A 72,089-nucleotide genomic window follows, 5' to 3' on the forward strand; every position below is an offset into this window, starting at 1 on the left:
GGCTGTCTCACATCGGGCCTGTCTCATATCGGGCCTGTCTCACATCGGGCTGTCTCACATTGGGCCTGTCTCACATCGGGCCTGTCTCATATCGGGCTTGTCTCACATCGGGCCTGTCTCACATCGGGCTGTCTCACATCGGGCCTGTCTCTCATCGGGCCTGTCTCACATCGGGCCTGTGCTGTACCTGCTCCTCTCAGGCCCTCTGCCCACTTGGCCCGCAGAATGCTCTGATTTGTGTTTGCGTTTGGCTCGGCTTCATCCGCTCTTCCATAACCGTATCCCTGGCTCATCCCTGGATCTTCGCCGGATCGTCACCGGTTTGTAGCTGGGTCTGAGCCGGCTGGGTCGGCTCCTCTCCGCGCTCTGAAAGGAGAAAGAATCCAATATGTTGAGCTGGCATAAACATAAAGGGTAATGGAGTCGTGTTTAGAGGTGAGAGTCAAAGCAGCTCATTTAAAAGAGGCTATTCTGCAAAATTGACTTTTTGGAGCTTTAGACGATGTAATAAAGATGTTCCCTCATCAAAAACAGGACTGAAGACGTTTAAGATGTCCATGAATGTTTGAGTCATTTAGAGATCTCTCCTGGGCCCTGTTCAAACCCTCTTTATGGTTAGCTGTAAGATTCTTTGCAATGATCCGCCCACAAGCCTACGTCACCCATGCTCCTACACAACAGTTCTCCATAAATATACAAAAACATGATACAAAACTGTACACTACAACCTCACAAACCAAATTATTCTACCTGGAGTGTTTCACAGTATGGCATTAAACTTGTCTATGGAGCAAAAGATGAATAGACTTAAAAAAACTGGAAAACATCTAGATCACCATCATCTTCATCAAGCGGTTCAGCCAAACGTATGGATCACTCACACACGGAAAATAAAGCAGCATGTGTGTTTATGATGATAGAACTATATTATAATCAAGTAGTAGTAGTAGTAGTAGTAGTAGTAGTAGTAGTAGTAGTAGTAGTAGCAGCAGCAGTCATTATAATCAATGAAACATGACGGAAGACCCACAGGTTGGCGGTGCGATTCCAGCTCCCAGTGTTTGTGTACATTAGTGTATGAATGTGTGTGTGTGTGTGTGTGTGTGAATGTGCGGGGGGGTGGGGGTGTGTGGGGGTGTGCGTGTGGGTGTGTGTGTGTGTGTGTGGTTCTTTGATATAAACAGGGGAAAAGCATTCTATAAAAATGCGTGTGGCCATAAATGTTAAAAAAGTCACATCCTCGGTGCAGTGCAGTTGTGGGGTTGGTTTAAATAACTGACTAAATACAATTCCGTGTTCCTTGCTTCCTGAACATATTTCGCAGTGTTTTGACATGGAATTCACATGTGTTAATTTACTTTTAATTTAATAAAGAGATTTCTCCAAACATGGCACTTCATTATGGACTTCCATTTTAGGAGGATTAAAATAATGAAGGATTAGCATGAGCGTTTTACAGACAGATGAGGATTGTTCTCATTATGACTCAGAAAAATGCATTATTCATTTGAGATTTGAGGGATGGGTTGTCTTTTGTGTCTCCTCCATTTGTTGATTCGTAGGAGTTTATAAGCGAGATGACATCAGGCAGAACTTTGACAACAAGAGTAATGTCATATCGGCAACTTGAACTATTTGACTTATAACTCACTATTTGAATCATATTGAAATGCACAAGATACTATAGCTAAGATTAGGTGCACTTTTTACACGCGTCACTACTTTACAAAGATGTGAGTCTGGTCACTGGTCTCTCTGGGTTATACCTGTCAAGAGCAGTGGGACCCAGCTCCACATCTTGAGCTAGTCTTGGTCAGCACTACCTTAGCTGGATTTGACCTGTTGTGATTGTTTTGGGTTGATGGGGGAAACTGGAGTCCTCAGAGGAAACTTAAAATAGTCATAATTATTGGTCATTAGTTGTTATTTAAAGAAGAGGTTTTGTGCAAAACCATTTATCTTTTTTGGGAGATCATGCCTGTAGAGGTTTAGATGTCATCCATGCATGTTTGAGTAATCTAATGATCTCTCCCCTATGCAAACCCTCCTTATGGTTAACTGTAAGATTCTGTGCAATGCTCCGCCCACAAGCCCGCATCACCCAATTCTCCATAAATATACAAAAACATGATACAAAACTGTACACAGCAACTTGACAAACCTGCTGTGATGTGCAGTAGTTTCATTAGAGGGATGCATCTGATTGTGTTGTGTTAGCACTCTGGAGGGGGAGTGAGTTAGCTTGGAGAGCAAAGAGAGGGGAGACACAAAGTATTGAAAACAAAAGTGTAACTTATTAAACTTTTTTTAAAATGTTTTCCTCTTTAAATAAACAAATGAGTCAGAGTTTGCGTCTAAACTTTGTGAGATTAGAGCGTTTCCCGCAGCTCCTCCTCTGCTGTGTGTGGAGGGGTGCCAGGTGCTCGCTCTTTGAAAACCTCCGCTCCTCTCTGGACCTGGATTCTGGATGTCTGCGGTCCCTAAAATGTCACCTTCTGTTCTGGCTCTGCTCACTCCGAGCCGTGCAGCGAGTCTCTTCCCTGGTCTGTGGGGGGCGGGGCTTTATTGTGCTGGGCCTGTAGTGGGCGCTGATGAGATTTGCCCATCGCCGTGGTGATGGCGGCGGAGATTGGAGCTGGCGTGATGCGGTCTAATTGTGAATCACATGAGGAATCGCAGTCACTGATGCGGCTCTGATGTATCGGGCCAAATAAATAAAGGTGACATTACAGGGACTTAGGAGCCCAGAGCTTCAGATCTGCAGCAAATGTTTCTCTGTGTGAAAGCAACGGGAGAGTTTCAGAGCGTCAAAACAAAACATGTGGAGAGAGACGAGATGGAGTTTAATATCAGAAAATAATGGCCCAAAATAATGGACTTTTTAGAATCATCGTTTAAGACAATTACACCGGCCAAATACGGCTTGGTTTTTATTGTTGCATTTGAAAACACATTCAGCTGAAAATAGCTCGTCTCAGTTTAATACTGTGTGAGGTAATGAGAGACTTCTGTATGTTCACCTTGTACGAGGCCGTGTGTTGCCGTCATCTTTAATGTAATTATTCTGCAACACTGACGGTGCAATAGTGGCTCAACCTGAGCTGACCCGTGGGGTTGGGATCTTATTCAGCTCTGCCCACTTTTGCTATAAATGCAACTAAGTGCTTTCTTTCTGGTGGCACAGTTAAGTGAGAATCCCATTCATTCCAAGGGGGAATTTGGGAAAAGTTTTGCCACTAAAATCTGATATAAAGCAGGTTCATTTGTGTAAAACGTCCAATGTTCATGTAATCAACAAGTCAATACTGCAGCGATTCTCTGGAGACTTTAAAACGCCCCTATAGAACTTATTTACTGTCAAGATCAGCTCCATGCAAAATAATACAACCTGAATGACAATGGCAGCGTCCACGGCAACTTCCACAATAATGTGAACAGCAAGACTTGAGAAGATGCTGAGGCTGTATTTTTTAGCCCCAAAATAGATGACAATTAGAACATGGAGATCCTCTGCTGATGCTGAAAAAATTGCACATAATTTAGACAAGTGTTAAAAGGGTCTCTGCATTTGAGAAAAATATGTCTATGTGCTGTCTGCATCTAATTATAAAACATTTTCTTCTTCAAAATTCAGGAAGTGCTTGTTTACCTTTTTGTTGACAGCTTTACCACAATGGCAAAACGACACACTGGTCTCTGAAAATTGTGAAAAGTGCTTATAAACTCATTGTGATGACTATTTATTTATTTTTTTTTTTTAAGACGGTAAAAACTTTCCTGGTGTGTACACTCTCGGACCTGTTTATAGTGATTCTTCTTCTGCTGCACTGCTACTGTAAAGTTATTGCCCTATAACCAGAAGCTCTGACTGAATCCCGCTTCAGTTTTTTGTTGTGCCTTTGGCTAAGACACTTTCTCCATTATAAAAGATTGAATAAAACGATACTTTTGAACAGAAAACGTGTCCTCTACATTTGACCCAGTGCTGCTGTGTCAAACTGTCAGGAGCTGTGAGTGTGGTGTCATCAATATAACACCGTTGGAGAAGAACTGGAACCACAGAGGACGTTTTGTTGCTTTTATTTTCCTTTCCAGATGGTGAAAACCGAAAGAGTACAATAACACAATAGAGCTGAATGTAACACAAAAATAAAGTGCATTCATCTTGTATAAAACTTGTGCAATACACGTTCAAGTGTTCGTACTGGTTTACGTCACCTACAACAATGCAACATGAAACTGTTACATCTGAATAAAGATCTGTACAGGCCGTGTGTTTGATAATTAAAAACCTTTAGAGGACTGGCACACTCAGTTTTATTTTTCTGCACAATTTTCTGGGCTGGTTTGGGGGGGATAGATTGAATAAAGGAACATGCAGTTATTCGCAGACAATAAGAAGAATACATTATTATCATTAGAAATTATTATTGCAGTAATAAGAGTAATGTAAGAATGTTTGTTTCTGGTGTAAGCGTCAAAGAGGAAGAAGAGTCTGAAACATAAAGTCAGAAGGTTTAATGAGTTCCACAGGTAAAATGAAAAATGAAGCGACGGACTCTCAGGAAAGGATCGAAGAGAGTCCTGAGATGCAAGCTTTTATAGGGTCCCCCAATGTGTGTGTGTGGGTGTGTGTGTGGGGTGGGTGTGGGTGTGTGTGTGTGTGTGTGTGGGTATTAGGAGGACCCTTCTTCTAAACCGCACGGTATCTTCATAAGGCCCACGCTGGTCTGCATAACATTCCGGTGCATTCCATAGGTCTGTATATGTAAGGTACGCACAAAGACACGTTTCGGCAAGATGGCGGCTACACTGAGGAGTACCCATTTTTGGCCAGGTACTTCGAATGATATTTCGAGGAGTATTTCAAAGAGTACTTCGAACTTCATTTGGCGAATTGAGACATGGCCAGTGACAGGTGCCATGCCAGATCTCACATTCGTCTTGTTTACCATGAAAAAACAAAAAACAGAAGTAGCATGGTCAACCGGAAGTAGAATTATCCTGCAATATTTTTATTTAACCCAAACCACAACCAAATTAAATACTTATGTAAAACACTTGCAAATTATTATAGAACCCTTTTAGTTTTTTAATACATTTTAAAACATATGAACATATTTAAGAACTCAGTTGCAAACACAGTGAGACCCATCTCCAGATCTTGAACAAGGCTTGGTCAGGACAACCTTAACTGGAGCACCTTTTATTTGGGTTGAAAAAATGCATCAACAATGCCTCTATTTATTACATCTGGTTTGTAAATCCATTTATTTCCAAAGACACACTGAAGCCGCCCTGCATGCCAGTATTCAAAAGCCCCTCCGCTTCAGTCATGTTTCCTTCATGAGACCCAGGTGGCTTGAGTCACGGCTGTAATCACGCCTCTTTGTCTCTCCGGTGTTCTTTTGCCGGGGTGTGTTTGTGATATCTCTCCTCCTCAGTTTGAAGAAGACGCTCACAGTCGACTGGAGGCCAATACTGTGGAGATATGGCTCTGTTAGTTCCGGCTCTCGTGGTAAACGCATTTGATGAAGTCGTCTGGAGGTGATGGCAACGCGGCGTGTGGCTGCGTTTGAGGAGAGCAAACCCAAATTGTCTCAGCCGAAGCAATATTCTGTGTTCATATGAGGCCATTCTAAAGAGGGGAAATTGAATTGCAAACAGCTAAATATTCTACGGTAAAAAAAAAAAAAAAAACAGTTAGAAAAGTCAAAATGCAAATGGTTTTATGAGGTTTCTGGTTAATATCTCGGGAGTTTCAGGTTCATTTTTTTCATTTCAGAAAATAAAGGAGAACTGTGTAATGTTTTTGGTGAAGAGTCTGTCACCTGCTCTCCTGGCAAATCCAGAAACATATCTCTGTATTTTTATATAGAGGGATATCGGTCTGGTCTCCACTCCCTCCTTCACGCCTTGAGTCAGGACCAAACAAACATGTCCGTCCAATTTTTTTTTTGGGGTGGGGGGTTCATGTGAACTGGAGGAGCTCATTGGTCACCCACCTTTTAGGACAAAATCACATTCCTCTCACCACAAATGAGACTTTAGTGCTTCCCTCACTGATTCCGAAGAAACCCACAATGTTTTTCAGTCCCTTGTGACATTTTTATCTCCTTTCTTTTTTCCCCTCATAATTAGTTTTGATATTGGCTGTCATGATCCGCACTGTCCACTCCTGGTTTTACTCCTGTCCTGCTCCTTCCCTCCCTCACCTGCCAGATCTGGGCTGGGCTCCTGGCTCCTCCCACACGCACCTGCAGCCCATCAGTGCAATCAACACGTCTGCTGTGCATAAAAGGAGCTGGGAGAAGAGACTAAGCGCGGGATCATTGTCGTGTCACCGCTTTCCTGCCTGCGTTCCTGTGTGTTCCGGCCCTGGATGTCTCCTGCCTGCTCTGCCCTACGCCCGTCTGGTCTGCCTGTCGTCCTGTGGTCCCTTCATGTCCCCGGTCCCTGTGTTTCCTGTGTTCCTGCTCACCTGCTCACCTGCTCACCTGCTCACCTGCTCACCTCCGGATCACCCGCTGTTTGTACTTGTCCTATTTTCTACAATAGATCCTGTAAATATTCCCGAGTCTGCATCCTTTGGTCCGCTACACTCACCCGTTACGACACAGGGACACGACAGGGATGAAGTGAACACGACAATAATCCCGCCCTGAGTCTCTTCTCCCAGCTCCCTTTATCCACAGCAGGTGTGTTGATTGCACTGATGGGCTGCAGGTGTGCGCGGGAGGAGCCAGGAGCCCAGCCCAGATCTGGCAGGTGAGGGAAGGAAGGAACAGGACAGGAGTAAAACCAGGAGTGGACAGAGCGGATCATGACATTGGCTAATCCATCTGTTACTCACACCAATCACACCCATCCGAAATCAGGGAGATTCACCAGTCCGCTGCATGCTACCTGCATCCAGTTATGAAGCCTTTTATTGTTTGAGTATCAGGAAGTTGTGTTAGCATGCTAGTTGTTGTTGTTCTCCGCTCTGGCCTTTGAAAGTGGGGAAAAGCGCTTATAAACTCATCACGGTGAATAATTAGGATGCTCAGAATGCATAAGTGAGGAATAACTCGGGACCACTGCAAACCGTTTAAAATGGATTCATGTTTTTCACGTTTTTAAGATGGTAAAAATCAGGTACAGCTCCAGAGTTATTACTGTAAAAGTATTGTACAAAGTGGGTCACAATGATATGAGAGGTGAAGTATTCCACGTCTCCAACCTCCCTACTGAGCATGGCATCTGTATTTTGCGCTTCTCAGGTGGCCATAGATGTGCCCGAATGGATTTCAGGCACTGATGTGGAACAGTGCTGCAAAAATGTAGCGTTTAAATGACTCTAGAGCTGTTAGCCCTCCTCCGTCACTCGCTCCTGTCCTCACGTGGCCTGCTTTTTAAAACTATCCAAACATGTGCGTATGTTTCAGGGATAAGATTCACCAGAGGATGCTGTTCAGTCCGAGTCGTCACTTCTCCAGTTAGTGCTATTGTCAGAGGGTTTTTACACTGGTCTGCCAAAGACAATAACATACAGTGGGCTAATTAAATGTGATGGGGCCTATTGTGCAAAGCAGACTGCGTTGGGATATAGTCGTCCAAGTCAAATCAATGTGTAAAAGTTAACTTCTGTTCCCGGACACGGCAAGCTCAGAAAACCATAGTTAAAGTTTCATTAAGCAACTTTTGTGGTTGAGTGTTTGCCACCTGCTTGTTTCTATGGAAATGTTGTTACTTTTCCACAGCATAACTGATTTGTATTATCTTAAAATGTGATGCAGTGGTCCAAAGTTACTCCTCACTGACCTTATGCATTCAGAGCACCGTGATTATTCACCATGATGAGTTCATAAGTGCTTTTCACAACTTTTCAGAAGCCAGAGTGGAGTTATGTGGTTACAACAATGCTAACAACAACTAGCATGCTAAACAAGCACTTCCTGGTTCTCAAACAGACAGTACAGTGGACTTATTCTGATGTCAAGAGCTGCTTATACAATATCTCAGTACTGGGACAAAACACATTTTGTGCAAATACATGCAAAATAATTTGGATACTGACCCTTTAACATGATTACTTGTATTTTAATCACCATGTAAGGTTGCCTTTACACAGATATGACCTGTACTTTGGCCTGGTGCCATCACCTTACTTGTCTACATGGAGATAAATTATTTTAAGACATTTATGCTGAACATTCCAGGTAAATCATTAACAACGAAACACAAGCATGTGGCAGACTTAGCAGAGAAACTGAAAAGGTACATATTGCAGCTTTAGTTAGGAATATTTTAGATTATTTGAAGGTATACTTTGTGATTTTGTTTTTCATATCTTCAAGATGGAGATATTATCTTTGCCTGCTTGTCTTCATGAAGACAAGTAGGTGGTGCAAGTTACTTTCACGTCAGCTCTGAGGAAAGTCAACCCTGATATTGATACTTTGCAACAACATTCCCTGGAAGCATGATGCTAACTAGAGGCTCTGCTCTGTTTGAGGCTCTGCTAGACTTTAAACGAATCTTTATTTTAACACAATGTGGCCAGTAAGAGCTGACTTAGTTGGCGTTATAACAGATGAGCTGAGTTGTGCTGTTGAACAAGTCCCTCTTTACAGTCACAAGCAAGCTAGCACTAGTTAACAGTTTTTCAGTCAGTCACTCTCAACTTTTGTGTCAAAAATTTAACTCTTAAACAGGAACATGAACACTCAGACTGATCACAGGCTCCTGAAAATGTGCTCTTTAAATCCATTTTGTATAAGTTTTTTTTTAGTTTACTCTCCCTGTCATCTTAAACGTTTGGCTGTGCTTGCGAGTTTGTGTGGAAAAGCAATAACATCTCCATGGAGACAAGCTCATGGCATACCCTCCACCAGAAAAGATACATGATGCACCTTTAACAGTTATTATCCAGAGATTTTGCTCAATGGAGACAGCACCAGTAGAATTCATTTTGTACCTGCTTAGTGTGGTTATTTACCTACCGTAACACTTAAAACAAGCTGTATTTGTAAGACAGCACTAGACTAGACAGAAAGAAGCAGTTTAAATGTGTTCTTTTCCCGTACGCCATGTAAAACCAGCGATCCCGCAGAGCCCCATTTCACAAAGGGAGGATTTTATTTGGGCTAATTGAAGGTGTGGGTGCAGCGCCAGACAAGACAATTAGGGGGCGAGAGTGTGCGATGTCTGCCTGCTGCTTTTGAGCAGTCCTCCGTGTTTTTCCACCATTTTCCGAAGCATTTTGTCAAGTTAAATCTACTCGCCGATGCAACCTGGCAGAGGGAATTCAGCAAACTAGGAGAGTCTGAGGAGCTGGTGGGTTTTGACAAAAAAGAAAAAAATAAGAAAAAAAGCTAAGTTTTTCAGGTGTGATGAAATCTTTGCAGCAACGGAGCAGAGCCCACACGTTTCTCACGGTCGCAGTTAGATCTGACACAAAACCACATTAGGAGCAGTGTCAGTATAAATATGTGTGTTCAGGTTAGACTCTATTAAACCTAATGTTTTAAGTCACTGGACATTTTGTTAGGCTCGTGTGGTATTACTTTGTTTCAGATGACATCGGGACTCTACAGGCCAATAATATTTAATACAGATGGGGGGGCAGCTAAGAAAGGTTGAAATTCAGATTTGTTTTTTAATACAGTGACAAATGTACAATCCCTCAGTCGTCCAAGTGTGATCCATAGCAAAATAAAGATTAAATTATGTAACTGGACAAAAATTTGAAGACGCTTGGCAGCTTCTTCAGTTCTGGTCAGATTACTGCTGGACACTGCCTTATATTTGTCTGAAGGGAGGAGCTAATGACACTGAAGCTAACACACCTGTTTGTTTACAGTGTGTGTTTGTTGGCTAGGTCTAATGAACTACACTAAGTGTTAACTGTTCTCCTAATGCTCGCACCTATAAGCATAATGGTTAGCCCTATTGATTTCCTTGTTTAGATTTAGGTCTGAGAATGTATTTCTAAGTAGGAGATTAACTAAACCAACGCTGGTGCAAGAGCAGCTCGGAATCCCAACAGAAATGGAGGCCTTAGACATCATTTATCTCCTATTTATAACTCTATGTTCAATAGAGAAATCTACCTCTTGCCCTCATCTGGGGGTATGACATCATCACGACACCTCCAACAGTTGGCCATTCACAGTCAGCCTTTTAGATCATGTTCTAATTATACAAGTACCTCATAGTCACTGGTCACATAGACACCCATAGATGGTTGACCAGTCCCAGGACAGCACTTTAGACCCTGTCTGTATGCTGCAATCTGAAGGCCATATTGAGCTGTGACAACCTACTGACTTTTGATGCCCCTAACTTCATCTCATTCATGGTTGTAATACTATGAGTAAGGTTGATAGGGGGTATTTTTCAATAAATAAACCTTATGTATTATTATTGAATATATAATACCTGTTACATGTACCCGCTTTTCTCACTTCTTTGTGTTATAGACGACTAGCGTTGAGGACATTCCCCACAGTCCTACAGTGTTTGTGCTGCTGTTGAACCAGGCGTTTGCGATCCTCTAGAGAAAAGCACATATGGGACATTTAAATCCCTCTGTACACAACAACAGCACAGACACAGAGCATAACTAAGCTCCACCACTCACCCTCTACATCAGCGCTCAGACTGGACCGGAGTCTGGGCCGGAGTCTGGGCCGGAGTCTGGGCCGGAGTCTGGGCCGGAGTCTGGGCCGGAGTCTGGGCCGGAGTCTGGACTGAACTCTGGATTCTGGGCTGGACTCTGGGCTGGACTGTGGACTGGACCCTGGACTGGACTCTGGACTGGACTCTGGACTGGACTCTGGACTGGACTCTGGACTCTGGACTGGACTCTGGACTGGAGTCTGTATTCTGTATTCTGGAGTCTGTATTCTGGACTCTGGACTGGACTCTGGACTGGACTCTGGACTGGACTCTGGGATGGACTCTGGACTGGACTCTGGGATGGACTCTGGGATGGACTCTGGGATGGACTCTGGGATGGACTCTGGACTCTCAGACTGGTAAAAGCATGTGCAAGCAAGAAACTTGGCTCAGTTACACCAGTTCTGTCAGGACGAATATTTGACCCAAGTCATATAGTTTAAAGACAATGGCACCAAATACTAATGAAATGTATGTAAATGTCTGACTTTGAAGAAATAATGAAATATTTTCTTCATAAAACCTTCTCTGAGTATTCTGGCATTTAGCAAATAAATTATTTTGATAATCCTAATTGATCTAAAACTGGAAAAGTTTAGTCTGATTTCATGTCAGTCAGCAAATGCACCACATCAAAATACTGACTAAACTATGACCGAAGCCAGAACTAAACCAGGACTAAACCAACACTAAACCAGGACACTTCAATTTTTTTTTAAGTAAAATGTTAAACTTTACACTTTATGAAAAGCAGCACGCCACTGGCCTATGCCCCTGAAGTGTATTTCTGTGCATGAGATTGTCTTATTGTGTGGACAACATACACATCTGACCTTTAACATTGTCAAGGGGCATGCAGTATGGAATAAACTTTATCAAGTTTATTCCATACTGCAGAACATTCCAGGCTTATTTTTTATATATATATATATATATATATATATATATATATATATATATATATATATATATATATATATATATATATATATATATATATATATATATATATATATATATATATATATATATATATATATATATATATATATATATATATATATATATATATATATATATATATATATATATATATATATATATATATATATATATATATATATATATATATATATATATATATATATATATATATATATATATATATATATATATATATATATATATATATATATATATATATATATATATATATATATATATATATATATATATATATATATATATATATATATATATATATATATATATATATATATATATATATATATATATATATATATATATATATATATATATATATATATATATATATATATATATATATATATATATATATATATATATATATATATATATATATATATATATATATATATATATATATATATATATATATATATATATATATATATATATATATATATATATATATATATATATATATATATATATATATATATATATATATATATATATATATATATATATATATATATATATATATATATATATATATATATATATATATATATATATATATATATATATATATATATATATATATACAACCTACCCTTAACTTTGGAATTTCTGAAGTACACAGAGTACATGTCCTTCACAATGCTTCAAATTGTCTCATTGTTTGTGGATAAACTATTTTTAAAGAGTTCCAGGTATTTGTCCCCCTCCCTCACTCTTCACAAACTCTTCACACTAAACGTGCAGCTGACACATGAAAGGACGATTTAACGAGCCGTCCTTATGTACCTGTATAGAATGTACAGAGGAAGTACTGCAAAGCACGCTGGGTAATCACACCTTTGTAGGGACTAGAGCTGGTGGGAGGGAGAGAGGAGAGAGAGGGAGGTAAGAGAGAGGGGCGAAAGAGGATGGGAAGGAGCAGAGGGAGAGAGACAGAGGAGGGGAGAGGGATGACAGGGAGAGACAGAAGTAAAGGAGGAGAGGGAGAGAGGGGGGGGAGAAGGAGGACAGAGAGGAGGGGAAGGAGGAGAGGAAGGAAGAATGATGAGAGAGAGACAGAGGAGGGTAGAGGGATGATGGGGAGAGAGGAGTAAAGGAGGGGAGGAAAGAGAGGAGGGGAAGGAGGAGAGGGAAGGAGAGAAGATAGCGACAAGAAAGAGAGGAGGGGAAGAAGGAGAGAGAGAGACAGGTGAAATAAATAAAATAAAAATCTTGGTAAAGTGTCAGCGGCTCAGTCTGTGTGTGGCAGCACCGTCCAATTAAAGCCCAGAGCTGCAACTAAACAAGGTACAGAGAAAACAAGAGGGAAGGAGAGCCGGAGAGAGAGAGACAGGGAAAGAAAGAGGGTGAAAAAGAGAGAGGAGGAAGAGGGGGGGGGCATACAAGAGGGCAAGAGAGAGGGAGAGAGGGAGAGAGAGGCTGGAGAGAACGAAGCTGTAAAAGAGAGAACAAGATTTCTAATATAGACCTGCTTTAGATTTGGTGGTGCTCGGAAAGCCAAATCTTTTCTTTGGTGGTAACAGTAGCTCAGTTGGTAGAGCATTTGCCCACTGATCCAAAGGCTAGCGGTTCAAATCCTACTCCCACAAATGAAGCCTGCTGTTGTGTCCTGGGGCAAGACACTTAACCCACCTCACCCCCAGTGCCTGTGTACACTGGTGTATGACTCTTGAGTGGTTCAGTTGAGAATTTTAAATATATATGTTAGAAAGACACAGAGCTGCTAAAGCAAACAAAGTGGAGTCCTTTGAGAGAAGGACTTTTGATTTTATTTTCCTTCAGGGAGCATTGGTACAAGGCGGCTGCTCACACTGATCAGCACGCTTGGTTTTGACACTTACAGTCAATGGGAAAGAGGTTTTTGGGCCAATCGGAGCTATTTCCGGGAATATGTCCAGTCCCTCTCCTGGACATTTTGGATATATTTTCCTTTTCTCCTCTTTTGTGCTCAAATTGGCAGTCAAGGCAAAACGTGCCCCAGTGTCCCTGCTTGATTGAATCCTGTTGGACGACGCCAAAGGAGAGAAAGCACTTGGCGAGAGAGAGGGAGACGAGGTTTAGCCTGGAGACGGGCGCTAGCTGGAACACGGGCTGGGACATAGGCTGGCAGTCTGACGCCTAACCTTTTAAAATGCCCAAATGTTACTGTGGTTCTCGGAGCTCACGTGGTAAAAACGGGCTTATCTGGTTTGAAATGTGGCTGCAGAGAACCAGAGCGAGGGGCAGGGGGCAGTCACAGTGCCCAGGAAAAGGTCAGTGAATGCGGGTGTGAAAGCCAGAGGTGTGGGGGCTAAAGTGGAGGAAAGAATAGCAACAAGGAGGATTCTCAAACTTTTTATGCTTTTTATTCAACATTTCTAGTTTAAACAAGTGATCCAACAACACTTTTGATCTCAGGTAAGCTTAGTCCAATTAGGTTCAGTCAAGTCACTCAAGTAAAAGTAAAACTATTGTGGCAATCGAGGGGTTAACAATTTGGGATAGTACTAAAAATATAAGTGTTGCAACAACGCCACCCCAAATCCCTAGATATAAGGCACACAGGTAAGTTTATCAAGATGAAGAGCCAGGTTCCATTTAATTTGCATCATGTTTATTTTACATATTAAAAGGAAAAAGTCTTTTAATTTCATTAACAATGACTACAGTATATAAAATCTGAGTTCACCCGTTCACTCTCATTCAGTTCATTAAATGTTTACCAAGCCCAAATCCACCGCCTGCCAGACCATGTACAGGGCGAAATACAACGCACAGAGCTCAGGTGTGACCAGTCCAAGCTCTGCCCAGAACAGCGCCACTAAAAGGAGGTGACCTCACAGTGGGCCAACTTAAACTGTGAATTGAGCCAGGCAAAACAAAAGGCAAAATGAAATGAAAGGCAAAGCGAAAGAAAGGAAGACAAGGCGAAAGACAAAAGGGTGAGAGAAGGCGAAAGACAAAACAAAGCAAAGCAGCAGAGGCGGCGTGTCCTGTGCCGCTGCTGACCACTGAACACCTAAAAACATGAATGGGGAGTTACCATTAGTCCTTAATGGTAACTCAACTTAACCCAACTAAGAAGGAACACATACCGCTGATTGAGTAGGGTGAGCACACAATCCCAGGATTGATGGCTGTCCGCTTTACGCAGCTCACTTTCTGGAGGTTGAAACAATGAGATGTAAGATGTCTCGTGTCGTCCTTGGCACAATGTCAGCTACACAACCAAACTAATAGTTAGAGGACTCATGCTTTGAGTTGAAATTACATTTGGAATTTTTCTATTGATGAAAATGCACCACTGTGCGTAATGGACCTGGTACAGTGAGTACAAGCGAGCAGAGGGACTACAAGGGACAGATGCGTAAGAATTTGGGGATTGAATGAAGAGGTCCCACGGGGCATTATCTGCCACTGCAGATGAGGGCACACAGCGACGTGCACTTGGCCCAAGGTGCAATGTTACAGCCAAGCAGAGGAACTACGTGAAACATGGACTTTATTAGTGTTTGGAAAATTTTGTGAATGGACAGTGGATAGTGGATACGAAGTTCAGCGTATTGTGAATGTGAAGCGGTGCCGAGCTGCAGTCAGACGGCGGCACTAAAAGAAGCAATGATTTAGGGATTTGGATATTTTCATGAATGAAGAGTAACAGATTAGGACTTTACCTGGGCATGGAGGACAGAGCTGCCTACACAGGGACCTGGAAATGCATGTGGGCAAAACGGGGAGCAATCAGAAAGGGAGCACTTATTTAGTCCACCAGACCGCACCGCCAGAAAAAAAAAAAGAAAAATGTATTATATATAAATTTTTCTTTTTTTTTTTTTTTTGGACAATAGGCGTAATACAAATCAATGTCCTTGCTGTACACATTTTTGTATACCAGTTTTCCACCTTTAAGTCAAAGACAGCATTCATCTGTGGAAGCAGGTTCGTGGGAATCGCACCACCAACTTGTGGGTCAGCGGATCTGAGCACTCAACCAATGATGTTTATGTCCAGATTCGAATTACCAGCCTCCGGATCAGTGGACAAACACTCTACCAACTGAGTTACTATATTCCAGGTGTGAGAGGTTTACAGTCTGGTGGGAGTGTTTCCAGATCTTGATGGCCTTCCTGATCCAACAGTGGCACTTGTTGCTCTCTGTGACATTAGCGCTGTCTCAGTCCTTGTTTTTCCTCACTCCAGTGGTCTGGTATTATGAACTTAAGCTGTTGCTGATGGGCTCATCGTTACGTAGCGTTGTCATCCTAATGCTCCAAGGAAAACAGTGTCAAAATCTGTTTAAATCAGATGAGCGAACACATCACAGCAACATCATGACACTGAAGAGGAAGGAGCAGAGTGCAGCACAAACTCTCAATGTTAACTTTACAGTGATGGCAAAACTCCAATCTGGGCTCTGAAAGCTGTGAAAGGCACTTTTAAATGATAAGGCCACGAAAGGTGAACTGAGCGATGGACCTCTGTAATTAGAATGCTCAGAATGCATAAGTGAAGAATAACTGAACCATGGCAAACTATTTAAAATGAACTAGTTCTGTTTTTCATGTTTTTTTTAGACAGCAAAAATCAGGTATGGCACCTTTAAACTATTCACCCGTGTGATAAATACAAGTTTATCAAGTGTTGAATAACTGTAGTCGCTTTCATAAACACGGCGGACATCCATATTTGTCGACTCAGCACATAAAAGTGAAATCCATCAGGCTTTACAGGCAAGTGTCCCTTTGTATACCTTTCCAATATGGCCACCACAAAAAATGCTGACTAAGGAATCCCCCACTGCAATCCCCCTTATCTTTCATCTAAGAGAATATATACAGTACAAATACCAGGAAATGGCAAAATGTTTTATGCATCCGGTTGCCAGGGAAACTGTATCCTTCACAGATAAATATTCCATTATAGAGATAAGCCGGCTGCGCTGAGAGCTGAGGCTTACCAAGAAATCTATATGCACTTTATTTAGTTGTTCTTTTAGCGTTTAAAGCCGGTGTAAGCTGAGGAAATGGAAAGATATTTTTAGTGAAACAGAAGAAAACTGCAGAAAACTATGAATCGTTTAAAACGCTTTGTAAATATAAAACAAGCCAAGAATGAAAAGGTGCAGTATCCCTGGTCTGGCAGTGTTAAAGCAGACATACTGCACTTGTGCTGCTCTATACTTACTGCACATCATATTCATTTTTTTTTTTTCCAATTGGTACCAAAATCCTACGAGTATCACCGATTAAGAAAATAAAATGGGATTAATTGGTGTAGGCCTGTCGTGATAATGATTATATAAACTTATATAATATCATTAATATAATATACTGGTTCAGTATATGACTGATGGAACATGACCATTTTATCATGCGTACTTTAATTGAATTTAAGCTGTACTACAACTTCATGATATATACAAACTAATGACAGTGACTAGCTCTTTATATTATTACAGTTCATTGTTTTTTACACTGCCTGGCCAAAAAAAGCTCCACCTGGATTTAACAAAGCAAATAGGTACGAGTCTCCTCCAGTTGGTCAGGTCTAGGTTCAGCATCAGTCTGTGCTCAAAGAATGAGGTCAGCTGACACCTGAATATACTGAATGACCAGGTTATTCCATCAATGGATTTTTCCCTGATGGCACGGGCAAATTCCAAGATGACAATGCCAGGATTCATCGGGCTCAAATTGTGAAAGAGTGGTTCAGGGAGCACGAGACATCATTTTCACACATGGATTGGCCACCACAGAGTCCAGACCTTAACCCAGACATGGGCAAACTACGGCCCGGGGGCCACACACGGCCCTTTGGGTTTATGTTTATGCTGGCCCAACCTCTCTTTCAGATTTTAGAACTTATTGTTGCCCGTGATTTTGAATAAAAGGCCCTTTTTAACTAACTTGGCATCCATCTTGGGCAGTTAAAGGTGCATTCAGCAACTTTTCTGGTAAGGAGGTTTGTTTTTGCATTACCTGAATGGTAGCATTGACCTTATCCCTCTTGTTTTATTGTGTTTTTACTACAAGTACATATCATTAACATACATTCTTTCTGTGAGTAGGGTTAACGTTTCGCAGATCTGACTTGTAACTTTGCCTGACTTATGCTTGTCTCCATGGAAATAGAAAAGTCAAATGCTATACTGTGGAGCATTATTGGCAAAACAGTATCATCCAATTGCACAAATGGGTAGGTTATTCAGTTTCATTTTGGCACATTTTAATGGCTATAATCTGTGCAATTACTGGGCCTATCCATATGAAACAAAAACTGGCAAACACAGCTACTCTGTGAATTTAAATAAGCTGGAAGAAATGATTTGATCCTTTAAACATTCAAAAAGTGGTGAGCAAAACTTGTGAATGTTTGGTCTTTTAAAAGTAGCGCTTTAGCAAACAAATATTGTCCCTTACCCTCTGTGATGTGACATCTTAAAGGCGCCGTATCATATGAGTTCTGTCTTAAAAATGTCAAAAAAACATCAGCACTGGTTCATTTTAAACAGTTTGCAGTGGTCCAAAGTTATTCCTCACTTACCTTATACATTAAGAGCATCCTAATTATTCACAGTGATCAGTTTATAAGCACTGTAATCACCCAGATAGCAGCCTTAGTGGTTTAACGAAGAACAGAGCAGAGCTGAGATCATTTGTCCAGTGCAGAAGCAAGTGCATTTATTTCCCAACACCAAAAATATTTACAAAAACAGGGAACTTTAAAAGAATCAGCATGGCAGTACCTTCTGTACACACAGAACCTTTATTTTAGCAGCCGCAGTTTGCTCCTTTTATAGCGCACCTACCTAATTGGTTGAGCCCACTTTGCAGCACAGGTAAGTTTACAAACATCCAATAATATTTTTAGGTTAGCTCTAACAAAACAGTGTACTTTTTTTTTCAATCACATTGGTTGTTAAAATAAGAGTAAAATAACATTAAATTTATCAGTTTCAACTGTGAAAATGAATTAGATATGCAAAAGCTCAAATATTTGACACCCCTCCTTATAGCACACAGTTGCTTGCCCCAGAACCTTAATCCTTAACCCTTTAAGGACTGAGCACATTATAGACCAGTATATCTCACCGAGACTTTTAGTCTTTTTAGCCATAAAAATCATGTTAAAGGAAGTATCAGAATGTACTGCATTTTTTCACAAAACTATGTCTATTTTACATATCCGTCCAGATTACTGTAATGACAATAAAATATTTAAAAAGCCCCATGCCTCTGCTTTGTTGCGGAGTTACGGTAATGGAAAGTCCACAACTGCGCTCTATCACAGACGATAGCATCCGCCACAGTAGGGTTAACGTGCTCCGGCTCCCCAGGGACTCATTTGGCCGGAACACCTAGGATGACAGGTGCCAAACAATTCAATTACAGGTAATTAGCTGATACACAAGCACTTTAATCAATAAAACATTTTAAACTTCTTTGTGCATTGTCCTTTTTTCCTGTTAACTTCAATGATAAGCTCATGTAATGGACTACATTACAAGCACTTATAACACCTTTCAGACACCAGAGTAAAGCTAACAAAGACTAGAATGTTAATGCGCATTTGCTGATTATCGGGTAATAAAATGCTTCTTAATTTCCAGCAGACAGTGCACAGCAGACTTATTTTGACCTCAATACAATACCATTATACAATATATCCGCACTGGGACAGGACACATTTTGCTCAAATACATGAGAACAAAAATCTGGTCCAGGCCCGTTAACACCATCCAACTATAACTAACCCAAGGACTACAGATGGAAATTAGCATTTTGCTAAATCTGGTGCAGCCACCTTTTTAATGTATCTGCACATTGTCCTTCAAATAAATAAATAAATAAATAAATAAATAAATAAAAACAACCCACTTTCACTCAGGAAAAAGGTAGGGCATCTGATGTTTCTCACACCTGTGTAATAGAATAAACTGCCTATAATAACTTCAGTGTAAAAAATGATGTGTGAGAACAGTGTAATCCAAAACCACACGATCCATCTCCAAAGAAGCTTTTAATGGAATCAATGGAGCCAGTGCATTGATCCGAGCGCACTGCACCGCCATTTTTATGTCTTCTCTCAGTCAAAACGCTGAGAACTTCCACACAACCACAGGTTCAGCATGTATTGAACCAAAGCTGCACATTTGTTAGAAAGACTCTCTATCTACCCAACCATTCACGTTAAAAAGCCTATAAAACAGGTGGAGGTAATACACTATCTGCCAGGCCCCCATAGATCTCATGGAGTTATGGATTTGCACTTGACCTTAGCCAATAGCAGGACGCTTAGGCTATCAATACTGCAATACTTCCTGCTAATGGGAGTTTACAAGTAACCTACGCCATTTTTATAATTGTGGCCTCAAATGTCCTGTTTTATTTCTGCAATTGCAAAGGAAGATTCAAAGGACAGGCACAAAAATGAGCCTAACTAAACGACATCTGAAGGAAGAAGAAACACAAATTGTTACATAAAGCTCCAGTCACTTTAGACTCACAGAGGGAAGAGAAACACAACTTTTATTTGAGTAAAAGTATTCTTACACTATACTGTCTATAAGGGTAATTTTTTTTGCTATATGTAACTGTTATCTTGTCTCCAGGGAGATGTCAATGCTTTTCCTGGAATGTTCCAAACTCTGGCAAACTACTGAGCGACAGTAAAGTGGAGTGTTTGTTCACTGATCTGAAGGCTGGGAGTTCGAATCCCGCTCTTGACATAAACATCATTGGTAGAGCGGTCAGATCCACTGACCCACAGGTTGGAGGTGTGATTCCAGCCCCACAGATGAATACTGTTTTTGTGTCCTTTGACAAGACACTTAACCCCCAATGTCTGTGTATACTGGTGTGTGAACGTGTATGTGATGTGTGTGTGAATGTGTATATGAATGTGTGTATGAACATGTGTGTGGGTGTGTGTGTGTGTGTGTGTGTGTGTGAAAATGTGTATGAATGTGTGCGATGTGTGTGTGTGTCAACATGTGTATGAAGGTGTGTGTGTGAGTGAATGTGTGTGAATGTGTGTGTGTGATATATGTGTGTGACGGGGTGAGTGTGTGTGAGTGAATGTGTGTGTGTGTGAGAGTGAAGGGGTGTGTGTGTGTGTGTGGGTGTGTGGGGGTGTGTGTGTGTGTGTGATATGTCTGTGACGGGGTGGGGGTGTGTGTGTGTGTGTGGTTTCTTGATGTAAAACCCTTTGTGTCTTGAAGGTGGAAAAGTTCTATATAAAAATTTGCCCATTTACCAAATATATCTTTCTCCGTAGAGACAAGCAGGTGAAGCAGCAAGATAAGTTACAGGTCAAGTCTGTGGAGAAATGAGAGGTGAACGAGCTAACAATAAAAATACATCATTTTCAAGGTACTTTCAAGGTAGGACAAGTTTAATGCCATACTGTGGTATTTTCCTGGTGAAGTAATAACAGCAGGTGGCAGACACTCCATTGGAAAAAAATACATATTACACCTTTAAAAACATTGAATTTAAAAACACGGCATCTGAAATTAAGTACATGTATAATGGATAACTATAAAGGCATACTGTGGAACATTCTTGGTGAGGTAATGACCATATAGACAAGCAGGCTTCAGACCCTCCATTGAAAAAGTTGCATAATGCATCTTTAAAACCTGTGACTTTAAAAGCATATGTTGAGTTGCTCTGTGCCCCGACTGTTGTTGCCATGGAAACACGGGCTGCCCAGCAGAGGTCAGAGGTTAATACTACTCAATCTGAGCTTTGAAAAACCCGATCCTGGATAAAATGCACACTTATGTCTTCACGGCTCGCACGCCCACAACACAATCTACACAGCGGACATGTGCGGGCGGCCATCGTGACCTTTGACCCCGCACTGTGTCTTCTACCACGAAGCTAAACAACACAATCAAAGTGTTTACAAGGAGATAATGGCCGGACAAGGGATTTTGTGTTCATTTCGAGCTGAATGGTCAGAAAAATATAACTCGAAAGCTCAGTAATTGTGTTATCTTTGTTTCATTTTATGAACAACTTCTATATGGTACAGATACATTTTATATTTTACATTTTACTTTTTACTTTTACTTAACTATATTCCAGAGCAGTATCTGCACTTTCTACTCCACTACATTTCTGAACAGGACTTAAAAGTAAAAGTATTTTTATTATTGTCTGAGACCTGCTGAAAAGAGGGTTTATTTTGAACAGGTTCGTAATTTGTTTTCAACAAATGAAAAAATACAAATGAAACCAGATTTAAAAAATGACTGATTCAATTGTTTGATTGTTTGGTCCAATGAAAGTCAAGCATGTGGTAAAAGTCACAAACACATGTTTTCATAGAGTGCTGTCATATTTGTATAAAATCATAAAAATGGACATTTTCATATTGTTTACGTCACTACTTGTCCAGTTTTAACTCCATGAGGTTTCTTCAGAGTCACACTAAAATTAATAAATATTTAAAGATCAGACAATGGACAGGGAGCTTCAGGTGGGTTAAAGGTCAGAGGTCAGGGGGTTAGGGTCAGACAGTTGACAGGGACCTGCAGGTGGATGTCACTGACACATGTTAAACACTACACAAATAAAATGAATACTTCACCTGAGACATCTCTGTGTTTAGAAAGAGGCATGTTTATGTCTCAGTGCTAATGCTAATGCTAATTTTGAGCTATAATAACTAATAAAACAACATCATAAACTGAAGTATTCTACATGTAAAATATTAGTCTTTATTTGAATTCATCTGAATTTTGACAGTTGCTTATTTTATGTTTTATGATTTTAATAAAAGTGACTGTTAGCTCTGAGACACAATGAGCTAGCTAGCGTACTGCTGTGCACAGAGCCTATTCTGCATTACAACAATACTTTTCTAACTGTAGTTCACTTGACGCATAGTCAAGTTGAATGGCCCAATCACGCTCTTAATTAATGGAGAACAGAAAGTTAAATGAATATGTATTTGGCATTTGAAAAGTTTTCTAAGGACACCGTTCGCCCTCTGTATTTCCAGAGGCATACTAAATACTTGACATTCTGGTTTCCTTGACGACATCGAGCTGACCTGTACTGCAGCGCTGGCTGATCCGTTTGGGACTTTTTCCGCCCCTGTCATACAGAACGCCCATATTTTTGACATTTTCATTTTAATCATCATTTTAAGCTAAAGGTGACCAGATTTTCAATATTAAAATCTGGGACAGATCAAAAGAGTCAAAAGTCAAAAGAGCTTGTGACATCATCCGTTTGTGACTCACTTGGGGGTCAGTTTATAATATGAGGGACTTCTGCCAGTGCCTTTTTTATTATATATATATATATATATATATATATATATATATATATATATATATATATATATATATATATAATATATATTTATTTATTTATTTATTTTTTTTGGCTTGTGCTCATTTTCAAACATGGTTTTGTGTATTTTAGCAAAACAAATGACACTATATCTCCTCTTTACTGTTGGTGGGGCTCAGATTGGTCAAAAATAGTGACACCTGGAACATTTCTTGAATAAAATTGGGACAAAACTATGGTTTTGAAAAAATCAACTGAGACAGGGGACACAGCGATCAAAAGTGGGACTGTCCCGGGTAAACAGGAACATCTGATCACCCTATGTTAGCAGTGACAGCAAGCGTCCATACTAGCAATATGTTGAAAATCTTATTCAAACACATTAGATCACTTGTTGACAGCACGTGGGAGGGCTCTGTGTGGGACTACTGTTATGGGTGCTGGATTTTTTGCAGTTGGATTTGAATGGACACAAATAGCAAAGACTGCAATTTTCATAATCATCATAATCATAATTTCCAGCACAAACAACAAAATACTTTTATTCTACATTAAAAAATGCTATGATCTAAAGCTAAAAATGTTCTGAAATGTGGCTCTTGTGTTAGTTTATCAGTTCATATTTTAATCTTCAGTCAGTCAGTTTATCTGGATGTGCTTCGAATGTGAACTTTGGACAGAATCCTGATATTATCATTCAGCCCCAATTCTTTTGGGTTTTTATATTAAACATGAACCCCAAAACTGATAAACCAGCGTGTATTCAATAAGACGGGTTTAAATAAAGGTACATAGTAGGGACCCAGTGACACGGGCTTCCATGTTTGTGTATCATGTTTTTGTCTGTTTTTGTCTCCTGGAGCCCACATTTCACCTGCTTTGACTCAGCTAGAGGTCACTGATGTGGGGAGAGTCAGATAAGGCTCCCTGCGGCCGACTGGAGCTTAGCGTCTGGGCAGGACTTTGTTATCTGCTACAGAGAGAGTGCACTCACACCTAATGACTGGAAAACTCTACAGGTATCTGAAATATAGAAACTGTGGTTTGGCTAAAACGACATCTGGACATGGCTGGACTTACAGTAATGAATAAACTTCACGTTCCCTTGGAAATGCACTGCTCCAAAGCTGAATTATGTCAACTTTTTCTATAGGTATTTCCATTTTCAATACATGATCTCCAAATCCAAATGCTCTGCTTTAATACATGGAAAAATATGACATTCCTCCATTTTCTTCCTTTTATCCGGGGCCGGGCCGCGGGGGCAGCAGTCTAAACACCTCTCACCTCACCTCTTTGAGCAGCAGCAGCTCTACTCCAAGCTCCTCCCATGTGAATGAGCTCTTCACCCTATCTCTAAGGGAGCGCACAGCCACCCTGTGGAGGAAACCCATTTCGGCCTCTCAGGACTAAACCAGGACTAAACCAGGACTAAACCAAGACTAAACCAAGACTAAACCAGTACGAAACCAGAACGTAGATTGACCGGTAAATCGAGAGCTTTGCCTTTGGATTCAGCTCCTTCTTTCCCACAACGGTCTGATACAGCGACCTCATCACTGCAGATCTGCACCGATCCACCTCAGTCAGTCTCGCGCTCCTTCCTTCACTCACTCGAAATCACAAAATACGACGTAATAGAGCCTCTTTATTTAAAGCTACAATATGTTTTTTTTTGTTTTTTTTTTCTCTGAGCGGGCTTGCGTCTCCACAAACCTGACTCTTTTTATGGAAATTTTACTTTAGCTATAATTATTACATAACACTTATCTATCTCCATGGGGAATGTTCCAAAGTATGGCTTAAACATTCTCTTTCCATGGAATCATACATCTCTCTCTCTTTCTCATCCTCTATTGTATCTCTCTATCATCCTCTCTTTCTCCTCCTTTGTTCTCTCTCTCCATCACTCTCTCTTTCTCTCATCCTTTGGCCTGTCTCTCGATCACTCTCTCTTTCTCTCATTCTTTGGCCTGTCGTTCTATCACTCTCTCTTTCTCCCATCCTTTGGCTTGTCTCTCATCACTCTCTCTTTCTCCTCCTTTGTTCTCTCTCTCCATCACTCTCTCTTTCTCTCATCCTTTGCCCTGTCACTCTATCACTCTCTCTTTCTCTCATCCTTTGCCCTGTCTCTCCATCACTCTCTCTCTCTCTCATCCTTTGCCCTGTCTCTCCATCACTCTCTCTTTCTCTCATCCTTTGGCTTGTCTCTCATCACTCTCTCTTTCTCTCCTCCTTTGTTCTCTCTGTCCATCACTCTCTCTTTCTCTCCTCCTTTGCCCTGTCTCCCCATCACTCTCTCTTTCTCTCATCCTTTGTCCTGTATCTCCATCACTCTCTCTTTCTCTCATCCTTTGCCCTGTCTCTCTATCACTCTCTCTTTCTCTCATCCTTTGGCCTGTCTCTCCATCACTCTCTCTTTCTCTCATCCTTTGGCCTGTCACTCTATCACTCTCTCTTTCTCTCATCCTTTGCCCTGTCTCCCCATCACTCTCTCTTTCTCTCATTCTTTGGCTTGTCTCTCATCACTCTCTCTTTCTCTCATCCTTTGCCCTGTCTCTCCATCACTCTCTCTTTCCCTCATCCTTTGCCCTGTCTCTCCATCACTCTCTCTTTCTCTCATCCTTTGCCCTGTCTCTCCATCACTCTCTCTTTCTCTCATCCTTTGCCCTGTCTCTCTATCACTCTCTCTTTCTCTCATCCTTTGGCCTGTCTCTCCATCACTCTCTCTTTCTCTCATCCTTTGGCCTGTCACTCTATCACTCTCTCTTTCTCTCATCCTTTGCCCTGTCTCCCCATCACTCTCTCTTTCTCTCATTCTTTGGCTTGTCTCTCATCACTCTCTCTTTCTCTCATCCTTTGCCCTGTCTCTCCATCACTCTCTCTTTCTCTCATCCTTTGCCCTGTCTCTCCATCACTCTCTCTTTCTCTCATCCTTTGCCCTGTCTCTCCATCACTCTCTCTTTCTCTCCTCCTTTGTTCTCTCTGTCCATCACTCTCTCTTTCTCTCATCCTTTGCCCTGCCTCTCCATCACTTTCTTTCTCTCATCCTTTGCCCCGTCTCTCCATCACTCTCTCTTTCTCTCATCCTTTGCCCTGTCTCTCCATCACTTTCTCTTTCTCTCATCCTTTGGCTTGTCTCTCATCACTCTCTCTTTCTCTCCTCCTTTGTTCTCTCTGTCCATCACTCTCTCTTTCTCTCATCCTTTGCCCTGTCTCTCCATCACTTTCTCTTTCTCTCATCCTTTGGCTTGTCTCTCATCACTCTCTCTTTCTCTCCTCCTTTGTTCTCTCTGTCCATCAGTCTTTCGTTGCGGCTCATTTGTGATCACACAGACGCAGGTTTTGTGTTTGGTCATTTCCCGCACTAATGTCGTCCCAAATGGAAGTCCACTCTCAACTGCATCAAAAACAGCTTCATTCATCTGGCTTTGCCCAATTTACCTCCTCTCCTCTCTTTCCCTCTCTTCCCTCCTTTCCCTGTATTCTCTCCATCACCACGGGCACATTACCGCTCTGTGTACTATGTATGCTTTCTCCATTTTAGGCCAATAATTCCGAGGTTTTCCACCCCATGAGTGATAGAAGTCGTTCTTTGCTGTGCTGTATGATGCCAGCTTTCATTCTGAGAGTGTTTATGAATCAAAACAGACAAACGATGCAGAAATGAGTCGTAAAAGTCAACAGTGAAGAGACATGGTAAAATACTAACGCTTTCTCAGAGTGTGTGGTTGTAACCTTGGACTGAATAAAAAAAAAGAAAAAAAAAACTCTGCTATTTCACTCCTGGCAATGAAAAACAGAAATACTATAAAGTGTTTCCAAAGGTCATACAAATTTTGAAAGCGCAGTACCTCATTTTTACCGTCTTCAGAATGTGAACAACAGAACTAGTTCATTTTAGATGATTCCTTCACTTACCTTATGCATTCTGAGCATCCTAATTATTCACCTTGATGAGTTTATAAGCGCTTTTGTCAGGATTTCGGTTTTATGTGTGTTCTGTGGTGTTTTGCCCCTTACCTTCTGTGTTTGAGCCTGGAGCTGGGCGGAGATTCTGGCACCACCCACTACTCACCTGCAGCCTCCATCTTTTGCAGTACAAAGGGGCTGAGGATTGTTAGAGAGCGGCCTGATCGTCAAGTCATCCTCCCTCTTAGACATTAAAATGCTTTACCCTCAGATGCAGACAGCACACAGTGGACTCTTGACCTTTTGACCTCAGGAGCTGCTTATATAATATATCTGCATTGGGAAAAAATGTTACACAGGGCCTTTAAAGTCACTCAGATTGAACTCACATGTAAAAGGCTTAAGAATATTTTGTGAGGACATTTGAAATTGTTGTTGTAGCTGATTTGTTAAGTAGCAGTTTTGTTGCCGTCTTCATTCAAGCTCAGTGAACTGGTTGGAACTTGAGTGGGTGATAATGTGTGTAAAGTGTTTTTGCACAAGGACACAACACAAGGATAAGGTCAAGAATACCCTCAACTGTGTGGGTCAAGCACTTAATTCTGAAGTAACTGATTTCCAAACACTGAGAGGCTAAGTGTTTAAATTTGTTCAGTTCATGAATCATCACAAGGAGCATCAAAAACGAAACTGAAACTTGTTTTTTTTTGTGTGAATACAGTGGTCCCTCGCTATAACGCTCATCAGCTTTTGCGGTCTTGCTGTTTCACTGATTTTTAGTGCAATTTTGCATGTTTTTTTTTTTTTTTTTTTTTACTGTGTATGAATGTGCATTGTGTTCTGCATCCTGATTGGCTGTTGGACTGTAGACCATTGTCCATCAGTCTCCTCCGTGCCGTGTCTCCTGTACAGTACAGAATGTGTTCAGCCAAATTTACATAAATGTTGGATCACAGTGTGACTCTGAAGTGCTGTATATTTGCAAGTTTTTTCCCCGACAAAACCCACAATGTCAATGAAACTTTCTGCACTGACAAATTTCAGAAACACTTTGTTTCTCTGCACAGAGGCGCCTCTGCAGATACCGCTGGAGCAGAGACATGTGAACATCACATTTATCTTTGAGGAAGGAGGATATAATATAAGTTTTGAACTTTGAGAGTGTTTAAACAAGAGAGAAATGTGAGAAAATGATGCCTGTCTGAGAAAAGTGTATAAAGTGTGTGGTGAGGGGTTTTACAGCTGCAAAACATATATAATAATTGTAAATAATAAAGCTGACTACTTCATGGATTTCGCCTATTGCGGGTTAGAACGTCACCCCCGCCATAAACCAGGGACTAGTGTATAGCATTCTCAAAATAATAAAAGCTAACACGGTGATCAAAATATGTTATGTGTTAGCAGTGAATATCCTATAGAAGTGTAAAACCTCTCTTTAAAGACTCTGAGTCTCCCCCTTCCTTTGCCCTCCCCCTTCAGAACATTATCACAGCACAATCAGCTCCATCCCACTAATGAAATAATCACATCAGGTTTGTGACGTTATAGTGTATTGTTTTGTATTCTGTTTTTGTATATTTATGGAGAGTTGTCATGTAGGAACATGGGTGACGTCGGCTTGTGGGGGAAGCTTATACTTCTAACCGTGAGGAGGCTTCGAATGGGGCCTGGGAGAGATCACTAGATTACTCAGATTACTTCAGGCATGTTTTTGATGAATGAAGAACATTACAACATGGTAGAAAGCTCCAGAAATACTCCCCACTCTCACTATAAACCCTTTTCACAAATGTTATCTTTATCTAACGTACAGCCATACTTATACACCTACACTGCTGCCACATTAGATCCTATTGCACAGCCTTAGCCCCGCCCCTTGCTCTTCTGTGCGCAGGCATTGCACTCGTCAATCACAGGTGACACGTGTGACATCTTCACTGCGGTTGTAAACGCTCCTGACACGCTCCTCTGCTTCATATCAGCCTCTAATCTCATCAATTATGAATGCGCTCTGTTCCCTGCGGCCCCTGTCGGCACACGCGGGTCTCTGTAAGGGCCCCTAGATGCGTGTTACATATTCTCTTTGTTTGTCGGCCATTGAATAGACCACCACATCACAGGGGACCAGAGCCCAGGGACCACCGGCTTTGAACAGCCCCCAACTAGAATTACTATGCACACTATGTACATGTTTGTACATTAAAGTGCATATGACAGCTCTCATGTTTTTTTTTCTAGTTATGACTTGGTTTGGTGAGACAGTATCTGTGGGACAGATTTATCATAGTTTCACATCAGTTGAGTGCCAGTTTGTGGGAGAAAAGTTTAGAAGAAAAGTACAAAAAAGGACATTGCGCTGAGTTCTAAGACAGAATATCCAGGTTAGGGACTGGGTTAAGGTTTGGGAAATGGTCAGGACTATGGTCAGCACAAGACAAATTTGACATATTCTAGCTTTATCTCAACTTCCACCATTAAATATATATGTAGAACAGTTAAACATAAAACATTTTAGGCCCTTCAAAAGAAGGTTACACATCACCATGGCAACCAGCACTAAATGTCATTACTTCCGTCTCTCAGATTATACATGGAAGTATAATCAAATCTACAATGTGAACCCTAGATGGTGTCGTATTGTTTTCAATGGCCTGTGCTCATTGGCGCATAATCATTTTCTCTTCCGCATTACTCCTCCCACCGTGTGACATCAGAATCAGAGCGATAGCTGCTAGAGCGGAGCTAGTGGCGGTTCAGAGCAGGGCTAGGGCTAAATCTGACTTTTAGTCACTTTGAGGATTTAAAAATTGTGCTTGTGCTGTATGGAAGAATTCTTTCTGGGCCCAAGCTCTAGGGAGCTGCAGTACTTCCACTAGTCGATCTCGCCTCGGGACAGAGGGGGAGTGTCTTATCCGGTTTGTAGATCCATGAGACTATCAAGCACTAGTCTTACGTACGTCATATCTTCAGTCTAACCAGGACATAAAATGATGAAATGATGAATCCACCCCCACCCCAAAAAATAAAATAAAAGACAAATTTGCAAAACTTAGAAAAAACATTGCAAAAACTGGGCCAAAATCTTGTCAAATCTTAAATGTAATGATGTTGACGATGTTCTTTGTGAAATGGGTAGAGTAACCTCTCAATTTTAATACAAACCCAATGGAGCTCTGAAAGCTGCCTATGGCCTATTTGCTCTGTCCTCTGTTATATTTGTATTTATTTGTTTATTTATTCATTCTCACAACGTGCCTCTCCGTGGTGCCCATATGTCCTGAAGATATTGTACAATCCGCTGGTTTGTGTATGAATACTGAATGTTGGCTCCCTACCTGCTGGCAACAGACTCCTCCTGCTTTTGATCATAGCTGTTCCCCTGTACACCCAAACACAAATCGTCTACAGGCTGTTGTGGACTTAGGGGAAAAAATATAGAAAATATCCCAAATGTTTTTATTTTCATGGAGCAGGTAAATACAGGGGCGCCGCGAGCAGACTGGGCCCAAAGCTGCTACACCGCGGGGCGTATTTGTTTAGGAGCAGCAGGGGGCGTGAGGGATTTCAGAGCGACAGAAACAAGCAAAAATGCAGGATTAGCAAAACATTAAGGACTGAAGCTAACTATATAAACACATTAGCCACACTATGTCCCCTAAAGCCACACCATGTGGTCAAGAACACTGTCTAGTGCTGGACCAGTGGAGGAGGAGAAAACATTATCTTAAATTCTTGAATTTTCAATTACATCCATACATTCAAATAACCTTTACACCAAGATGGATTCTCATGATATTTGTGAGTTCCCAAACTCACAAGAATCCATCTCGGCGTGCTCTCAGTGCTGTGAAAAGGCCCGCCCACTGGTAAGTGGACCAATCACAAAATGGCACTGAGGTTTGGGTGGAAGCCACAGGTGAAGTGCTCAAGTGAACCAAAACAAACATGGCAAGACAACAGACAAACTTCAGCCTATTATAGTGAAAACACAGACGGAAATAGTGCAGAGGGAAGCACTGATTGCATTAATGGACAGGGAAGATGCTTTTCTTCAAACTGGATGTGACAAAGGTTTGATTTCTCGCCTTGTTCCGCTGTTGTAATACTTCCACCAATCAGATTCCAATATTCCATATAGAGACAAGCAGATGGCAGGAATGTTCCACAGTACATCATTAAATATGTCTTGCAAGTACTCAGTGAATCGTGTATTATTGCATTCTTACTGTGAGTTGGGACCTTGTTGCAGATCTGACTTGTAAGGTTGGTAGGTGGCACCAGCCGGTTTCCATGAAGTTAAATGTAATGCCATTCTGTGGAACATTCCAGGCAATACAATAGCATCTCCACAGAGACAAGGAAGACTCTACACCAGAAAAGTTACATAGCAGAACTTTAATGAATACTTGATATCAGGAAATGTGTCTTCTCTATTGATCCAGGTTTGGTCAGGAGGATCAGTTGTTACCAGCTGTGCTTGTTTTCACTGATGGTGAAGTGTCTTGCTTGGGGACACATCAATAGTAAGCATGTGGCTAGGACTGAAGCAAGAAACGTTTGGTAAGTGGGCACCTACCTACTAACGGAACCTACCAATTCTGAATGGAGGATGCACTGCAGTTGCCTTTTTATTTCGATCTAAACAACTGGAAGAAGACTAAGTGACTAAGAAGACTAAAAGACACAGCAATTTAAAGGGTTAAGTCCTACGATCTTTTCTGGATGACCTGTCGTGAGGTGCTGTCACTGATGCCGATGAGTAAACGCACGACTTTAGCCAAGCAAAGGACTCCAAAGGTCAAAGGTCCAAAGGTCAGCTGTCCTCCACCTCTGCAAATCTGTGCATAGAAAAACACAAGGAGGCTTTAGTATCTGTGAAGAAACCACTCCCCCACCTCTCCTCTGCATCCTCTGCTCCTCTGACCCTCTCCTCTGCATCCTCTGCATCCTCCATGAAATAAAGTTGGGTACCCCACCTTTCATTCCTCAAAATGGCATGCACAGTAGGAAGAAGAAATCTGCATGATTACCATGCTGTTAAATAGCCTTTAATATAACGATCTTGTAATAACAATTTAAACTGCTGGGTTGATCAAAATCTAACCCTCTACCCTAGAAAGACATACACGCATTCTCAGTTATTTCAAATCAAATTCATGAATTTGCAGCAACAAGACACATTTTCCAGCTGCCATCAGAATACAGAAAGGCCATTGTCTTGCGTACATAAACAGCACTCTGACATTTAAAAAATTTGAAGACGTTCAAGGATGTAGCTGAAACCATTGTTACAAATTTGGCAGGTATTTATCTACAAATTAAATTGAATTTTATGCCAGATGCCCTTCTATTTCCTCAGGTGTAGGACAGGCACACATGGTAAACCAACTTGACCTTATTTGGAAGTGAACCCATTCATTACACAGCCTCTTCCCCTATCCAATGTCCTCTTCTACAGAGACGGGGGCTTTCTGAATGACACATTTCAATCTTATCTGGGTTTATTTTGGCAGCTCACAGCTCCTGAATCTCAATGCTCCTGTTACATCCTCGGCACAATTTCAGACAATAAACCTCCATCTTTGTCAACAACGCAGGCAATGTCCACTCCCCTGTCTGCTCTCTGTGCTGATGGATCACCACGTTGTGCATCTGGGTTCATACTGGCCTTGGTTAAACTACACACGTAAAGGTGATCGTCCTACAGATGTCTTCAATGAATCCATGAAAATCTGTTAAGTGTTTGTGTATAGAGGTTATGAGATCATCTCGCAACACCTATGGAGCTGTTTATATATATATATATATATATATATATATATATATATATATATATATATATATATATATATATATATATATATATATATATATATTAGCTCAAATCATCTTTATATGGCAAAATGGAAACTGAAAGTTGTTTCTCTGTTCTCTGTTGTTGCCATGACAGTGCAAAGCTTAGCTAACTCGTTAGCTAACAATAGATGATAGCACGAGATAAAGCACTGTGCAGCTTTTCTGGTGGAGCGAGCCCTACCAATTCATTTTCATAGAGATGTTATTAGTAGATATTGTGCCAGATGAGCACTGAAAGTAAAATCACCAAATTACAAAAAGTCCAGAAAAAAAAAAAAAAAAAAAAAAGGTAGAACGTTCAAAAATCAGGATCTTCATAAAGGAGTGGAGAGCTAGTCACACTTGAGGAAGAGGTGAGGAAGAGTGGAGGAAGAATCAGGCTTGTAGAGGTGGGACATGACTGTACATGGACCCTAGACTGCAGCTGTGTGGTCGACTCCTCCCAGATGAGTGACAGACAAACACAGGGGGACAAACTCAAGGATCTTGATATACTGCAGATGATAACCTATGAAAAATACTACAATATGTTTTAACAAAAGAAACAGAACATCTCACTTTTTTTTATCATGAAGCAGTAGTAAAAGAAAAATTAAATACTGTCACTGGACAAAAGTTGCTGGAGATGTTTTGTTGATCATCCAAGCCACTTCTTTAGTTCTGGTCAGATTACTGCTGGACACTGCCTTATATCAATCTTAAGGGAGGAGCTAACTACACTGAAACTAACACACCTGTTTGTTTACAGTATCTGTTGAGCTACACTAAGTGTGCACTGTGCCTGAGTCATATTTTGCATAATAATTCAGGCCATTAATAGGTGCTCGTACACCTATTAGCATACTGGCTAGCACTGTTGTTTTGTTTAATGTCCTTGTTTAGATTTAGGTGTGAGAATAGAGTTATAAACAGGAGATAAATTATGTCTAAGGCCCCCGTTCTTTCACTATGGCTCATACCTGGACTGAGGGATTACACAGACATGAAGCAGTGAATACATCAGGTGTGTTAACCGTTTCCTTTCCTCAAATAAGCCATCTCATGTTACTGCTACTAGAATTTAGTTTTGTGAAATGATTTGTGATTTTGAGCCCCAAATGTGAAAGATTCAAGCAATATGAGATAATTTTTCACATACACAGATTGGCCAACAGCCAATGGAACTTCTTAGGAACTTCTTGTTTTTATTGCATTGGAAAACGTAGAAAACCCCATGTCCAGTGGGTCTAGTCATTGATTGAAATAATCAGGTTCAACATTTGTGAATTTACCTTTTTAGATATTTCATGGCAAAGTGCAACGCAATCAATTGAGAAATTTGTCTGATCACAGTCTAGGAGCTGAAACCCAGCAGTTTGGCCTCCTCATCCTCGTTGCCATGAAAATGTGTTCCCTTGGTTCTAATATAGTACAACATGACATAACACCTATCGATCTCCATGGAGAATATTCCGAAGTATGGTTTTAACTTTCTATTTCCAGAAAGTTACTCAGTGTTGCTTTAACTGCAATGAAAATATGATCTAATAGAACTTTATACTGTAGTTCAACTCCCATCATTACAGGATCACATGGAACATTTACTGCAACTCTAGACTGTGTTTTGTTCTGGCATTGTGCTGAATGTGACTCAGACTGTTTCCAGCCTGAATCCTCTGCATTTCACTAATGTGCTTCTAAGTGGGGCTTGGTTTACACAAATTTCAACGCTATAAATCGCCATTTCTCACCGACGCAAATGTTATCTGATCCGAGACACAAGGCTCTTGGACTGCACAGACAAACAGCATCCTATTTGTACTTTTCACAAGGAGACGGGCTGACTGAGCGAGAGGCAGCGGTCAGCACAGATAGGCCATAATTATCCAGAGCCAGACTGTAGCGTGAATAATAAGGGCGCGAGGAGCAGGCCTGCTCTTTTCAGCTGTAAACAGGAGAACTGGGGAAGTTGGCTGATCAGTGAATGGGGCTCATTTACTTTTGGTGGCATATAATGTTTTACAATGAAGTGTTGTGGTAGTGAAGGTCAACCAGGCTCTCCGGCGCTCCATATAATAGTTGTCGGTACAGATTTAAACTGGAATAAAGATTGTTAAGGTACACATTTACTGGGAGTGTAAGGTGCTGTCTTAGTGCATTTTCAAGAGGGTCTAATTCATTTGTACATAAAATACTTACACTGCCTGGACAGAAAAAAGTTGACACCTGGATTTAACTAAGCAAATAGGTTGGGGTTGCTACAGTTGGTCAGGTCTAGGTTCAGCATCAGTCTGTGCTCAAAGAATGAGGTCAGCTGACACGTGAATATACTGAATGACCAGGTTATTCCATCAATGGATTTTTTCTTCCCTGATGGCACGGACATATTACAAGATGACACTGCCAGGATTCATCAGGCTCAAATTGTGAAAGAGTGGATCAGGAGCATGTGACATCATTTTCACACATGGATTGGCCACCACAGAGTCCAGACCTTAACCCCATTGAGAATCTTTGGGATGTGTCGGAGAAGGCTTTGTGCAGCGGTCAGACTCTAACATCGTCAATGCAAGATCTTGGTGAAAAATGCATGCAACACTGGATGGAAATCAATCTTGTGACATTGCAGAAGATTATCGAAACAATGCCACAGTGAATGTGTGCCGTAATCAAAGCTAAAGGCGGAACAACAAAATATTAGAGTCTGACTTTTTTTTTTTGGCCAAGCAGTCTACAGTATGTCTACATATTTAGATCACCGTGTTTCCTTTCATTGTTTTTGAAAATGCTATATTCACCCAAAACAAAGTATTAACATGTTTAATAAGTCTCGGCTCTGTTTACTCCCCGTGCTAAGTCACTCCCCTTTCAGAGCATTATCACAATCAGCTGCATCCCTCTAATCAAACTACTGCACATTGCATCAGGTTTGTCATTTTGCTGTGTACACTTTTGTATCATGTTTTTGTAGATTTATGGAGAAGTGTCCTGCAAGAGCATGGGTGACGTAGGCTTGTGGGTGGCGGATGGGTGATGTAGGTTTGTGGGTGGAGCCTTGTACAGAATCTTACTGCTAGTCGTAAGGAGAGTTTGAATAGGGCTCGGGAGAGATGCATGGATGACATCTAAAACCTCTTCAGGCATGTTTTTGACAAGGGACCAACGTTATAACATGGTAGAAAGATAAAAGAAGTAGATAGTAGAGTACATAGTAGAGACACAGTAGTACATAGTAGCAGCAGTAGCAGTCGTGTTATGAACTTTCCTCTATCATCCATACCAGTATTTGTTTGTCTGTGTCTCTTATAGCCTTAAGTAATAATTTGACCATGAAAGCAGATTCGCAATTTGATTTTTGTTGCTCAGCTTTAAGTATCGCCCTCAAGGTGCATTTTTAAGGAGGAGGTGTTGTGCCAAATGTGCATGTTTGAGTAATATAGTGATCTCCCCCCGCCCTACTTGAAACCTGCTGACAGTTAGCAGTATGATCCAATCCAAACCTCAGCCCAGAAGCCTACGTTGCCCATGCTTCACATGACAATTCTCCATAAATATACAAAAACAAATGGATAACATGGTGAAGTAAATATGTTCTGTGTTAGCAGTTATTACCCAATAGAAGTGTAATACCTCCTCTTTAAGCTTATGTCAACATTCCTGTTTCCATTCCACAGTATGCCACTCATCCAGACGATATAGTCCCTCTCTGTTAGCACAATGAGACTTAATTCTTCATAACTTCCCATAGGGCTCATGTCTGGTCCGTCTCCACGTACAAAGCCCTCTTGTCTCTTCTCTCTGTACCAGATCTGACACAAAGCATACACTGATGGAGTCTACCCCGCAGCTCTGCTCCAGACCTCATGGTTCAATACACAGGAAGTGAAGGGGTTATGGGGCAAAATGTACCCCTTTTCAGAGCGACATCCCCAGATCATTACGTCCAATCAGAGTGCAGCGAGGAGAGCACTGCAATAGAGATGGATGGTTCCAACAGCTTTGAATAAATGAGCAGCAGAAAACAGGGCAACACAACAACAAAACCGCACTGTCCTCGGCATTCTGGGAAAAAAAAGCCTGCGCGGTGTTCTGAGATGTTTTTATATGTGTGGAAAGTGGGGAGACATTGGTGAAGTATTGTCGACAGTCTGCAGAGATACAAGTAAAAATGGGACAAAACAAGTCATTTTTCATGCTTTTTGTAGCTCGTTGTGTACGCCATTATCTGCTTATTTATGCTAGGTTTTTGTGGCAATGTCCTTTTGAAAAAAAGAAAAAAAAAACTATATAAATGGTTGGGTAAAAAGATAAAGAATGAACACTTGAATTAGCCATAAAAGTGGTCCAATACTACTGCAACCATTAGAATCCTATATCTCACCTAAAGATGCTCTATGTAACTCTTCTGGTGGAAGGTACACTGCCTGCTTGTGCCCATGGAGATGTTATTACTTTACCTGGAATGTATATATGGTTGGGCAAACTTGAATTAGCCATAAAAGGGGTCCAAGGCTATTGTAACAGTTCAGTCCTATATTTCATCTAAAGATGCACTATATAACTTCTCTGTTGGAAGGTACACTGCCGGCTTGTCTCCACGGAGACGTTATTGCTTTGCCTGGAAACTAAAATAAGATAAGATAGATGAAAAGTGTGTCCAAACTTGACTGGTAGTGTACATCTGCATATATGCTGTAAGCATTTCTTCTAAATAAACATATAGTACTTCGATAATGGTGCAGACAGACTGAGTGAGAGTTCATTTTCAGGTCAAATGCCTTATTTCCACAACTGAACAATTTCATTCTGTTTTTCTGCTCCGGCGAAAACAAAGCTTCTATTTAAAACCTGCTTTAATACAAACCCAATGCACACGTGTGTTTATCCCACTCCTCTCCAAAGCAAACTGTATTTATAGGACTCACTTGAAGGAGCTGTTAATTATGTCGGCTTTTGTGAAACGTACCTGCCATCGCCAACACAAACCAACGCTGTTTAAAGGAACAGCCTTTGAGACTATTGACAACATGAGAAGAGTGGCAGTACTGTGAGCGTGGCGTCCTTGTAAACACGAACAAGACACACAGATTTGATTTTCTGGGTTTTAAATGAGAACTGGAATTTTGACAACTCTACAAATTGACAGTGACTCTTTAGAAATGATTACTTACAGAATAAAGTGCCACAAGCTGATCTAAAGGATGCATGATAAATGCTCACATTTTTGTACAGTGCTTTTACACAGTCAAAACATTCAAAGCACTTTACATCAGGGAACCACTCACACATTCATACACACATTCACACAGACACTGAGGGCGAGGTTAAGGTTAAGTGTCTTGCTCAAGGTTACAACGAGTGGATCTGGCTGCTCAACCAATGATGTTTATATTGAGCATGAAATTTGAACCTCCAACCGTTGGCTCAGGGGACAAAGACTCTACCAACTGACCCACTGTTTTGAACCCTACACTTATATGACCTGGATTCTGAATCTTTTGAATAAGTGCAGGTAAAGTTGAAGTGTCTTTCTTTCTTTATTCTTTATTTATGAGGAACCGTGTACAAATTCATTAATCTTACAAAGAAGAGATGATTTGTACCAGATTTAGCTCCTGCTGCTGTTCATGTGCAGTCCCTGGGCAGGTGAACACGCATTAAAATACACACGTCATTACAATGACATTATAACATTAACAGTTCAACATTGACATTAGCAGTAAAATACAATAAATGTCCCCATGTCCAGTACATGATGTTTCCTACAGTCCATAACAAGTTAGAAAAATAATGACTTACCAATTTAAGACATTGAATTAATCTTGAATATCTTGCTCAGATAAAACCATGGAATGTACATATACGTAAACGGACAGAGCTAACCCGCTAGCCGCCGCATTCCAAGAAGGAACTATTGAAAAACCATGTCCCCTCTCTCTGTACCTGCTGCTGTCAGACTCATCATCTTGGTCTTAAATGTTCGAATTAACCCGCTCTACATGATCCTGGGGTTTTTATTTCACTATTGTGTCTGTAGATCAAGATATGAACATTAATAACAGACAAATCAGGCGCCTTCTTTCCCCGAGGTCGCTCCCGCTAGTGTTAGCCACAGGTTTGATTGACAGCATTCCTAAGCACCCACTACCTGCTAAACCAACGGTGTGGGCAGTAAGGAGCGTTACCTTCAACAGCCTTGTTCTGGATTAACTCTTTGGTTGCTATGATACTCACGGTCGGAATTCCTAATATGGAACTTGGCTCTAAATTGGCCACTATTACAGCTAGCCTTGATGAACGCTTAATCCACTTCTTTATACAATGTGTGGATAAAATTTACAGATGGAAAACATGTTTATGTAAGTTTTGACTTTCGTCTGAAAGTCATTTTGAATCTGAAGGAAATTGTTGGCGCACTCCTTTTGGTTAATATTAATACAACCAGAAAAAACATATACAGACAGACGTATATAACAAAGGGAATTAATATTCTCTTGAGTGCATAAACAGGCTCTGGTGTTGAAGAGGAGGAGATAGACAGGCAGAGGAGGGTTATAGTCTTGCTGCTGTGCCTGAGATCAGGTGAAAGAGGGCTGCAAAATGAAGCTGCAGAATGAAGAACGGGGGAGAGAGAGTGAACTACAGTGGTCCCTCGTTATATCGTGGTTCACCTTTCGTGGCCTTACTGTTTCACAGATTTTTTTTTTGTGTGTGCAATCTTCCATGCTTTACAGCGTATGAACGTGAATTGTATTCTGTGTCCTGATTGGCTAAGTGCTGTGTGTTTGCAAGTTTTTTCCCGGACAAAACCCATAATGTCGATAAAAAAATTCTGCAATGACAAAGGCGCCTACGAAGGTTTGAACTTTGAGAGTGTTTAAACAAGAGAGAAATGTGACAAAATGTTAATGCCTGTCTGAGAGAAGTGTATAAAGTGTGTAGTGAGGGGTGTTAAAGCCTTAAAACATATATAATAATTGTATAAAATAAAGCTGACTTCTTTGCGTATTTCTTAGTTATTTTTAGAATGTATAAACGAGGGGTCATTGTATATAAATGGTGTGAGATGTCTGGTCGGTTAAGAGGCAATGGTGACGAGGCAGATGTACAGTTACAACAAATTATTGAAAATACATGTTTCATTTACATAAACCATACATTTTCATAGTACAATTTTTTGATGCGTTTTTGAATAGATCCGGTGTGGACCCTCGGCAGGAGGGGTGGACAGACTGTCTGTCTGTGGTGTGGAGAGGAGATGACTATCACAGATCAATGCCTCAGACTCTGGTCTTATCATGGAGTCTGTGGAAGGTTCTGAGGCCACGTCTGCTCTGCCTCCGGGACCTCTCTGAACTTCATAACAGGAAGCAGATCGCAGGCACTTTACTATATACTGCATTGGCATGACATCAGCACATTGAAGAATCCCTGGAGTTTAACCTGAGCTGTGAGAAGTGAGAGTCCTCAGGTGGAGCTCTCTGTGTACAGTAAGTGTCAGATGTAGATGTGTGGACCTGGTTTATGGTTCATGTCTATGTAATTACTGGACCTATCCACATGAAACTAAATCTGACACAAAGTTCAACATATTCTCTGTTTTTAAATACACAAAAGGGATTTTTTTTTCACAATACCTTCAGAACGTGGTGCCATTATCAGCCCCCAAAGACATGAGTGTTGTCAGTTGAAAGGAGTTTAAAAGGCCCATGTTACACTATTTTTTGATCTGTTCTAATGTTGTTTCCTCATCACAAACAGACCTGGAGTTGTGTTTTGTTTCATTCACACATGTTTAACACACAAACCCTGTATAATTAGGCTGAGTTCACTCAGTTCCACCTTATGATGTCATCATGTGGTGATACAGGAAGTGCTCCACCATGTTTTTAATCTACATACTACTACTACATACACGTTCACTATAACCGTTTGGATCAATTCAGACTTGGAATTGCCAGTCTCTACTGAACTAAAGGTAAAAGGAGCTGTTAACTTGAAAACTACCACTTCATGACATCACAAAGTGGAACAGAGCATTTTGAGCTTTGGAGATGTAAACAGACTAATAATAAAGAGTTACTCAAACATCTGTGACTGAGACAAAACTCAACTTCAGGTTCCATTTTTGATGAGGTAATTAATTAATAAAACAAGTTTGTCAAGTCAATCCACTAAAAATGTAATCATAAGGCTCAGTGTTTGTCTCACATCTTCAAAATGAAAACAGAAACGCTGATTTCCCATGTTTAGTCCTGAATGCTAACACTACCCCCTTGCTAACAAATAACACAATATTATTTAATTAAACAGTAAAATCAATGTTTTTCTACTGAAGACAAAACAGACACAGGCCAATGGGTCATCACAGTGTCATATCAGGCTTGTTTTGCAGTGCCTGGTCCATCCCTGACTTTAACTAAACCCGTCCCCCGTGAAGAGCCATGGTTCTGGGGTGTCCCGCTGAGCTTTTGTCCCTCTTGAACGGTCCCTCTCCACAGGCAGCTGACCCGAGCCACAGCTGCCCAAGGCTCCAACCAAAACACTCAGCACTGCTACAAAACACTGTCTCCACTGTACAAGCCCATCTACGACAGGGTCTGTGGTGGAATTTACCTTTTCTACTGCTACTGTCTTAAAAACATCAACAACAGAACTAGTTCATTTTAAACAGCTTGCAGTGGTCCAAAGTTATTACCATTCAGAGCATCCTGATTATTTAGAGTGATACATTTATAAGCACTTCACAACTTTCAGAGACCAGTGTTGCAGTTTTGCCAACACAGTAACGCTAACAACAACTAGCATGATAACACGCATTTCCTGATTATTGGACAATAAAAACACTTTAGATGCAGATAGTATGCAGCAGAGTTATTTTGACCTCAAGAGCTGCTTCTCCAATATATCTGTACTTAGACAAGGCACATTTAGCTCAAGTCAGGCTGCAGATGTGTGGACTTGGTTTATGGTCAATATCTTTGTAACTGCCGGTTCTATTTACATGAAACTAAAACTGACACAAACTTAGCTTCAGAAATGGATGCCATTTTTCAGTCTCAAAGAAATACATGAGTTGAAAAGACTTTAAGTCATAAGATTAATATGTGGAGCCAGTTCTAAATAAATAAAAATAAGGTTCAACATTTGTCTCCCATAGAGTTATACAGGCCCCTGTCCTCCATCTGAGATTATTAAATAATTAAATAATAAATAAATAACTAAACAGCCTAGTATTCATTGCTATTTTTGACACTACGGGAATTCCCCGTGTATTTTAGCCCAAAGCCTCCCCATAAATACGCATGTCCATTGGATTGTGCTGGGACTTGTTGACTCCCTTCCATGGAACCACATGGATCATAGAGTTATGGAGATGTCCAGCCATAATCTGAAATCATCACACAACAGTTTATATGGACACTTTGTTGAGCTTTTAAGTGGAGCAAGTTAAATTATACAATTTCCATTTGATTTATGACTCATAACTAAACCTTTTAGCACAGCAAATTGGTTTTCAAAGAGTGAGATGATCCCTCACACTCAGAGGGAGATGACCCCTCACTCTCAGAGGGAGTGCCCTGTATTCCTAAACTGTATAACAATAAATATTCAAAGAAAAGTGTAAATATGGTTTTGGCTGGACAGAACAGGTCTTTAACTGCCAATGTTTCCATTTTGGCACACAGGCAGTTATTAGTAAATGATAAATCGTCACATTTATACAGCACATTTCTACTGTAAAGGCCCCTATGTGGGTTATGGATCAAGAAAACCCCACACATATTCATACACTAATGTACGCAGACACTGGAGGCGAGGCGGGTTAAGTGTCTTGCCCAGGAACACAAAGTCAATCTTCATGAGTGGGATCTGGGACCATGAGCAACATTCGAGCCTTCAACCTACAGACCAGAGGACAAGCACTCGACCAACTGAGCTACTGCCGCCTGAGACTGTGATGTCATCTGAACCCCAAATCAAACTATATCCCTGCTGCTGATGTATTTCTGATGAGAAACTCTGATTGTCCAAATATGATTCTGGTGCTGTTGCGTTCCCCTGTCTCTGTTCTCTTCTCCCTGAGGCTGATGCACATCTCATCTCCTTGAGTCCAGACCTCTTCTTACATTTAACAGACAGGAGGCTCTGCTCCTTAAGGCCTTCACATTTCTACAGTGATATGCGACCTCTGAAATCCTGAGTGTATGGGAGCACACAGAGCCCATCGATGTCCTGTTTACAGAGCTTTTGCGCCATTATGTTTGTGAGGTCCATTACTGACAGTTGTGCTGGTACTGGTCGCTGGTACTTCATATGTTTCTAGCACATGTGTACATTATACTGTGGAAATATCTGGCCCAGCTTTTACAATCTCTGTAGTTAAAGAAACTGTATCTAATATTTTGATTTTAAATTGGATAAACTTGACCTAATTGTGTCCCCAGATCTATTAGTTAAACATGCTCAAATCAAATATAGCTAGTAACTATGACTATAGTAATGCTAGTGCAAAAACAATGGATGTGATGGACAAGATTATCCAATCAGAAAGTGGAATTTTAGTTGCAAGATCCAATGCTTAGTGTGTCTAGAGGCCCCCAACAGTGCCCCCAAACATTCCATCCTTTTTCCTAGACCATCCAATCACAGCTAAAAGGGGAAAAGAAGAAAAAACTGACCAAACAAAAAAGAGATAGAGGGATGGAAAGAAAAGGAGGAAGTAAAATCAGTGAATGACAGAAACAGAGAGACAGAAGAGGGGTGGGCTAGTGTGTCCTGGTGGTGCTGGTACTGGTGGTGCTGGTGTTAATGCTGGTGGTGGTGTTGATGGTACTGGTACTGGTGGGGTTGGTGCTGGTGTTGCTGGTGGTGGTGCTAGTGCTTGTGGTGCTGATGCTTGTGGTGCTGGTGCTTGTGGTGCTGGTGGTTCTGGTACTGGTGGTTCTGGTACTGGTGGTGGTGCTGGTACTTGTGGTGCTGGTGCTTGTGGTGCTGGTGCTTGTGGTGCTGGTGGTTCTGGTACTGGTGGTGGTGCTGGTACTTGTGGTGCTGGTGGTGCTTGGGGCTTGCCTTGGGCTCTGTCTGACAAACTCTCCAGATTAGCCTGACATTTCACTGAAATCACATTACACCAGATCCACATCTCTCCTCTTTATTCTCTCTATCTCTCCTTACTCTCTCCATCTCTTCTCTTTATTCTCTCCATCTCTCCTCTTTATTCTCTCCATCTCTCCTCTTTATTCTCTCCATCTCTCTTTTTACTCTCCATCTCTCCTCTTTACTCTCCCCATCTCTCCTCCTTACTCTCCCCATCTCTCCTCTTTCCTCTCTCCATCTCTCCTCTTTACTCTCTCCATCTCTCCTCTTTACTCTGTTCATCTCTCCTCTTTACTCTGTCCATCTCTCTTCTTTCCTCTCTCCATCTCTCCTCTTTACTCTCTCCATCTCTCCTTTTTACTCTGTCCATCTCTCCTCTTTCCTCTCTCCACCTCTCCTCTTTCCTCTCTCCATCTCTCCTCTTTACTCTCTCAATCTCTCCTCTTTACTCTCTCCATCTCTCCTCTTTACTCTGTCCATCTCTCCTTTTTACTCTGTCCATCTCTCCTCTTTCCTCTCTCCATCTCTCCTCTTTCCTCTCTCCATCTCTCCTCTTTACTCTCTCCATCTCTTCTCTTTACTCTCTCCATCTCTCCTCTTTACTCTGTCAATCTCTCCTCTTTACTCTCTCCATCTCTCCTCTTTCCTCTCTCCACCTCTCCTCTTTCCTCTCTCCATCTCTCCTCTTTACTCTCTCCATCTCTCCTCTTTACTCTCTCCATCTCTCCTCTTTCCTCTGTCCATCTCTCCTCTTTACTCTCTCCTCCCTCTCCACTGTTGCTGTGGATTTTGCTCTGCTGTTTGTTTGCTCTCGATCAGAACAGTCACATTTCACTCTAAACACTGTAAACACTCTAAACACTGTAAACACTGTAAACACTCTAAACACTGTAAACACTCTAAACACTGTAAACACTGTAAACACTGTAAACACTGTAAACACTGTAAACACTCTAAACACTGTAAACACTGTAAACACTGTAAACACTGTAAACACTGTAAACACTCTAAACACTAAACACTCTAAACACTGTAAACACTCTAAACACTGTAAACACTGTAAACACTCTAAACACTCTATACACTCTATACACTCTAAACACTCTAAACGTGACAGAGCCTCAGACGTGTCACACTGTACAGATGCACGTCTGGGGTTTTTTCCACATTTCTGGAAACATCTGTGAAAACATCTCAAATTAGGATTCAAGGTGCTGTACTTGACGTTACTGTCTTAAAAAACAGGGGAAACAGGACAAGTTCATTTTACATATTGTTCTGCACTGACCTTATGCATTCTGAGCATCCTAATTATTCACCATGATGATTTTATAAGCACTTTACACAACTATCAGAAACCAGTTTGGTTGTCAGTAATGAGGCGACAGCAGTTCAGTGAACCAACCTCGCTCCTGGTGTATGAATGTGTGTGAGTGTGAATGTGTGTGTGAATGTGTATGCTTTACATTCTAGCTGCTATTGATTTTTTGCGGTGATGGGCTAAATCTCCTTACACTGTATTGCATGTACTTATACTCATTTATTCAGATGTCATTTCAGAGCGCCTGGATTATACTGCCCACATCAATCTCACAGTAAAACTAGAACATGGCTCCTGCTGTGACATTTGATTGGTCAACTCTGCTTGCTAACACACCATGCTAATGGCTAACCAAACAGGGTCACTCATAATTAAACATTAGCCATTTGAAACCCCAGCGCAGAAGTGAACAGTACAGATTGAGGTCAGGAGACAAAGGACTTTTTTTTTTAAGTGCCTAATTTACATCTGACCTTTGCGTTTGCGACTTCACCTTGACATTTAAGGTTAACTGACAAATTAGGATGACATTTTTTTCTTCTTTCTTTGTGGGGCGAATTTCCAGTCTGGCTAGCAACAGCAGAAGCCTGTGGGGCCGGGTGTATTGTGGGGCTGAGTTCATTGTTCTAAAGTAGACAGTGTTTATCAGTAGCCTCTTGTTTTTGTTTTTTTTTTGTTTTTTTTGGCTCATTCTAATGACAACTAATCTCTCGATAATCATTAGTTTTCATGAAGATTTTATAATTTTATGTTTTGCTTTTGTTCAAATATTTTTGTTCTTTGTTAATAGCTTTTTTGTTCTGCACTGAGAGGTTATATCTTAAATATAAATATATTTGCTGAGCTGGAGGAATTTCGAGAGGTTTGGGGAGTATAGTATAAATATCTCAATTTTGAACAATTGTCAAAAAGTTGTTTTTGATCTTTTTGTTATAATCTTTTACTGGTATTGTTGATAAAAAATGATGTTGAGTGGATTTTACCAGAGAAGAATGCCATTTCGTGGCTGCCATGGTTGTGGTTGGCTGCTCTTGTGGACAGCTGGCTGCCACGTTGAGTTTTTTAATTTTAATTTTAAATGTGTAATTTAACATTTTGGGATTTAGACCGACTAAGAATTGCAGCATGTGCAGTTCAAAGAATGGAACTTAAGGGTAATTGGATTGCATGATTTCAGCATTGAATTGAGTTTGTTTTTTTTGTATCCATGGTGACCCTGCATGAAGGTCAGCTATGCCAACCAGCTAGCTCTGAAACGTGTCAGACTTTTTGCACCAAATATGGCAAGAGAGGAGGGTGCAGAGAACGCACACTTTTGTTCTGAGGGCTGTTACACTCCTCAGACTGCCCTGACTCTGGATCTGAGGTCTGTTGAACTGCACTGAGACTTTTATTCAAGCTTTTCTATTATTATTGTATTCTTCTGCTTAATGTGCTTAAGCAGCTGCTCGGGGACAGATGAAGTGATATTGATTGAGATTTTGATTGCACTAAAATACACTGTTCTGCAAAAACAGCAAGGCTTCAATGACATAAACGGCTCTAATGTGTTTTTGCAAATGAGCTCTTCAGTATGTCCTTTATGCTATGGCTGGCAAAATGCTTCAGTGTTTGTATCTCAGTGGAGAGCTTGGTGGATAGCACTTTTGCTTCACAACGAGAAGATCCCATGATCCATGAGGACTTTCTGTGTGGAGTTTGCATGTTTCCTTGTGTCTGAGTGGGTTTTCTCCAGGCACGTTGAACACTGTTTGAATAAATGTGATTTCAATTATGATTTAAATAGCAATGATTGTAACTTTTCCATAACCAAGCAGTTCTATATGTAGTGGGCAGGTCTAAAGCACACTGCACTCAGCCTGTAGAATGTAGAGGACGCATTATAAAAGCAGGGGTTCTTTATGTTACCTGACCTCTCCCCCTCCAACGTCACATCCACTGAATGGTACTCGGGCAAAGTATGAAGTTGGTCAAGTTGTTTAGGTCATGTCAGAGCATCAAGCCAGCGACTGTGGGGCCTAAGGTCAGCAGCTGGGTTGAGCAGAATGTTCACGCATCACTGGTAAGCCTGGTCCATTGAGTGTTTGTGTGCCTCTGCTTGGCTGTGTTGTGAAGTTCACTATTGTTTTAGCTCTGCAAGCATTGGTCAGGCTGCCGCATAGCTGAGCGTGGTCAGAGGCATGGGGTCTCGATATGGTGCAGAGAGAGTTACACATTGTACAGTTGTGGTCAGTGTAACACGTTTCTTTAGGTTATGTAGCTAACTGGCGTTTGTAGGGTCCTGATGGTGTGTCTGCCTCCTCTTCTGAATGACCCTTTACTGCTGCTCCTGAATGTACCTTTACCCTTGATGGACATTATTTGTATGTACTCATGCCTAGAAGCCATAATGCTGTTTGTAGAAACCAAGAACGTATGTGTAAGTGGACTAATGGACACTGAATATGGATACTAAATAACCTTTCTTGTGTTTTTGCGAAGCTGTAGCTGCACAAAATGAATGATTGCATTTAATTCAAGTAGAGTAATTGTAATTGAGAGTACAGTGGTCCCTCGATTATCACAGGGGTTACATTCTAAAAAATAACCCACAATAGGCAAAATCCGCGAAGTAGTCAACGTTATTATTTTTTTACCATTATTATATGTTTTAAGGCTGTAAAACCCCTCACCACACACTTTACACACTTTTCTCAGACAGGCATTAATATTCCCCTCCCTGAACCGCCACCTTAACGTGGTGGAGGGGTTTGAGTGCCCGAATGATCCTGGCAGCTATGTTGTCGGGGCTTCATGCCCCTGGCACCCATGCCAAACAGGTCCAGGGGGACGGGTCAGACGAAGAGCGGTTCATTAGCCCCTTATGAAGAGAGTTAAATCAAGGCAAGCTGCGTCGCCCGGACCGGTGTTACCGGGGCCCCACCCTGAAGCCAGGCGTGGGGTGGGTGCTCGACAGCGAGCACCTGGTGGCCGGGCTTTTCCCCGATGGAGTGACGTGGGGCCGTCCTCATGTGGACCCACCACCCGCAAGAGGATCTGTAAGGGGCCGGTGCATGAAGATCTGGGCGGCAGTCGAAGGTGAGGGCCTTGATGACCTGATCTCTGGACATGGAGACTGGCTCTGGGGACATGGAACGTCACCTCGCTGGGGGGGAAGGAGCCGGAGCTTGTGCGGGAGGTTGAGCGTTACCGACTAGATATAGTCGGCCTCACCTCCACGCACAGCTCGGGCTCTGGAACCCAACTTCTTGAGAGGGGCTGGACTCTCCATTTCTCTGGCGTTGCCCGCGGGGAGCGGCGGCGAGCTGGTGTGGGCTTGCTCATTGCCCCACAGCTCAGCCGCTTCGTGTTGGGGTTCACTCCGGTGAATGAGAGGGTCGCGTCCCTGCGCCTTCGGGTCTGGGACAGGTCTCTCACTGTTGTGTCGGCCTACGGGCCAAACAGCAGTGCGGAGTACTCGGCCTTCTTGGAGTTCCTGGGAGGGGTACTAGACAGTGCACCGACTGGGGACTCCATTGTTCTCCTGGGGGACTTCAACGTGGGTAATGACAGTGACACCTGGAGGGGCGTGATTGGGAAGAACGGCCTCCCTGATCTGAATCCGAGTGGTGTTTTGTTATTGGACTTCTGTGCTAGTCACAGTTTGTCCATAACGAACACCATATTCGAGCACAAGGGTGTCCATCGGTGCATGTGGCACCAGGACACTCTAGATCAGAGGTCGATGATCGACTTTGTTGTCGTGTCATCTAATCTCCGACCGCGTGTCTTGGACACTCGGGTGAAGAGAGGGGCTGAGCTGTCAACCGATCACCACCTGGTGGTGAGTTGGATCCGCTGGCGGAGGAGGAAGCCGGACAGACCTGGCAGACCCAAGCGTATTGTAAGGGTCTGTTGGGAACGCCTGGCAGAGCCTTCTGTCAGAGGGGTCTTCAACTCACACCTCCGGGAGAACTTCTCCCTGATCCCGGGGGAGGTTGGAGACATGGACTCTGAGTGGGCCATGTTCTCCACCTCTATTGTTGATGCGGCCGCTCGTAGCTGTGGTTGTAAGGTCTGCGGTGCTTGTCGCGGCGGCAATCCCCGAACCCGGTGGTGGACACCGGAAGTAAGGGATACCGTCAAGCTGAAGAAGGAGTCCTATCGAGCCTTGTTGGCTCGTGGGACTCCTGAGGCAGCCAATGAGTACAGGCGGGCCAAGCGTGCTGCGGCTCGTGCGGTTGCAGAGGCAAAAACTTGGGGTTGGGAGGAGTTTGGGGAGGCCATGGAGGAGGACTATCGGACGGCCTCAAAGAAATTCTGGCAAACCGTCCGACGCCTCAGGAGGGGGAAGCAGTGCTTCACCAACACTGTTTACAGTGCGGGTGGAGATCTGCTGACCTCGACTGGGGATGTTGTCGGGCGGTGGAAGGAATACTTTGAGGATCTCCTCAACCCCCCGTCATGTCTTCCGAGGAGGAAGCAGAGACTGGGGACCCGGAGGCGGACTTGTCCATCACCCTGGCTGAAGTCACCGAGGTGGTTAGCAAGCTCCTCAGTGGCAAGGCTCCGGGGGTGGACGAGATCCGTCCTGAGTACCTCAAGTCTCTGGATGTTGTGGGACTGTCTTGGCTGACACGTCTCTGCAACATCGCGTGGCGGTTGGGGACAGTACCACTGGAATGGCAGACCTGGGTGGTGGTCCCTCTGTATAAGAAGGGGGACCGGAGGGTGTGTTCCAATTACAGGGGAATCACACTCCTCAGCCTTCACGGTAAGGTCTACTCCAGGGTACTGGAGAGGAGAATCCGACCGATAGTCGAACCTCGGATTCAGGAGGAGCAGTGTGGTTTTTGTCCCGGTCGTGGAACACTGGACCAGCTCTATACTCTCCATCGGGTCCTCGAGGGTTCATGGGAGCATGGGGTCCGGGGCCTTTTGCTAAGGGCTGTCCGGTCCCTGTATGACCGGAGCAGGAGCTGTGTTCGCATTGCTGGCAGTAAGTCAGACCTGTTTCCCGGTGCATGTTGGACTCCGCCAGGGCTGCCCTTTGTCACCGGTTCTGTTCATTATATTTATGGACAGAATTTCTAGGTGCAGCCAGGGGCCGGAGGGGGTCTGATTCGGGAAACACAGGATTTCATCTCTGCTGTTTGCGGATGATGTTGTTCTGATCCTGAACGGCTTCCTTGAGCCAGGTCCTGGCTCGATGAATCCGTTCATATGCTGTAAAAACCGTGTTATAGTGAGAGACCAATGTAATTGTACTCATACTCTGAATGTATACTTTTTCTGTCAAATAAATGTAAATAAACTGACAGAGGTCTATGACACCTTGAACTGTGTCTTACCCTTTCAACATGTTTGTTCCATTACTGGGAGGTTGCTGTTTGTTCCTGAGGCTGGCACATATACATTACAGACTATAGTTGTTCAAATGGGTGGCTGGGTTAATTGTCTCCTCTACCGAGCACTGTACGCATGCCTGTTCTCCTAATGATCTCAATTAGTCTAAAAGTCAGTGCAGCTATTAAGTCACCTCTCTTTCTCTCATTTCCTTAACATCAACCCAACCGCGACACACCGGATATGACACTCGGAGAGCCTTTAAAAATGACGGCAGCAGCTTTGAGGTATTAAATCAGGCTCTGTATTGAGAGGTGGGCTGAGGTGAATGCTTGGATCGCACCGGTGGCACTCTTGATATCTTCATCAAACTCACCCGACATCAATCAATCAAACACCATTACGAGAGTGGCTGGAGCGGCCATCATTCACGCGCTTGTCCCGCCCCCTTGACTAATGAATGGAGCTTTTGGCTGGGCTCCGTGTGGGTTTATTTCACTGCTGTTTTGTGCCAAGTGTTTGAGAAAGGGAGAGAGCGAGAGTGGACTTGAATGGTCTCACGACTATAGGGTCATTAATCGTACAGGGAAAGATACCAGAAAGCATCAATCAAACTGGCAGCATGCTGAAAGCTTGTGTTAGTAAGGTTATGTGTGGGCTACAGGGTGGCGGAGTGGTTAACAATTCCATTCCTCCACAAGGAAATAAAATAATTTGAATTGAATAAAATCTGGGTGGAGTCATAGACAGTATATAAAACTGCACATAGCTAACCCGCTAGTCGCCGTGTTGCAAATAGGAAATGATCATGGGCACGCTTCCAGCTCCATGGACTCGGCCCTCAATTCACTTCACAATGAAAATGTGTGGCCCCTCTCTCTGTAACTGCTGCTTTGAGCCATTTTGGTCTTAAAATGTTGATTTTAATGCACTCTACATGATCCTCATGTGTTTATTTTGCTATTTTGCCCCTAAATCAAAATATGAATAAACCTAATATACAAATAGGAGCCTTCTTTCCCCAAGGTCGCTGCCACTACTGTTAGAAATAGATTTGATTGACAGCGTGGCTAAGGGGTGTTATCTTTAACAGCCTGGATAAGGATTGACTCTTTGGTTGCTATGGTAATCGTAGTCAGAATTCAAAATATGGAACTCTGCTCCAAATTGGCCCCTATAACTGCTAGCCTTGATGAGCTTTCTTTGACTGGAGCTTCATGTGACGTCACCCACAGGGTGACCCACAGGGTGACCCACAGGGTGACGTCATACTCACTTATTTCACTTCTTTATGGACTGTGGGTGGAGTCCACTTCTTTATGGACTGTGGGTGGAGTCCTGTCCCTGAACAAGCTTTACATAAGGATAGTAATTTCCCATATTTTTTTTTCCCAATAGATTTTTGGAAAAATTTAAAGATTAAATCATTTAATCAACTTTATGGTAACTAAAGTCTATGCCACACAATTTTTTACATCTTAGAATATGCCCATGCCATCAGGGAAGAAAAAATCCATTGATGGAATAACCTGGTCATTCAGTATATTCAGGTGTCGGCTGACCTCATTCTTTGAGCACAGACTGATGCTGAAGCTAGACCTGACCAACTGGAGGAGACTCGTACCTATTTGCTTAGTTAAATCCTGGTGGCGCCTTTTATTTTTTTTATTTTTTTGGCCCGGCAGTGTATGACAAGTTTGTGGAGCTGATCTCAAACTAATAATGAGAAGATTCCACATTTGTGAATCATAAGTTGGAGAAAGTTACATAGGCTCTCGCCCTCCATCTGAAATGATGAGATCAAATTCTACACTGTGAATACAGCCTATGTCATGAGGTCCTTTTCCCAAAATCAAGAGCCAGTTTTGATAAAGGCAATGTAATTTCCATTAGAGATGATCAACAATAAAATGTTGTGCTTCACCTTGCAAGCACAATAAAAATCTGCACCTGAATGAATATGCCAGGCCCCATTTCTAGAATGTAATGATATTGTTTATATCGAGACCAGTTAATACACTGCTTTAGGTCCTAGCAACAGACTTTACTGTCACATTTTATGGACACATTTTCCTGCATGTTTTGTCACAGTTTTAACAATGACATTGTGACTTTAAATATTTCCCAACCACTCGATATCTGATGAAAAATTTCTCTGCTGTTACTAGTAATATGTCATTTGTTTCATGGCCTGATGCAAACTGACAGAACTGTGGCAGCCATTTTGTGTCACTATAACCCCTTTGACTCCCCACATCGCTCCAGGCAGGAGGGGTGGAACCACCAAAGTTTGGGCTCTAATGGACAAATGCATCAACAAATGTATTATATATAGTTTTATATAGTATTTTTACACACAACAAAAGTTCATTCACAAGTTCCGCATCACTTCTCTAGCATTTAATGATGCTAATGATGCTAACATGCTACATTAAGAGCAGCTGCCATCTTGGATCCTTAGGTGATATAGCACATATGTAACTCTTTTTATGACTGTAATGTAAATGACTGGAGCCCTATGAAGGCACTGACCTGTAAATGATCCAGATCCCTCGGCCACCTCGTAATAACTGTGCTCAACATGTTCATGCTAGCATCTAATTGTGTGTTGGCACCTCGCGTCATTAATTTCATTTACATAATTACAAGAGCAGCGACTAAGAGCTCCCCTGTAAAAGAGGCATAGAAAAAATACAATGTGAGGTAAAAGGTGAAAATTAATCTAGCACATCCCATAGGCTCATACTGTTTAAACGGCCTTGGGCATGTCAGTGTTGTGGCCAAGATTAAACGCTTGCAAAAAGTACAGTACAGTAAAGTAAAAAGTATCTTTTTAAGTTCAAACTTTTGACATTCATAGCATGTGTAGTATCACAGAACACATAATGAACAATGAGAGAGTAAACAAATGAAGCTCTGAGGAAATGTGAATGCTCTGCTAAAAGAGCCGTGCGTACTTTGTGAATCACACAGCAGAATGAGTCTGGTGATGGTCTGTGGGCTTAAACAGGAGAATATGTTTTACCTGTGATGCAACAATCCAGGCAAAATGGAAATGAAGCATTTTTAAGGGGTCAGAAAAGATGACTTTGGATTAGTGGATTATTGAAACATGCAAGGATGAAACAAAATAAAACTGAGGGTGTGGTTTTGATGAGGGGACATCAGTAGAACATGGTTAAAGGGTAAAATGCATAATATGTTATATTTTGCTTAACTTAAAGGTGCACTATGTATCTTTTCTGGTGGAGGGTCCACCACCTGCTGAGATGTTATCGGCTGGACTGTATCACAGGTTACAGGTTAGATTTGTGGAGAGATGACCCTGCTCACTGTAAGAATACAGGTATTTTTCAGGTATTTTTAGAACAATATAAAGACAATATAGAGAATGTAATTTATTAAATGCATGATCAGTAAGACTATTGACATTCACCCATGCATTGTATATATAAATGGACATAGCTAACCTGTTAGCCACCACGTTCCAAATAGGAAGCGAGCATGGGTGCGCTTCTGGCTCCATCGACTTTCAATTCAATTCATTTTATTTTTGTAACGCCCCGAAATCACAACAACAGTTGTCTCGAAGGGTGTTCATGTTTTGGTTGATGGGGGAAACCGGAGTACCCGGAGGAAACCCATCCAGACACAGGGAGAAACATGCAAAACTCCACACAGAAAGGCCTGGGCGACCCAGGGATCGAACCAAACCTTTTTGCTGTGAGGCATGAGTGTTGCCACTTAGCCACCGTGCTGCCTACACACAAAAACAAACAGTTTTGGCTCCAATTAATTTTACATTGAAAAACTGTCTCCTCTTTTTGTAACTGCTTTTGTCAGACTCATTATTTTGGTCTTAAATGTTCATATTAACCCGCTGTACATGATCCTAAATTTTTTATTTTGCTATTTTGTCCGTGATTCAAGATATGAACATTAATAACAGACAAATCAGGTGCCTTCTTTTCCCGAGATTGCTCCTGCTAGAGTTAGCAACAGGTTTGATTAACAGTGTTGCTAAGTGGCTGGTCCCTGCTAAACCAGTGGTGCAGGCGGGGAGAGGCGTTACCTTCAACAGCCTCTCTCTGGATTGGCTCTTTGGTTGCTATGATACTCGTGGTCGGAATTCCAAACATGAACTCCCTATAACTGCTAGCCTCAATGAACTTCATTTGACTGGAGCTGAACACTGTGGGCAACGTGACACTCTCTAAGTCCACTTCTTTACACAGTCTATGCATACAGCAGAACAAAACAAAACAACAACAAAAAAAAGCAAGTGGCAGACACCCCTCAGAAAAGTTCCTTAATGCACCTTTAAATATGTGCTCTGGATCAATAGTAAAAAGTTTAAAAAAAATGTAAAAAGAGGCAGGACAAAATGAAATAAACCATTGTTGAGAACGCACTACGCCATTCTCACCGCAGCCTCATGAATACAGGAGACCCAGGTATGTGCACATCCATAAGCTTCACAATGATTGAAAAGTCATGGTTTCTCACACATATGAATATGGAAAAGATCTTTATCCCAAGGTTGCCCATGTAGCCCGCCCGAGAGAGCTTACATCAACTTTTAACAAGCTGCAAACGGTACCCGCTGCTCGGTCGCGGTTCTGCTTAGACAGCTCAGGGAAGTGAGACAAGCCAGATCGTATTTCATTTTATGTGAGGCTTAATTAACAATAAAAGTACAGAAGGACACCGATATCACATGTACAGAGATCCGACTGAAGGTGGCGGTTAAGCTGGTCAATGAAAGATAAGACAAAACTCAAATGATTTAGTTGGATGATGCGTGGATGAATTTAGTAAATGAGGAAACGGAGGCAAGAGAAGGTGGAGTTCTGGCCATAGTTTTTTGTAGCTCATGGCATTTTTGGGGATTTTATACTGTACAATTTTAATAACCAAGTAGTGAATTAAAAAAAAAAAATTCAGAATATGTCGTAATATGACCTCATTTTATGTACCATAAAATGAGGTCATATTGCAACATATTCTGATTATGTTTTTATTGTAAAAGAATACATATTGTGCTTTTGTCTGTTTTGTTTTTGTTTTTTTGTTTTTTTTGACAATTTAAATGTACAGTATCCAACTTTCTGGAGGTGGCATGTCACCTGCATGACTCCATATAGGTAGAAAGTAAAAAATCTTCAATTCTTCATGGAGTTAGATAATATTAAAGCCAGAGGAACAACATTACCATGGAAACAAGCAGGACATGGAGTCAGGTTTGTGGAGATGCAAGTTCACTGCAGCAAGGACTAAAGTTTTTCAGTGCAATACAGACAGAAAAAAAAGGAACATGCAATAATTTTAGTAAATTTTTTTAGGCTAAAAAGTGACATACTGTAGCTTTAAACACCAGCATCTTCCTTTCATGGTTTGAAAATCATCCAGTGCAGCTTTAAAGTCCACCTATACGAGTCAAAACCTCCACTCCACTTCGCTCCTACACTACTTTCACTACTTCCTCTATGGCACAAGCCGAGTTCTTTACGGTGGTCTAGGCCAGGACCCTCAGTCTGCAGCAAGATTACAGGGTTAAGGAGGAACTCCAGGATTAACCCGAGACTTTGGCTTTCACAAATCCACTTCTCTCTGTATCGAAGTCTCTGTATCTAAGTCCATCTAGAAGAAAACGCTCACACAATTCAACTGAGTAGAGCCAGTGTTTTTGACAATAGTTTTTCACTGCATGTTTTTAAAGTAAGAGTCAGGGCTATGGAACTTTTGCTGTTGGTATATGTACAGTATGGTATTAAATTTGTAATTAGATAAATGCAAGTATTTCAATTGCTAAACAAATGCGTTTAAAAACATGCATTCTTACATTGAGTGCACTTGCATCTCCACACATCTGATCTGTAACTTGTCCTGATTGGGTTTAATGCCATAAAGTTGAACCTTCCAGGCAAAGCAATAATCGCTCCATATGGAAACAAACAGGTGATAGAACCTCTACCCAATAAGTTACATAGTGAATGTACAAGATTTTTTTTATTGTTTGCAAAGTGTCTTACATAAAATTGTAGTGAATAATTGCTCTGAATGAATAAGGTCAGTGAGGAATGACTTTCACAATCAAAGCTAAAGGTGGAACAACCAAATATGAGTGTGTGACCTTTTTTTTGGTGCAGATTTTTTTATTTTTTTTTAGGCCAGGCAGTGTATCTTCCGTCTATTACAGTTACCAAAAGAACAACTACGTTCCATATGTCTAATAGTTGAATTCTCAAGTCTTATTTTAGGCTTGGTGCCAAACAGGTGAAGCACGCCTCACTGTGCACCTGACTCAATGAAGTGGGTCAATGAGTTTTAGACCGAGACAAACTAGGCCAGTAGAGCAGCCAATCACGTTGCTCCTTTCATAGTTTAGTTTAATAATAAGATGTGACCTCCTGTGTTTGAAATGAATCACACTGGAAGCAAAACTCACAAATATTTTAACAAGAAGCAGGTGCTCGGGTGAAACGGGCAGGAAGCATCTGCTGGAGGACATTAATGAGCTCATGGATCAACTGAACAGTAGAGGGAACAAATGTGATGAATTTGAATCTGTAATTAAAGGTGCACTATGTAACTTTTCTGTTAGAGGGTCTGCCACATGCTTGTCTCCATGGAGATATAATTACTTTGCCTGGAATGTTTCACAATATGGCATTAAAGGGTCCATATTATGGCATTTTCTGATCTCTGTTCTAATTTTGTTTCCTTTTCACAAACAGACCTGGAGTTATGTTTTGTTTCATTCACATGTTTAACACCGGGATATTTAGTTCCATTAAAAAGAAAACAATCTGTTCCACCTTGTGATATCACGTGGTAACACAGGAAGTGCTCCACTGTGTTTTTAAACTCCACACACTTTCACTAGATTCACTTGGATGATTTCTGCCCTGGCCCATCTCTACTGAATTAAAGGTAAAAGGAGCTGTTAACATGAAAACTACCACTCCATGACATCACAAGGTGGAACCGAGCATTTTGAGCTTTGGAGATGTAGACAGACTAATTATAACGGGTTATTCAAATATGTGTGAATAAAACAAAACTCCAGGTCTGTTTTTGAGGAGGTAACAGCATTATAACATGGCTAAAAACTCACAAGAGTCAATTTTGTGTGATACAGGATCTTTAAAATAGTTAAACACACTGTACCTTATTTTTTTCCCCATGTACTTGAGCAAAATCTGTCTTGCCCCAATACAGATATATTGCATAAGCAGCTTTTAAGATGTGTACTGTCTACATCTAATTATAAAGCGTTTTATTGTTCAATTATTGTTCAAAACTTTGCTCAGGTCTTTGAAAGTTGTGGAAAGCAATTACAAACTCATAATGGTGAATAATTAGAGATGAATAACTTTGGACCATTGCAAACTGTTAAATAAATTCAAAAAACAGATCTGGTTCATTTTAAGCACAGTAAAAATCAGCTACAGCTCCTTTCATTAAAGTTTTATTTTTGTCATGTCTCAAACTGTGGTGCGCGTACCACTGGGTGTATATCATGGGTGTCAAACTCAAATTCACAGAGGGCTAAAATTAAAACCTGTGACTAAGCCGTGGGCCAAAATATTTATTGAAAAATTTCAACAACATCTGCAAGTTTTTCAGAAGGGGTGGATTAAATTTGAGTGAGGCAACAGGTAGCAGATGATAATGAGTGTCAACAGAAGTGGTGGGATTCGGCACCAAAACATTTGCAAAGCATTCTGGGATTCGTAGTATTAGAGGTGCATGTGCTATACTGGCATGGTGGCCGGCGGGCCAGCTCTAATAAATATTTTATATGATCTCGCGGGCCAAATAAAACTATACCGAGTGCGAAATTTGGCCCACGGGTCTGAGTCTGACATATCTGTTATACATGAACTCCTCAAATATTTGCTCAATTTAACAACTTTTTTGTCCTCCTTTTGGTCATTTCTTGTTTAAAACTGCTATGCATTCATGTAGACCAATATTAGTCCTGGTTTAACCTCAGTTTCAACCTGTAATAGTCCGGTTATAGACCTGGTTTTGATGTAGTGTTACTCAGAAGGCCAGATTTATTCTTAAGTCGTAGGATGAGTGAACAGTTTGAAAAGCACATTTAATCATGTCTATGGGCTTATGGTCAACCACTCACTTGTTGTGTTTGTTTGTGAAGCCTGGCCCTGAATGTTGATGTGATGTGAGTCTGAAATGAATGAATATGAATGTGGCTCATGAACTTATTGTAAAACAGCCTTGAGTTTTTGTAAATCCACTTTTTCAGTTTTGGTTTTGACAAAGAAAAAAAAAAAATCACAAAAAAAGAGTTTTAAAATATGTGGAGACCTTTCAAATGTATTGATGGCACCTCTCAGCACAAACTCGACATAGCTGATTATAGTTCCAGAAGCACCTCATGGGCCTTGGCCTCCCATCTATCACCATGATATTTATTTGCTTCAGAAGTGTGATGTGTGACTCCTTTGAACAAAGTCATTAACACAAATGGGAAAATCTGAAAACGTGTTTACTATGAACTGACTTCTTAGGTAAAGTAGTTTCAATTTCAAGGTCAAAATTCTCCACAAAATATTGACTTTGGTATTTCACTATTTTAAAGTGGAGCTTAATACTCTATATAGTGTTTAAATAATACTGTACTTTTTTATAGTGCAAACATTTGCAGCATTGCCTTCAAAAACAGTCAGAAACTATGTGTGCTGCCTTCAAAGACCACTGCACTTTCAAGTACTACATGACATCACACAGGAACGCCCTGATTACAGCCAGGTGTTTCTGATTACAGGTGGCTACAGGGGCGGAGTTTCGGAGTTTGAAGTGTGGATACTTGTTAGACCGATCACACTCTTTCTTGTACCTCCAGACCCCTGCTCCCCCCTCACTCTCCCCTTTAGTCCTCCACACCCGGCCCCTCCTTCCCCCCTCACTCTACCCTTTAGTCCTCCAGGCCATGCCCCCCCCCCCCCCCACTCTCTGCTTTAATCCTCCAGACCCCGCCGCTCCTCGTCTCTCACTCTCCCCTTTAGTCCTTCAGACCCCACCCCTTCTCCTCCATCACCCTCCTCTTTAGTCCTTCAGGCCACGCCCCTCCTCCCCCATTACTCTACCCTTTAGTTCTCAAGACCCGGCCCCTCCTCCCCCCTCACTCTCCCCTTTCGTCCTCCAGACCCGGCCCCTCCTCCCACCTCAGTCTCCCCTTTACTTCTTATAGTCTGACTAGCATTTCTTTTGCTTGGCGTTTTGAGAAGATTTATTCGCTAACTTCTTGTAGGTCGACAGGTCACGTGCGTAATTGGTTGAACTGCTATTTTTTGCCGAGCTTGCCGCCTTTGCCGCAGCAGTAGTGCCCTCTGCTGCCCTCCCGGCCCCCTGCTGGTCCTTCTGGTGTAGTGCTGGTGCTTTTAGCCTCAGTCTGCCCCTCACTGAGCTCAGGGTTTACACTCATTTCACTGGGGAATGGAGACACTGTTGGAAACATTACCCTGCATCTCATCCCTGTCTCATCTAAGCTCCTCATTTCAAACAAGTGCAAATGGACTCGCTGCACGGCAACGCAACAGAAGTCCAAAGTCAAAGCCAGGATTTTCAAATATGTCTTGTTTTAAAGCTGTGCTAAGTCACTTTTTTCGTGAAGTGTACGGCGCTTGCTTGTGTCTGTGGAAATGCTTATTGCTTTGCCGGCACTGTTCTGCAGTATGGCTTTAAATTCATCAGTGGTGGAAGTACACAGTTTTGTTTCTTAAGTAAAAGTACAGATATTGGAGCAAAAAAAAATTATCAAGGAAAAGTAAAAGTATCACATGAAAAAAATCTACTTAAGTACAAGTATTTGAGTAGAAAATATAAAAAATATTTCATGCAGATCTTCAGTATTGTTGTTTTTTATCGCTCAAAAATGTATTGAAAAAACAAGCACTGTTTGTATTGTGAGCAGGTTCGCCTCTCTGCAGATCTGACTCATAACTTGCAGTAAAGCAATAACAATAACTCACAGGCAGCGGACCCTCCCATGCCATTGCTCGGAAAAGTGATAGACCAAAATAGTATTATACAAGTTTTTTAAAAATACATTTAATATTTGAGTTTGCACACATTCTGCAGAAATCCACCCCGTTTTCCAGTCCTCTGTGATATTTTTTCTAGTCCTCGATGATATTTTTTTCTTTTCTTTTTTCTTCATGAGCCGCCCTATTTGAGGGGTCATGGGAGTTGTGGGAGGGGGGTGACAGATTGTCTGATATCACTCGTTTCCCTTCAGGACCAAACATGGCACTGCCTCTGTACTTATCTGTGCATCTACTTCTGCTCGTGATCAGAGAGGGAGCAGGGGATTGTGGGTAAAAAAAAAAAAAAAACATTTCTGAGTTTAGACGCGGTGACCCCACAGTGACCCCTATTTCCTGTCTGCGTGAGGGGAGGGGGGGTCTCTATCATGACTCTAGACAATGACAGAAGGCTCCTGTTACAGCTGCATTCTGGACCTGCTCACACGCAAACAAAGAGCTTTACAGTGAAACGACACGTAAACAATGAGCTTTATAGTGAAATGACACGTAAACAAAGAGCTTTACAGTGAAACGACGCGTAAACAAAGAGCTTTACAGTGAAACGACACGTAAACAATGAGCTTTATAGTGAAATGACACGTAAACAAAGAGCTTTACAGTGAAACGACGCGTAAACAAAGAGCTTTACAGTGAAACGACACGTAAACAATGAGCTCTACAGTGAAACGACACGTAAACAAAGAGCTTTACAGTGAAACGACGTGTAAACAAAGAGCTTTACAGTGAAACGACACGTAAACAATGAGCTTTATAGTGAAATGACACGTAAACAAAGAGCTTTACAGTGAAACGACGTGTAAACAAAGAGCTTTACAATGAAACGACACATAAACAAAGAGCTTTACAGTGAAACAACGCGTAAACAGACAGCTTTACAGTGAAACAACGCATAAATAATGAGCTTTACAGTGAAACGACACGTAAACAAAGAGCTTTACAGTGAAACGACGTGTAAACAAAGAGCTTTACAGTGAAACGACACGTAAACAAAGAGCTTTACAGTGAAACGACACGTAAACAAAGAGCTTTACAGAGAAACGACACGTAAACAATGAGCTTTACAGTGAAACGACACGTAAACAATGAGCTTTACAGTGAAACGACATGTAAACAAAGAGCTTTACAGTAAAACGGCTCGTAAACAAAGAGCTTCACATGGAAACAAAGAGCTTTATAGTGAAAGCTCCTGTATCACACAATAGGGCAAATTACAGATCAGCTCTTTGGACAGGCGGCCTTGCTCTTGGTAAGCATGACGATTTTTCAAGACAATACAAAACCTGCAATTGAATCATCACAAGTAATAATAATTATACTATATATACACACGGGACACACACGAAACACATGAGACACACACACACAAGAGACAACCACACAGGACACACACATGAGACATACACACGAGACAAACACACGGGACACACACGGAGACACACACATAAGACATCATGACCAGCTCCCTGATTCCACAGAGACTAATATGAGGCCACATTCTTTGGAGCAGATCAGAACAACAAATATGTCCATCGTCCTCACTCCGGCTCGGCACGGCCTGGATCGCTGATAGAAATTGTAATGGCTCATTAAGGCACCGGAGTGATGTGTTCTCGGATACGGGAAGGAGGGGGGGGATACAGGGAGAGGAGAACATTAGAGGTGAATTAGAGTGTTCACATGAGAGATGTACTGGGAGGGAGAAGAGAGGAGAGGGGGAGAGGGAGGAGAGAGAGGAGAGGGAGGAGAGAGAGGGCACAGAGGGGAGAGGGAGGAGAAAGAGGAGAGGGAGGAGAGGGAGGAGAGGGAGGAGAGAGAGGAGAGGGAGGAGAGAGAGGAGAGGGAGGAGAGAAAGGGCATAGGGGGGGAGGGAGGAGAGAGAGGGCACAGAGGGGAGAGGGAGGAGAGAGAGGAGAGGGAGGAAAGAGAGGAGAGGGAGGAGAGAGAGGACACAGAGAGGAGAGGGAGGAGAGAGAGGAGAGGGAGGAGAAAGAGGACACAGAGAGGAGAGGGAGGAGAGAGAGGAGAGGGAGGAGAGAGAGGGCACAGAGGGGAGAGGGAGGAGAGAGAGGAGAGGGAGGGGAGAGAGGGCACAGAGGGGAGAGGGAGGAGAGAGAGGGCACAGAGGGGAGGGAGGAGAGAGAGGAGAGAGGAGAGGAAGAGAGGGAGGAGAGGGGGAGAAGGGGAGAGGAAGGATAGAGAGGGGCTGTCCCCTCTCTCTCCAGAGGGAGAGGGAGCCATGTTTGGAGTCCTGCTGTGACTGATGGAGAGAGTGGGTTTGAGTGTCACAGGCTCTCACCGCTGGGCCTGATGGAGTCAGAGGGAGTCAGTGCTCATAATGTACAGAGTAGTTTGATTGACAGAAATATAAAGGATGCAGTTATGTAAAGCAGTGACTTCATTCTAGTCATTGAATCAGCTGGAAAATGAGCCACTGTGGACGAGGGACTATTCTCTTTCTGATACTGATCCAATATTATGGGTGAAGGCAAATGGTCACATTTTTATACAGCACTTTTCCACCTTCAAGACACTCAACTCAGCATTCATCTGTGGGGCTGAAATCGCACCGCCAACCTGTGGGTCAGTGGATTTGACCGCTCAACCAGTGATGTTTATGTTGACAGTGGGATTTGAACTGCCAGCCAGTAGATCAGTGGACAAATGCTCTACCAAATAAGCTTCTGTCGCCCCAGTATATGAAACATGTTTAATAATGAGCCAGTCTTTTTTGTTACTATTTTTCATTCACACAAACACTTTAACAGAAGAGGATTAAACAGGAAAACCTCTCTATCTGCTAATGATGAGTCACATGTGTTTACAATAAGATTTCTGCTTTCACACAAACATGCATTAATTCAACACCCGCGGACAAAGAGCAGGGGCTGGCGAAGTGTCAAGGGCTGCTCAAGGGCACTTTGACGATACTGTACAGGCATCAAACTGGCAACCTGTTGTAGCTGTACCACTGTCTTTCAATGTGATCAACTACTAAAACATTAATAACAGCAGTGACGGTGTGAGGCTGCTGTCGTCCCTCAGCCCTGAACAGCCTCAGGACAGGTCTGTCACTTTGAATCAAAAATGAAACATGGGGAGATTTACACAAGACGGCTGAAGCCTCCAGCTATCTGCAACGAGTGACTTTATGTCCTAAAGAGCTGAAACATGTAAACAACATTTGAACTGAGCGAGCATTAGACGCATTTGTAATAACTCCTTTGACTGTTTGACGCAAAGAGATGCCATTCTAAAGAGCTCTGCACATATGAGTCTGCAGATCGCTCCTGTCGCAAAGGCATTCAAGTGAAGAGACAAAAGAGCGTACTGAAACGGCCGTACTCATTCATGCACAAAAGAAACGCACTGAAACGGCCTGATCTACGCTCGTACTTTCATTCATACAAAGAAATGCAAGGACAATCGCTCCGTGTTTATCTGCAAGTCTTTTAGTGTTTGAGATGTGATTATGAAGAGCACGAGAGAGACAGAAAGAGAAGGAAGCGAAGGACAGAGATAGAGATAGAGAGAAAGAGGGTGAGGGACAGAGAGAGAGAAGGACAAAGAGAGAGACAGAGAGAGAGAAAGAGTGCGAAGGACAGAGATAGAGATAGAGAGAAAGAGGGTGGGTGACAGAGAGAGAGAGGGAGAGGGACAAAGAGAGAGGCAGAGAGAGAGAAAGAGTGCGAAGGACAGGGAGAGCGAGAGAGAGGGAGGAGGGACAGAGAGAAAGAGGAACATAGAGAGAGACAGAGAGAGAAAGAGAGCGAAGGACAGAGATAGAGAGAAAGAGGGTGAGTGACAGAGAGAGAGAGGGACAAAGAGAGAGACAGAGAGAGAGAAAGAGTGCGAAGGACAGAGAGAGAGAGAAAGAGGGTGAGTGAGAGAGAGGGAGAGGGACAAAGAGAGACACAGAGAGAGAAAGAGTGCGAAGGACAGAGAGAGAGAGAAAGAGGGTGAGTGACAGAGAGAGGGAGAGGGACAAAGAGAGAGACACAGAGAGAGAAAGGGTGCGAAGGACAGGGAGAGCGAGAGAGAGGGAGGAGGGACAGAGAGAAAGAGGAACATAGAGAGAGACAGAGAGAGAGAAAGAGAGCGAAGGACAGAGATATAGAGAAAGAGGGTGAGGGACAGAGAGAGAGGGAGAGGGACAAAGAGAGAGACAGAGAGAGAGAAAGAGTGCAAAGGACAGAGAGAGAGAGAAAGAAGGTGAGTGACAGAGAGGGAGAGGGACAAAGAGAGAGACAGAGAGAGAAAGAGAGCAAAGGATAGAGATAGAGAGAGAGAGAAAAAGGGTGAGTGACAGAGAGAGAGAGGGACAAAGAGAGAGAGAGAGAAAGAGTGCGAAGGACAGAGAGAGTGAGAGAGAGGGAGGAGGGACAGAGGGAAAGAGGAGGAGGGACAGAGGGAAAGAGAAAGAGGGACAAAGAGAGAGAAAGAGTGCGAAGCACAGAGAGAGTGAGAGAGAGGGAGGAGGGACAGAGAGAAAGAGGAACAAAGAGGGAGACAGAGAGAGAGAAAGAGAGCGAAGGACAGAGATAGAGAGAGAGAGAAAGAGGGTGAGTGACAGAGAGGGATAGGGACAAAGAGAGAGACAGAGAGAGAGAAAGAGTGTGAAGGACAGAGAGAGCGAGAGAGAGGGAGGAGGGACAGAGAAAGAAGGAAGAGGAACAAAGAGAGAGACAGGAGAGAGAAAGAGAGCGAAGGACAGAGATAGAGAGAGAGAGAAAGAAGGTGAGAGAGAGGGAGATGGACAAAGAGGGAGAAAGACAGAAAGAAAGAGTACGAGGGACAGAGAGAGAGAAAGCGTGCAAAGGACAGAGAGAGAGAGAAAGAGGGTGAGAGACAGAGAGAGAGGGAGAGGGAAAAAGAGATAGACAGAGAGAAAGAGGGTGAGGGACAGAGAGGGAGAGGGACAAAGAGAGAGAAAGAGTGCGAAGGACAGAGAGAGAGAGAGGAGGAGGAGGGACAGAGAGAGAGAAAGAGGGGGAGGGACAAAGAGAGAGAGAGAAAGAGGGGGAGGGACAGAGAGAGAGAGAAAGAGGAGGAGGGACAGAGAGAGAGAGAAAGAGGGGGAGGGACAGAGAGAGAGGGGGCAGATAGAGAAAGAAAGAGTGAAAGAGGTGGGAAGAGAGAGAGAAAGGAAGAGAGGGAGAGACAGGGGGGTGAGAGACATAGAAAGAGGGGGAGGGACATACAGAGAGAGAGAGATGAAGGGGGTGCAGAGAGGGGAGAGAGAAGGACAGAGAGAGACGGAAGAGACAGACAGAGAGAGCAGAGGGAGAGACAGAGACACACAGAGAGAGAGAGAGAGAAACACATACTTTCCCATATTCCGATTACCTCTGTATTTGAGCAAAATGCAGTGCAGATATATTTTACAAGCAGATCTCGCGGTCACAATGAGTCTGTGCACTGTCTGCATCTGATCAGAGAATCAGGAAGTGTGCTTTAGCATGGTAGTTGTGTGCTTTACCGTGATGACAGCACTTTGCTCTGGTCTCTGAAAGTTGTGAAAAGTGCTTGTAAAATCATCTTGGTGAATAATTATGATCTGATCTCTGAATGCATAAGGTCAGCGAGGAATAGCTGTGGACCACTGTAAACCGTTTAAAACAAATGAGTTCTGTTTGTTTTTTTCCAGTGAGAGTGTAGTATCCACTGCATTCCCCTGAAAGTTTAAAGTGCAGTATCATAAATCACGCTGTTCTCATTCCAGTGGACAGTAGTAGTGTTATTTACAAAAGCCACACACACAGACACACACACAGGCGTCAGGTGAGTAAACAGAGAATGGAGAGGGCAGAGGCGTGCAGAGTGGGAGGGCATCGGGTCCAAATACGCATTCACACATGCAACACGAAATGGTCAAAGTAAAGGTTGCCAAAACCTGTATGGACCTGAACACAAACAATATACAGGGTTTTAACTTATTTTTTAACCCTAAAATGTCTTTAAAATGTGCCATGTACCATGGACTTTCCATTTTGAGGACTTTTGGCTATTTAAAGGTCCTATATTAGGCAAAATTGACTCTTTAATCCTTGTTAGAATGTTGTTATCTCATCAAAAACATACCTTACTTTTTGTTTCATTCACACATGTTTATTATTAGTCTATCTACATCTTCAAAGCTCAAAATGCTCTGTTCCACCTTGTGATGTCATAAACTCACTCTCTAGACAAAAGTTTTGACTGAACTCTCAGTATGAGGCTTATGTTGACAGAAAGATGACATCTTTTTTACACCAGTCTCCATGTTTGACCATGAGCAAATGATTACACGTGTGCAGTTTAGGCATTAGACGGTTCTGGTTTATGATCTGGGTTTAATGCGGATCTCAAAATAATCCCACTTTTTTGAAGCCACCTCCTGTGTCCTGCTTTTCTCCCTTTGTGCTGTAACAGTATGTTTCATGTACATGCTGTTTATACTGTCTCTGTTTGTCTGCTTTTATTTTATGAGCTGTTATACTAACATCATAAAATCCACTGTTTTGTTTTAATGTTTTAAATTGTACAGTATTACCAATTGTGCTCCTATGCTCCTATCTCTCATGCTCCTATCTCTCATGCTCCTATCTCTCATGCTCCTATCTCTCATGCTCCCATCTCTCGGTCCCCTGTCTCTCATGTTTCTCTCTGCTCCTGCCACATTTGCACCTGTCTCCTCTGTTCCTGTCTGCCCTGTCCCTGGCTCACCATGCACCTGTCTCTCCTGCTCCTGCCATCTCCTTTAGTTTATTCCCTCTCTCTTAACCCTCTTTACCTTGTTCTCTTTTCTCCTTTATATAAGCACTTTCTCTTCCTCTTTCTATTATTCCCTCTGTCCTCCCTCTATCTCTGTTATTCCTGAAGTGCCTGTTGCTGTGTGTTCAAGGTCAAGAGTGCTCTGCTCATTAAAAAAAAAAAAAAAAAATGGATGGATGGAGCAAAACGAGGGCAATTACAGCCCTTCCCCACTGACCGCTGCCATGGCCCGGGCCTCAAGTTCACTACAGACGGCTATTGTCACAAAACTGAAATTTCAAACTCAATTTCAATACTGAGGAAAAGTATCTGTGGCACAGTGGCTCAGTTGGAAGAACGCTTACCCACTGATCTGAATGTTTGGGGTTCAAATCACGCTCTCGACATAAACATTACTGGTTGAGTGGTCAAATCCACTGGAATGGTACTGTGATTCCAGCTCCCAAAGATGAATGCTATACAATGGCACCTGGTTTATTGGGGGGGTTACCTTCTAAAAATTGTCAGTTTTATTTTTTACAGTTATTATACATGATTTAAGGCTGTAAAACCCCTCACCACACACTTTATACACTTTTCTCAGACAGGCATTAACATTTTCTCACATTTCTCTCTTGTTTAAACACTCTCAATGTTCAAACCTTTGTATATTATATCCCTCTTCTTCAATGATCTCTTTAAATGTGCTTTTCATGTGTCTCTGCTCCAGTGGTATCCACAGAGGTGTCTTTCCGTGCAGAGAAACACTTAAGTCCAAAGTGTTTCTTAAATTTGTCAGACCAGCCCTTGCTAGCATTAAATGAGCTTGGTACTGCGTGAAAAGTACTTGTCAATGGCCTGCGCTCCGCATCATCCTGCTCCTCGCTGTCATGAATGTCATCACTGTCATTAAAGGTTTCAGCACTTCAGAGTCACACTCCGATCGAACATTTATGTAAATTTGTCTGAACACATTCTGTACTGTACAGGAGACGGCACAGAGGAGATTGATTGACAGTGAGCTACAGTCCCTTAACCAATCAGGACAAAGAACACAATGCACGTTCATACACTGTAAAAAAGCATGCAAAATTGCACAAAAAAAAATCCAAGAAACAGCAAGACCACGAAAGGTGAACGATATAGTGAGGGACAACTGTAGTTGTAGTGTGTCCTTGGGTCCCCAGTGTGTGTGGGGGTGTGTGTGTGGGTGTGTGGGTGTGTGTGTGTGTGTATGTGTGTGGATGGAGCGGTTTGAGTGTCTTGAAGTTGGAAAAGCAATACTGATTATGATACCACGATAAAAAAAATTGTAAACACTCTTTCTTTAGACAATTGAATGTGATTTTCAACATTAAATGTTGTACTTTGTGTTCTGTTCCCATGTGTGTTATATGTGTGTAATCCCTCAGTGTGCAGTAGGTTCATAGTGGTCCATGGGTGTGTACTAGTCTATGTGTCTTATAGTTGTGAAAGATACAGCTCAGCATCATTCTAAAGCGCTCGCTCCATTCACTAGCTTCAACTCCCTTAGATATTACTTAGCCGTGAGCGTCGTCTCTGTTCTTTCCCTTCACGACGCCTTCAGGATCTCACCAGGCACATCTCAGCTCCTCTGTATAAGGCCGACACACGCGCCCTCCGGCTACCTCCTCCAATTACCTCTTCAATCCCACATAAACTTATTTGATTAGGTTTGGAAGACGCTAACAACACCTTAGCTTCACCAAGAGACAGTGAGCCACAAGCTATCAGCACAGAACGCCCGGTTTATTTAAAAAAGAAAAGAGCAGAATCTAGCTTCAGGTCAAGTCTCCCTCCTCAAAGTGTGTGTAGATGTGAGAGGGGAGATCTGACACTTGCACGGTTGGTCTCCATGGTGTTATTTCAGAATTTTGAAGACTGCAATAAAACTAGGTTGGTATGTATTTACTAAAGGATTGTATTTTTAGGAACCTGTATTATATTTAAAATGGTAATCTTTTACTGTGTATCTTAAGGCACTCTACCTGATTTTTAATATCTTCAAAACATGAAGTTTGCAGTGGTCCAAAGTTATTTCTCACTTAGCTTATGCATTCAGAAGATCATAATTATGCACTGTGATGAGTTTATCAGCGCGTTTAACAACTTAAAGAGACCAGAGTGTTAATGATAACAACAGCTAGCATGCTAATCGTGCTTTATAGGTAGATGCAGACCATAGACTGTATGTATAAATGGACATAGCTAACCTGCTAGCCGCCACGTTCCAAAGAGGAGGTGATCATGGGCGTGCTTCAAGCTCCATCGACTCTTCAATTCACTTTACATCAGGCACCATCTTTCTTTGAGGTCGCTCCCGCAGGCATTAGCAACGGGTTTGATTGACAGCGTTGCTAAGGGAAGGGGCTTTACCTTCGATGGCCTGGCTTCATATTGGCACTTTGGTTGTAATGATACTCGCGGTTGGAACTCAGCACCAAATTGTCCGCTATAACTGCTCTAGCCTCGATGAGCTTCATTTGACTGGAGCCGAACACTGTGGGTGACGTCACACTCACTTAGTCCACTTCTTTATACAAACTGATGCAGAGAGGACACAGCGGATTTATTTTGAAGAGAGCCACTTAATATACCTATGCTGGGACAAGACACATTTTATTCGTGGGTAAAAATGTACAGTCTCTTTAAAACTGTTCTCCATTGCTTTACTTGGAATGTTCCACAATATGAGATTAAATGTATCTAGGGTTCAAGTGCAGGTGCATTCACTACTCAAGAAATACCATGAAAAACATGTATTCCTTACACTGCATTTCTTCTCCACAGATCTGACATGTCATTTAGTTTAATGCCATCACCTGCTTGTCCCTGGAAAGACACACGTTAATGCCATGCTGTGGAACATTCTGATTAAAATCACATCTCCATGGAAACAAGCAGGTTGTGGGTCCTCCGCTAGAAAGGTTACACACTCATGAGTGCCTTTAACTGGAGGGTTGGGTGATCGTGTAGCTTAAGGCAGTGGTCCCCAACCTTTTTATCACCGCGGACCGGCCAACGCTTGAAAATTTTACCGCGGACCGGGGGTGGGGGGGGCTAATGCTAATGATTACACATGATACACATTTGACCCACAATTAAGTTAATAGCAGAATAAACCATGCTTACCGATCAGGAACAGCATCCAGTCCATCAAAACATAAGGTCCCTCTACTCCTCAGTCCACCATGAGATCTTCACTCGGTTCCATGAACCGCTCCAGGTCCGAGATGCCTCTAGTTTAACTTGTACAAACATCCACAGTGTCCTCGGTCGTGTACTTCCTTTGTTTTGTCCGTTTTGTCATGTTTAAAACGCAAAACTGCTGCGTAAAATTACACAATACGCGTGCATAATTTTACGCACGGATCTTTATATCCAGTCTCGTGTTTTTACGCAGAGAAGTGACGGAGCAGATTTCACTTTCATGCAGCAGATTGGACATGGAGGCTCTAACTTCCTTTGTGGACATAATTTCTTGACTGGATTATATTCTCTGGACCTTTACGGATGAATGAGACCAACTTTGTGTGAATATGTTGATGTTTGACAGAACCAGAGCGCTCAAAGGTAAGTGAAGTCCAGATTCACATTTCTGACTTGTCTGTAAAAACGTCTTTCCTGTCAGCACTGTGGTGATTACAGGTGTAAATGGGTTATATTCAGAAAGATGAATGCCGTAGCTTTCATTTGATGTGTAGATTGTTTGTGTGGGTGACGCAGAAATACACGTACATTGCTGTAAAGTTGTAACGTGTAACGCGGGCGGGCCGTCGGAACGCTAAGTGGTTAAGTTGTCGGCGCTCAAGTGACGGAAATGTAACCGAGAGAATCCGGTCATTTTTCAAAAACGACTTGTTCAGACTCAGATAATAAATACAACAGAAATAATTAATTATTTCTTGGACGGCCCGCAGCCCGGTACCAATTGATCCACGGACCGGTACCGGTCCGCGGCCCGGTGGTTGGGGACCACTGGCTTAAGGTTTAATGTAATTGTAACATTTTTAAAGGCCAGCGTCTCTTACTAACCTTGTAATATTGTGTCTTATATTTTTATTCTTATTTTATTTTTTATTCAAATCATGTATATTGAAGGTCTGGCAGTATTGGACTCTGAATGTCTTGTGTCATAAATGTTCCTTGTGAAAATACAAAGAGCAAAAGAATCTTGAATTTACCGAGAGTCTTGTGTGTGTGTCACAACATCACTGTGACAAAAGTCTCTAAAGACATTTGACATCCAGAGTGCAGTATAGAGCTTTTGTGTACATTATCTGGTGAAGGCTGAATAGAGACATCTTGGCTATATATATGTATATATATATATATATATATATATATATAAATTATATGTATATATACATATACATATAATTTTTATTTTTTTAAAACATTAATTTACCCTTGTCCCAGTACAGATGTATTGTTTAAGCAGCCCTTGAGGTCAAAAGTCTGCTGTGTACTGCCTGGATCTGAATATAAATCATTTTAATCATCAGGAAGTGTGTGCGAGCATGCTAGTTGTTAGCATCATAGTGATAGCATAACTCAAGTCTGGTCTCTGAAAGTTGTTCAAAGTGTTTATAAACTCATCATGGTGAGTAATTAGGATCCTCTGAATGCATAAGGTCATTGAGGAGTAACTTTGGACCTCTGCAAACTGTTCATCATGAACAAGTTCTGTTTTTCACGTTTTTGAAAACAAACAAACAAACAAAAAAACACACACTGTTTCTTACACTCAAGGCAAGGTTTGGTCTTGGTTTCAAACAGGTCATATTCTTTTAGACCTGGTTTGGTCCTATTTTA

Source organism: Periophthalmus magnuspinnatus, chromosome 20 (genome assembly GCF_009829125.3).
Source record: "Periophthalmus magnuspinnatus isolate fPerMag1 chromosome 20, fPerMag1.2.pri, whole genome shotgun sequence".
In the NCBI taxonomy this organism is placed as follows: Eukaryota; Metazoa; Chordata; class Actinopteri; order Gobiiformes; family Gobiidae; genus Periophthalmus; species Periophthalmus magnuspinnatus.